Source organism: Thermobia domestica, chromosome 15 (assembly GCF_964235325.1).
Source record: "Thermobia domestica chromosome 15, izTheDome1.hap1.1, whole genome shotgun sequence".
NCBI classification, from domain to species: Eukaryota; Metazoa; Arthropoda; class Insecta; order Zygentoma; family Lepismatidae; genus Thermobia; species Thermobia domestica.
Window position 1 is genome coordinate 157,292,299 of NC_137468.1, and position 72,089 is coordinate 157,364,387.

General features: G+C 34.3%; 2 protein-coding genes across 2 annotated transcripts; one reads left to right on the forward strand and one right to left on the reverse strand.

Annotated features, from left to right (window-relative positions):
* Window positions 1-22,872: 22,872 nt before the first annotated feature.
* On the reverse strand, window positions 22,873-39,930 carry LOC145671678 (L-asparaginase-like). Its single transcript, XM_081740877.1, has 5 exons — window positions 39,919-39,930; window positions 37,250-37,374; window positions 34,805-34,927; window positions 32,794-32,893; window positions 22,873-23,057 (listed from the first exon to the last, which is right to left on the reverse strand). The coding sequence occupies exons 1-5, from the start codon at window positions 39,928-39,930 to the stop codon at window positions 22,905-22,907; spliced, it is 513 nt and encodes a 170-aa protein (XP_081597003.1). The 3' UTR covers window positions 22,873-22,904.
* Window positions 39,931-43,356: 3,426 nt separating this feature from the next.
* On the forward strand, window positions 43,357-59,245 carry LOC145671679 (protein disulfide-isomerase A4-like). Its single transcript, XM_081740879.1, has 3 exons — window positions 43,357-43,360; window positions 49,012-49,237; window positions 59,107-59,245. Exons 1-3 carry the CDS (start codon window positions 43,357-43,359, stop codon window positions 59,243-59,245), a joined length of 369 nt encoding a protein of 122 aa, XP_081597005.1.
* Window positions 59,246-72,089: the final 12,844 nt, after the last annotated feature.

The following is a 72,089-nucleotide window of genomic DNA, read 5'->3' on the forward strand; positions in this document are numbered from 1 at the left end:
TAATGTGATTCACCATAATTAATTTATGTAAATATTTTTCAATTTCTTCAGTGCTTAGGCTCTGTTCTCATGTCGCCATTTTCACTTAGAACACTCGTATCAAACTTTGAGAGTACTAATATGGATTCTAAAAGACACAAACGGCTGTGAGACGTTACATCTTTTCAAAAAAAAATTAGCTTCAGCAGTACTATCTTGAAAACTCAAGAGGAATTACAACTAGAAGTTATCCACTATATATATATAGTAGCAATCACGCTAACTAATCTCATGTCTGTACGATAACAGAACAAGCCATCTATATTTGATTGTAGCATCCCAATATAAGCAAGTATATATAACACATACATAATACTATCTGTCGATGGAGCCATTGAACACGAATGGTAGACAAAGGGCAGTTGAGAAAATTTGGCAACCTACGAATGCGAGTGAAGTTTTAATTTTGTTGTAATTCAGATTGATAAAAATGTAAAAGTCACTAAACGAGACAGTCTTTGTTTACACAGAAAGAGAACAGAAATCATGAAAACTATAATCACATGTCCAATGGACCTACTTGATAGTTCTAGGGTTAAATTTGTAGGCACCAAAAATTTTACCATTCTTACGATCAAACATTGATTGAGCACGAGTCGTCAGAATTTATTTTAAAATTAATTTAAGAAATTAGATTTAATTTAATTTAATTTAATTCAAGGTTGAATAATATATTGAAATTGGCTAACGAAAACAAGCCAATTTTTTATCAAAAGGACAAAAAAACATCAAATAAATAGTAAAATAGTTTTAAAATAAATGAACATCGAATAAAGATTAAAATTAAAGACTATAATGTTTTGCTCAAAGAAGCCGGGACATTACAAACTCAATATTAGACTACGACGGCCGAGATTCTCTGGAATCTCTCATCGTCATCCATTATTTTAATCCGTTTTTACATAAAATTACTATATTGCAAAACAATTATTTGAAACTTAAGTTAGTGACATATCTTTATATCTAAAGATACAAAATTCTCAATTAAGGTTAAGAAACAAATATAAACTCTTCAACTCTTTTATCCTGACTTTGATTCTGAAAGTGATTGCGGGAAGAATTTTTTTTTTGTGCCACTATTCTGCAAACCAAAGTTTAAGGGATTTATTTTGTTACATAGTACCCATCAAAACTATCTATATAACTTTTTTTTTGCTTTTCTATAACATCCTGTGTCAAGATACTGTGAAAAATAAGTTTTTAGAATTTTATTTTCTGTATATGTTGCATAATAATAATAATAATAATAATAATAATAATAATAATAATAATAATAATAATAATAATAATAATAATAATAATAATAATAATAACATTATTAAATAATTAAATGAAAGAAATACATGATAAATTACGCATATGTGCCTAAAATTATTATTCTGGATGTCTGACCATCAATTTCACAATAAATATAATACAACATCACCTGTATTAACCGAAAATGTTGCCACAATTGAAGTAAAAGGATTTATATAAGACTTTTGGTTATAGGCACTAGAACTATTCAGCCGGTTCGACTGGTTCGTCAGAACCGGTTATTAAAATATTTCGAGTTCGCAGAACCGTTTGTTATACTAAATCACAAACTCACACACATGCGCGCTGCTGGAAGGGAGAGCTTATTGGATACAAATTTTTCACAGCCAAAAACTATTGACCTATCTAAAGAACAATTTTGATTTGCTCTGTACATACCAGAAGATTAATGGCGGAGTGGCGGATTGGTAAATTTTATCTTAAGTATCTTTGCTTTTAGAAATTCTTACAATTACGGGGTTGAGCATATGATCTCTAAGAACAAGGTATAAGCATTTATTCCTTAATCTCAAATGCTCGGACATCAAGAATGAGAACTGGGGTTATAAAAGGAAGTGGTGAGCGTTATTTATCTTCGAAACTCATACATGCCATTATCAACAATTGTTGATCCATTGCTGGATGAAGGTCTTTCCAAAATCATGTATCTTAGACAATTCGTTTCCAAGATATTCACAGGGCTACCTAATTTCGTAATATCATCTTGTATTACGATGCTGTGTAGGTTGCTACTCGTCACTTGTGGTACCCAGTTTGTTTTCTAAGAGAATTATATATATGGCGTTCTGGACAGAGGGAAAGTCCCAGAACATCCAATATTTCGCGAAGTTTACAGATCAGCAAAGCAAACAAAAACACGTATTAAATAATTTTTAGAAAGCTATCCAATGATAGTAAACGCAACTCCCTATTTTCACCCCTTTTGGGAGTTCGGGGGTAATTTTAAAATTTTAAATGAGAACCCACATTTTTTATTGCACACTTAAATTCTCCAGAAAAAGGAAGAGTGATTTGACTCAGAATTGGAAAAAGTGTCATCAGGATGGCGTTTGAATAGACACACAAAAAGGGGGGTACCATAACGCTATGGAAATGCGAAATGTCAGTCCGGTACTCTATAGTTATACGGTTAGCGCACTAGACTGTGCAGTCAGAGATCCTGAGTTCGATCGCCGCTCAAGCCATCATTTTTTCTTTTGTTATTTCCTCAAATAATAAGTACATACTTTTTATCTTCAATTAGTACTTTATTCAAGTTACATATAATACAATTTTGATAATTGTTTTGAAAACTAGCTTTATGAAGTTTTTCTTAGTAATAGGGTTATTAGGGTTACTAGGGTTATTTACAACAAAAACAAACCATTTTTGTCGCAATTTGTATTCTCTTGCAAGTTAATAAATTATGGACAAACACATTATTTCTTATCGAAGTTAAAATGTATGAATTGATTATTTTGATACAAAAAGTACACATAGAAATTTTACTCTGAGTGCGAATCGAACTGAGGACCTCTGACTCCATAGTCTAGTACGATAACCGTATGGCCACAGGGTACGGAATTGACATTTCGCATTTTCATGTTATGGTAACCCCTTTTTTCTGTGTTGATTCAAGCGCCATCCGTGAAGGCTCTGTTTTCAGTTCTAGGTCAAATTACTGTTCCTTTTTCTGAGAATTTAAATGTGCAATAAGAAATGGGGTTCCAATTTAAAATTTTAAAGTTAGAGTAGGAATAATGTACTTGGGTCGGGCGTGGGAAAATTTTCAAAAATTTTCCCATGGGAACGTTCCCTGGACGCTGTTGCTAAGCTGGTATACGTATGGTCATAGTCTTGGATGCCTACCAGATGTAGAAACAAGATAAAACATGCCTTTTTCGTGTTCTTGTCGTTTATTGGCTAATAATTTGAATCCCTAAACCCCCCAGCCCCACCCCTCGTGCGAAGAGCGTAAGCGGAACGTATGTGCTTGTGTAGATCATTCTGTTAGCAGCTGCTGCAAAGGAAGAAACGTCAAAAATTTTAAAGATGTCATCGTCAATGAGTTTATTAGATAAGCTTAATAAGCCATCAATGGTACCCTTTACAAAAATGCGAGATTTGGAGATTGGAGTACCATTTCGTATTGTAAACTGTGAGATAATTACAACGGTATATGGCAGGAAGGCATGTGTGACATTTGAAGGAGGCGAAAAAGTGATTTTACCTGGACGTTGTACTGAAAAATTGGAAGCAGATAATGGTGCATTATTAACGTATTTACAAAGTGGGAATGTCTGTTTAATATATAAAGGAATGAAGATTAATGTATCTGGACGTAACATGCACGATCTTGAATTTACTGAACTGGTTTACTCATCGTAAATGTATGGTAGCATGTACAAACAAGATGAAACATGAATTTTCCTCTTCGCCCTCCTCTTCATGCATGCGCAGTCATCTGTATGCATAGTGTCGTTATTCTGTGCTGACCAGCGACTGGAGTAACATGTCTTTGAGTGCTTGTGCGTCAACTATGGATACCAAGAAAGAGTACTTGTTAAATGTTGAATATGGACTTAATTCAATGAAAACCAAATTAATTTGTATCGGACTGGATAGTGATACATTTTAACCAGTGATTCGTGTTGGCAAATGACTTGTGTTTGGAGTGGAGTTAAATTTGGCAGAGTGGGAGAAACTTGTACATTTAACCCCATTTGTTACGGATTATTTAAATTCTCAAGTGGAAATTACATTTATAAAATCTCTTGGTCGAAAAAACGAACTGGTGGTGCGAAAACTAATGGGTGAAAAATTAGTGATGTTAGAGAAGAAAGGAAGACTTCATGCTCCTCGAAACACTGTGTACTTAACTTCAAGTGATTGGCTTTATTTCTTGGAAATATTACCGTGTATTGAACATGCTGTGAAAAACAGTAAAGTTTATAGTGTTGTGCTACGTGAATATTTTGACTTGTGTACAGATACTATTCGTAATCATGTACAATTACAGTGTCTTACATGCAGAGGACTTGCCGGAATCCATACCTGTGTAGATGAACAGAGTATTATTAATGGTATGAACATTAGTTTTCCAAGTGTCTCTCTTGATAAGAACAGTGATGTGAACATTGATGGTGAACGATTAAAATTGGAAATGAAAGTATTTTGCAAACAAAAACTTATAGATTCAATTATGGCTGATTTATTTGATAGTGTATCGACACAGCCATGGTGGAGGGAAACCGAAACTCAACCTTCGGAGGGTATCAATGAAGTGAACGACTCTTCATAAAGAAGAAGAAGAAAATGGATTTGTTTTTTTTTCATGTATACTAAACAACGTAATATCAAATGTAATAAAAATATATATAATGAAAAGTGAAATGTTTTATTTGTGTGTGTGTGTGTGTGTGTGTTTTGTGTTCGTTTCATACACCTCAATATGATAGGATTTTAAAGTTTTTTATAAGAAAAAAATCCTAACATTTTTTTCCTCGTATATTATAAGTGATAAGTATAATAATAATAATAATAATCATAATGAATTCAAATTCTTGAAATGAATGTTAAAATAAAAATTAGTATTTGAAATTATCATTATTATTATTATTATTATTATTATTATTATACAATTTTGTCTTAAGTATGATAGGACTTTTTTTATTTTTTTAAAAAAGGAACTAAAATAATTAATATTAAAATTTTAAAAACAAAAGTCCTATCATAATAATAATAATATTGAATTCACATACTTGATTTAATTTACGAAAGAATAACTGATTAAGTATTTGAATTCATTATTATTATTATGTAGTTATATGATTACATCATTGAATTAAAAATCAGTTTTAGAATCTTTTTTTCTTAAAATCACTATGAAATTCTTTAATTCAATGACTTAAAAATATGTTTTATGATATGTGTATTTAATTACATAACTGATCATAAAACATATTTATTTATTAGAAAACGGAGAAAATAAGAAATAAAACATTTGTTTTCAAAGAGAAAAAATAATACAAAGTGTTTATTGCTGATGAAACTATTTACACAATAAAAACGACGGTAAGTATAGTACATTTTAAAAGAATGTTAGATTTTGTTTTCATTGTTCATGTGTTGATAACATCACAACTGCCATATACTGTTCACTGATGATACTACTGCTGTTGATGTTGGTGATGAAACGTAGATAGAAGTCAATCTGTAGAATGAAGATGATGTCCATACACACGATGACGATCTTTTACTCTCTGAAATGAAAAAAATGAAAACAAACTTAAAATTTATTTTATCTATAATCATGAACAAATAAAACAACAAATAATAATACATACAAAAACATTATAATAAAGAAGAAGAAAAAGAAGAAATGGCTACCTGCAAATAATATGAAAAGAAAGTAATCAAAACAAACGAAGAAGAAGAATGAAGACATGATTACCTGTAAAAGTAAATACAGCAAGCGACGATCATTTTTTTCTGGAGTTGATGAGAAAGTGTAATGAAATTCATTTAAGGACTTTCCTTTAGCTTTGAAGCATAGGAAAAGATATGAATAATGACCACATAGGGACGATTTCACACTTTGAATTTGTTTATTATTAAATGTATAAGAAGTGGAATTTCTACGTAGAAATTGAATGTTGCATTACATATGGAGCAAATCCAAATGTATCGAAGTAGTGGGCGCGTCCGTCAGTATGAATATATACGGAAATCCAGTGTGTGCCAAGTTTGTTCGAGGGATCTGTATTTATGATGATAGCTGCAGGTAGTGGAACATGTGCTGGTAATTCATTGGCTGCATATACACCAACGAAATGATTGTGAAATAAAGAATTTGTTTGCAAAGCATTCAATAAATCTAGTGTAGAGGACATCATGTATAAAAATGCAGACATGTACATATATGATATGATATTTAAATAACGTACCTTTAAAAATCCATGATGATGTTCCTCTGATGATCCACTTCTAAGAGAGATTGGAATTCTCCATACACAATGCAGGAGATAGGTGCTGGTAGAGGCTTCGTAAAATGAACTTCCAGACGAACACAGCCATGACGTATTAGATTCCAATGCTGCACAGCGCTGGCTTCTCCATCTTGAGTAATGTCGAAAACAAAGATAGTGTATCCTTGAGGGAAGTCAAGGCGAGGAATATTGTTGCCATGATTGGAAAAGTGAATGCCTGATCCACAGAATAAGGTATGATATGAGGAAACATAGAGGTTGTTTTCGAAAATTGGTTGTAATGGTTTTGAAGGTACAGGTTTTCCATCAATGTATAGAGAGAAGAAATTGATGTCAAAATGTTTGAAATGAAATGGATTTGAAGTTATTGTTCCTGTATAGGCATCATTTTGTGTAAACGCCACAATCACTCGAGTTGGTAATACTCCCATAAATAAATTATCAATTGTTTTTGATTGAAGATCCTTTGGAATGACGAATGACTTCATTTGCACTCTTGTGAGAGGATATTTGGCTGTTGTTGATTGTAGAAGCTTGTTATGTGCTAGTTTTATTGTAGGACTAACATTAATCTTTTTAATATGTAAAGCAGCGTCTAAAATGTTCACTTTAGCCTCAACAGACGCATCGCTAGCGATGAGACAAAAGTTTGGCTTTGCAGGAATTAACTTGAGACGTAATTCTACTCCTTGGATTAAAAATTTATCTTGATTAAAAATATCACAATGAAGATGTCCAAGCATGTCGAATTTTGCACTTTTTTTTGTTAATTCATAACGTTGTTGAAATCCTTTATTACCACTAGATGTTGCATCCATATGTCCAGCAGTATCTTGAAACCAGAATGCACATTGAAGATGAGTATTTTTAGCAGAATCATCATAATTTAACAGTTTTTCAATGTATGATCGATATGGATGATTATGAGATGGAAATGAAATCAGTTTGTTATTTAAATACACTTCCACTTCACTGAACATAGAATTTAAAAAGTCATTAATAGGAGCCACAGCTTTATCACTTTCACCAAATGCTGATCCATCAGGCTTAACGATTTGAGCTTCGATGTAAAGAAGAGTATGTGGTAGATCTATGTATTCATCACTTGTTCCTGGGATGACAAACTCTATAGGAGCATTATCAGCTAGTGAACTGATTGGTTTGTATGTAACAACATGATTATCCAATATACTGGTTTGCGTTGGTTTTGTAGAAAAAAATATCTAGTTCACTTTTTACACACTCGCAGGATTGATGATGTAAGAAAGCCATAATGGTGATGATTTAATCAAAGATATCGTGTGATAACTTCCTCTTCTTATAAGACTGATTTTTCTTTGTTTTCTGTGTACGTTTCCTCTTGCCCTTCTTCTTCTTCTTGCGTTTGATGATGTGTAATGGTGAAGGGTTAAAGATGGAATGATGTGTAATTCTTCTTTTCCTTCGTTGATATCCAGATCCTAGCATAGATTTCAGTTTATTTTTTGCTTTGTCTTGCAAGACGGATCTCGCTTCACCCATTCGTTGATGAAAGGATTCGTTAATAGGTTGATTGTCGATGATGACATCAGTAATAACGTTTGCTCCAGATTTTAATAATTCCTTTCCTACTGTTTTAGCTCCTTGTTTTACTAGTGGCATGACAGAACGAAATAATCCTCCAAGGAAACTTCCAATACCATGTCCAACTTGATAAGGGGAGCCAACATAAACGTTTCCAGTTCCAGAAAGAGCTTGTTTTTGATAATATTGTAAATATGGATTATTCATATTTGTCGATGTTGACGCACTGGTCGAAAATGTAGTTTAACGCATACAGTTCCGAAAGTGAATGCCAGTGGAGAGCCTGTACTATCTCTTATATCTATTTTGATGTGTTCAAAATGCATCTTCTCTATAGGCACATAATGTGGCGGATTAAAAATTTCTATAACACTACTTCCAAATGTATGATTCACAGGATTCATATTTATGATACGTAATAATGGTGCTACTGTATCTCCAACAAATACAGATTGAATTATATCACAATACACATACATTGTAGATGGAAGTCCTAAACGTAAATTTGGAATGCTTTGGCCTTGTTGCATATCCTTTAAATCAACGCTTGGATCAAACCCCAACATCGCACTAACACTTGGTGATAATGCAACGTCTACATCTATGTCTTTATGAAGACGTCGTATAAAACAGGTATTACTCTCACGAGTATAAGAAATATGTAAATTTGTGAATCTGTTGTACGTATTTATTATCTTTATCAATTCTGATATGTCAGTGTAATAACGTACAGGAATAGTTATAAATTTCCATTCATCACTTTTTGCAGGTTTGTAAAAAATTTTATTATTTTCGTCATTAATATTTAATATTGAGTGAGAATAATGAATTTCAACAATAGCCACTTCCCACTTTTCATGGAATTCCATTCTTTGATGAAGTTTCGTAGTGTATGATGTTAAGGTGTTGTCAGGAAAATATTCCATAGAACTATTACTGGGAAGCGTAACGTAAAAATCTCCATCAGGTTCCATTGTACTTCTCGATCTTCTTTACGGATAATGCAGGTATCCAGGAATCGAAAGAAGAAGGATATCCTTTCCAATGAACAAGATATTCTTTTCTGCTGCCTTTTCTTCTTGTACGTATGATTTTATCTATGTAAAATGTCTTTGATAACGTCACAGGTTGTAATTCCTCTTTGTAAAACAATCCATCCAGTGGTTCCTTGTTTAAATCTTCAATTTCATGAACAGGTGGATCTCTTGGTATTATCTTCTTCACTTTAAATATTTCCCAAGTCCAATTTTGCATATATCCTTTATCAAATGTACGTTTAGTTTTACTAATTCGTACTGTATCACCAATCTTAAGATGTTTTGAGAAATTTGGATTCTTCTTCTTCTTCTTCTTCTTCTTCTTCTTTATTTTATTATCATATTGATTATGCCATACTTGTAATAGGTTATTTTGAGAAACATTTGCAGGTGACATCTTTATGCTTGAATGATAACATTCATTGTATGATTTCACAAGAAGAGGTAATACATTTAAATAATTATACGTTTGATACTTTGTAAAATACTTCCACATTTTTTCTTTTAGAGTTCTGTTAAAACGTTCTACAATACTAGCTTTTATATCAGGATTTTTAGTTGTAATATGTTTTATTTTGTGGTCCTCTAAGTACTTCTGTATTGTTTTATTAGTAAACTCACTTCCTTTATCTGTTCGGAATGTAATTGGTTTTCTGTCTTTGAACACAGTTTGCAATGCTTTTAAGACATCATTTGTACTTTTAGATTTTAATGGCACAGCCCATGCATATCGACTGAACACATCTATCACTGTAAGAATATAACGATATCCATCATTAAATTTATGAAGAGATTGAAGATCATTAATATCACTTTCCCACTCATCATCAATGTTATTCACTACATAGAAATCTCTTTTAAAACGACGACGTACAGGTTTGTGTAACGTATATGTTGTTTGTTGCAGTAACCATCTTCTTATACAATGTATAGGAATTTTCTTCTTTGTAGCTATCCACAATTTTTTAACAGTTGAAAACGAGGCAGGATGTGAAGGGTTGTAGTAAATCTTGCTTAACTGTTTGTTTACGGTTTCCACCTTGATCATACTGGACGTTTACAGGTACGTTTCCTTTTCCTTATAGGAGATATTACTTTTTCCTTTTCTTCTTCTTCTTCTTCTGCTTCTTCGTCGTCTTCTGGAAACGATTTCAGAGGTACTTTTTCCCTTGACGATGATGCTGTTGGTGATGCTTTAGTTTGTCGTAAAATATATGACAAACGTTTTGGATTTCCAATAAGTTCTTGAGGTGTGTTATTAGAAGATAAATAATTACAAAATTTCTCCCATCCCGGTGGATTTGTGTGTTTCCGGGGTCGCGACACATCAGAAATTAAATCTACAATGTGAGATCCTTCTAGTTTATCACCTCTGATGTAGACAGTTCCTTTATTATCCCACGTGATATTATCATCATGTTTCATTCTATGTATTAGTAATTCAGCTCTTTTACGAAACATTTTGGGTATAGATAATAATATTTCTTCTTCTACTTCAGGCTTCTCTGATTTAGTTGACGTAATTGAAAGTGTCACAGGTTCTTCTTGTTTTCGTATTAAATGTAAATATTTTTGAAGAATATTATTATACTGATTCCACTTTTCTTCATCACTAAGCGATGATAACTGTAAAATCTCTTGCATTTCTTGATCTAAATTAGATTCACGTTTCTCCAGGGCTGATGATGATGATGATGCTGGTGTTTGTATACGATTCAGAACTTCAGGTGGAACTAAAATCATCTTCTTTGCGTGTTCCATTGTACTAACGGAATAGTAAACTTGATAATGCACCAGTTAAAATAGGAGCTAATAATGCCGGTAGGAATCCACCCTGCTGCTGCACTAATAAATGCTTCTTCTTCTTTTGGATGGAGTTTCCTTTCTTCACAAGATATCGAAGCGTCCTCTTGTATCGCTTTAATCTTGCTTTCTGTGTCTTTGTAAGAGGTACATTCCCTTTTAATACATTATAACAACATTCACAAATACTTCGAATCACTGAAGAGTCTGCATTGGCCAGTATAGCTTTACGTAATTTAGGATTTGCTTTGCTCAGCGTACGAAGAAGATCTCCGTGTTTTACTCTTGGAGTCATATTGTCAGAATGAAGAAACACAGTTTAAAACAAAGATTATAAACACATCTTCTTCTTCTTCTATTTCGATGGAACATAAACGTAATGATAAATATCATCAGGAAAGATATTTGTTTGAAAACGAAGTTCATCTGGCGTATCCTGTTTTAAATCAATAAAGAAATATCCATATGGTAACTGTGTTGCGTCGTTGAAACTTTCTTGAAGAAATTTTGGATTCTCAGGAGTTAGTTGATAACTTAAATGTTTAATTTGTGATTTATCTCTTGGATTTTTAAATAATACGAGATAAGAACAATTCAAGCTCATATCTCTGCTTCCTTTTCCCTGATGAAATATGTTTTGTGTAATAAATAGTACACTAAGATTTCTATGATGAGAACCCTTTGTAAAGAAATCAACTATATTGCGGTTCACTTCACACATTTGATCATCAATAATAATAAGATGTGGTCCAGTTTCAGGTAAAAAGTCTTTTGTTCGAGGTAGTCCTTCAATAAATTGTACTTTTGTCGAAATTTCTCTGTATGCATTTTGCCATTCTGCATAGTACCAATAAATATGACGAAACGATGTATTAACCATACGTGATAAATTGGACAGGAATCGTATTACAAAGGAAGTTTTTCCACATCCACTTGGTCCGGCAACAATACATGAAAAGGGATGTTTCCACGTCGTGTCCATGTTAAAGAGTATGATTATTCTTTCCTTATACGTATATTTATAAAGGGCCTTATTACATTTCTCTTCTTCTTTTGTTGGAAGTAGTGTAGCCATATAGAAGAGTATCATATGAATTTGGTATTCTACGTCGTTTAATATAATTTATCTTGTAAATTTTTGTTTCGGGCATGCTGACGATAGTATGGTCTTTCCTGCGGCAAATTTTTTTCTCATTGGTAATTTTGACTTCCGTGGGACGAGATTCTTCTTCTTCCTCTACATCCTCTTCACTATCTACTATCATTTTCTTCATTACATCAAAATTTAGGTGTTTTGAAGATTCATAGTTTAATGAAAAGCCTCGTATCTTGCATACTTGAAACTTCTTCGTACTGGGATCAAAAATGCGTAAGCTGTAATTCTTCGGGCCCGCCGATACATATTCTGAAATATAGGCTTCTTTACCATATTCGAGGACTTCATTTGTTAAATCGCCTAAAAAGTCACCAGTTGGAATTGTACTTTCACCAGGTTTTTGCGTATAAATGACGGAATCAGTATCAAAATATAATACTCTTTCTTGTAGTTGATCTAAATATTTGTACAATTCTAATCTTGCTTGTGCTGTTGTGTATGCGGCTATGACAACATTTACTGTTGGTAGTGAAACAGGAACGTCATCGGTGTATTGCCAATATACATATAACATGTCATCATTTACTGGAAATATTTGATGAACATCTATATCATGAGATGTTAATTTCTCATATAAATCCTTGGATTTATTAATAATGCTGACATGACCCATGTTCTCACGTTGTCCAAATTTTCCCCAAAATGAATTTAGCATTAATTTAGCTAAACTTCTAAGTGCTGGATTATGTTTAATTTTGTTCTCATCTAGACGTATTCCTTCCTTTTCATAAAATTGCTGAATGTACTTCTTCTTTAATTCATCTGTTTCACACCATGATGGCCATCCACTAGCTTCTGTTTTTGCTTTCAGGAAGGCGTTTATGTATTCTGCAAATAAGCCGCCACTTTTTGTTTTTTCATCATATTGAACAACGTCATATGCCCATATTTCATGAATATCTATTATTTTGTATCCTTTTTCTAATGCCTTTCTTACTTCATCTGCTACCCATGTTCCATGTAGAACTCGGTCTTCATCGTTGTGATTACAAGATGACTGGTTTAATTCATCACAACATGTACGGCAGAGTGGAAACATCAATCTATCATTTGATTTATAAGGGAGGACAGGATGAAACAGTTGTTTTGGAGGCAAAATACTGAGCTTAACTAATCCTTCTACTTCTTCAATGGTGGGAATATTTGAATCTCCAGGCAGATAGATAGTAGGATGACGAATTGGAAACTTCTTAGTCTTAGAGATAAATGGATAAAGCGAAATAACATCTTTGTATTTTATGGTTTCTCCTTCAGATTCTTGTGCTTTATGATACAAACGTATGGCATTCACACGTCCTCCATAAAAAGCGTCACGAGGATTTAATGGTGTTTTCTTTGTATACGGATGATTACTAACATACTTCTTCATCTCTTCATTTCCTGCCAATTGTTTTTTAAATTCACAACCCCATATTTCATGCACTTCACAGCCAAAATCTTTTAATTTTTGGATTTTCTTCTTTGTTGCTTCATATCGAAATTCCATGGTATCTGTAGCATTGTTATAGATGGGTTTATCTCTGTCGTTAGGGTAACACTTGATACAGGCATGCGTCCAGCATCCCTCATACTCCCACACGTGTATTTTTCCTGTATTGGGTTCTGTCCATACACCATCTACTTTCATTGATGCTATTCGTTTTTCCTTACTACGTGCAGCATTCGTAATTTGGATGTTTCTGTTTTTTTTCTTCTCAAGCTATCCATTGTACTGCTTCAATTGATTGTACATCTCTCCATCGATATCCGTTCTTTGGTATGATACCAATTGTATTTTCCTTTAAGAAATTTCTACGATACACTAAATTACATGCACTGGCAATTGTAATACATTCAAGTAAGGGATTGACATTAGTTTCAGATTCAAATGTATTCATAAAGGAAATACAGGCTTGACGTAATACTTCGACATCCTGTACACAATACTTGATGAGTTCTTCTTTCATTTTAAAGGTGTCGTTTTGATGTTCGGTATACCATTCGAGAAACTTGCGTCTTTCGTCTACTTTCATAGTATCTGCTCCATAATATTTAATGTCTGGAAGCGGCCCTTCATAGGTTTGGTTCTCACGTCGATTAAAGAAGTGTGGGAAATATCCTTTGCACGATTGAAGCCCAAATGCAACACTTAATTTACTTAAGGGCATAGGAAGAAAGCTTAGTGAATCGATGAAGGTTACGTTTCCTATTTTAAGAGAGAGAATTTTTGCTCCATTCATGATTACTTCTGGCGTCCAATTCATCTTCTCAACCATGGTCTTAATGATGAAATGTGCGTCATATCCCTTTGAATTATGGGCAACACAGGTTACTGATTTAATGTTTGGTCGACGTTGTTGAAGATGTTTTAGAAAATCTTCTATTACATTTTCTCCGTCAAAAATATTTTCCCGCTTTCCACAAATGACACAATCATTCTTGATGTTGTTATCTTCATAACATTGATAACATACATGTTGACTAACCAAGACATTAGGTATGTGTTCATATATGTTTGCGTCCTCGTCTTCTATTTTCGTATCTTGTGTGCATTCAATATCATAAAACAGAATCATAGCTTTCTTCTCCATGATGATTTTTTCATTGGCTTTTTTCGATTTTCTTCTTTCATTCACTTTCATGTAACATTCATGATCGGATGGTACTATATCATAGCAAATGTTGCAATAAGTTTCTCCACATACGTGAGAACGTTTTTCTTTCACTACATAAATTTTCAAACACTGGGCACAACATTTCACAATGGAACATAAAGGCTTTCCATTTTGATACGGCTCTGATTTGTGATAGTCATAGCATGACTGGCCATAAAATTCTCGATTACAATCATTGCAGTAATATGGGTTTCTTTAAAGTCACATGGTGGCTTCTGATGACAACGAAAACATACAGCTGTACAATGTTTCAAATGTTCATGTTTGTTTTCATATTTCTTATGACAGCTTTCGCAATAATATCCACAGCTAAAACATGCTGTCAAGCTTTCTATGACGTTGTAGTGATTATCTATGAACAGTAAATTTAAAGCAGTTCTCTCGTTATCACCTGGTGGTGCTTCAAACATAACATCACTTCCTGAAAATCCCCTATACACTGTAATTTTATAATCCTTTAAATATTCCTGAAATTTACGAATTTCAGGAATTCCACCACCATGACTAAGATCTACACCGGCAGCTTCACACAGGTCTTCTGCTTCTTGCTGAATTAAATATTTATTTTGATGTTTAACGTATCTATTATATTGAGTTTGATTTCTTCCCTTGTATTTTTTCAGTCCTATGGCAACGACGATTGCATGTGCTAAACATTTTGTACCTGTATTCTTAACTGTGATAATACCACGTTTTGCCTTTACATAATCGTCGGTATTCATAACATGTTGTTTCAAACGTCCTTGTCCTCTCGGCATGCGTACATGATGAAAATTCACGATGCAATCTTCATTTATAAGAAAAGCCGCATTACTTTGCAGTACTTTCTCATAACTTGTCCATAGAACTTCTGCTGAGAGATTTCTTGCTTCTCTGAACGATAACCAAAACGGACGATGTCCTTCTCTCTCATTTGTGATTGTTATTCCTACGTAATCATGCTGGTCCACATTACGTAGTAAATAATCTATTAAATCCCGTAGACTTGCTTCAATTGCCGTAAAAGGGTTTTCATCTGCACGCACGGGGGCTAGACGGAATCGTAGCATTCTCCCTCCATATTGTATCTTCTGTATTGTCTTCTTCGTTCTTCTATTATATGAAATCTATTGTGTCCATCATTACGGTTGTTATTTCCGAATCCTACTTGTATATTTGAATTTCGTTGTGCTTGAAATACGGCTAGCAATTCGTCCATTCTTTTTTCTATGTCGTCTAAATCTACTTCCATTTCTTCGTGTTCTGTACTAGCCTCTGCTAATATTTCTATAATTGAGGGATATATTACTTCTTCTTCTTCTTTTCTGGGATCGGGAAACAAATTGTTAATCCAATTTTCTAGTTCATTCGTGTAAAACTTATCATCTTCTTCTTCTATCTTCATCTCTTCCTTATTGTAATCCTCTCCTATTATTTGGGAAAACGTGAGATTTAGCAGCTCTTCTTCATTTCTCCTTTCTTCGACGTCTTCTTCTGTTCCTTCTTGTAACCACTTTATAATTTCTTTAATACGGCCAGATGCTTCTTCTGTTATCGTTCTATTGCTAGCACTGTTCGATATTTGTAATAGTTCTTCTTCATCATATTCTTCTTTTTCTACTGGAATTTGAATTTCAATAGTTTCTCTTTCTTCTTCTTCTTCTTCTTCTTCTGTTGATGCTGATGCTGTTGCTGCTGCTGCTTCTTCTATTCTTTCTTCTATTTTCATTTGTTCTTCTCCGTCTTCTTCTTCTTGCATTTTTTCATAATGATCTATTTCCATTTCTTCTTTTGCGTCTTCTTCTTCTTCTTCTTCTTCTTCTTGCATTTCTTCTTCTTCTTCTTCTTCTTCTATCCCGATTATGTCATTTATTTCACTTAAAAGAACTTGCGTTTCGTTATTTACGTCCATTACCTCCTCTTCTTCTTCTTCAATGTCATTAATGAAGACCGTAATCTCCTTCAGTAAATCTTGCGTACTCTCTTTTGCCATTTTTCTTCCTCAGATGTATATACGTAATGCAATATATGTAAATGGTATATGTAATAGTATATGAATATGATATACAATAGTATATGTAATAGGATATATAAATCTTATTTAAACGGAATATATATGTATATAAATATTTTGAAAGGATATATAAGCGTTTAAAAGAATATACGAAAAAGTAAAAATGTGATATATAAGTAATTAAAAAGGAATAATAATAATATCAACAGGAATAGGGAAAAGGATTACACTTATCTTTATTTGTATGCAACCTAAAGTAAAAAAGAAATGAATTTTGTTACTTATAAATCAATATATATTAGATATATAAATATATACTATATAAGACAGAACTTTATGATGTCAATGAAATAATCTCTCATCATACCTTTTAAATATTTTTAACTTTTCTTCCTATTCCACGGGATGAGGAGTGAAACAAATGTATGCTCACAATCTCTTTCAAATGTATTGACTAATGAAGATATGTAGATTACACGGCCTTTTATACTTATTCTGTTTTAGAATTTTATCGTTAATTTTAGTGAACGCGAAATCCGCATTTCCTCCTCCTCCTCTCTACACGTCTTTCTTTTATACTGTCATTAATTTTAGGGACCACAAATTCAATGCTATCTTTTTTACAACTTAACGAAAAGATGCTATTGACTTTCCCCGGAAAACCGTTCCTACATGTGTCTTACTTGTCTTATTCATATGCTCCCCTTAACGTGTGAATGAGGGAGGGAAGACATTTTAAACTAAAAGATTTCATCTCTTTTTCTTACGTGATACAGCGTTCATCTTTAGTGCACGGGAAGTCACAGGTTGGAATCCTGTCACGATATGGAATCAACACTAGGAAAACTATGGAATCGATACTAATATTGTTTATTTTATATTATTTTACGTGTAAGAATACCACCCCCGGGAGCCCACAACTTTTTACCCCTTAGATGTCATGTTACTGATTTCAAAGTGTCTTTATTGAATACAACACCTTCGAAAACTATAGAATCGATACTAATATTGTTTATTTTAAATTATTTTAGTGTATGAATATCACCCCCGGGAGCTCCCCCACTTTTTACCCCTTAGATGTCATGTTACTGTTTTCAAAGTGTCTTTATTAAATACAACACCTTCGAAAACTATGGAATCGATACTAATATTGTTTATTTTAAATTATTTTACGTGTATGAATATCACCCCCCGGGAGCTCACCACTTTTTACCCCTTAGATGTCATGTTACTGTTTTCAAAGTGTCTTTATTGAATACAACACCTTCGAAAACTATGGAATCGATACTAATATTGTTTATTTTAAATTATTTTACGTGTATGAATATCACCCCCCGGGAGCTCACCACTTTTACCCCTTAGATGTCATGTTACTGTTTTCAAAGTGTCTTTATTGAATACAACACCTTCGAAAACTATGGAATCGATACTAATATTGTTTATTTTAAAATGTTTTACGTGTATGAATATTACCCCCGGGAGCTCACCACTTTTTACCCCTTAGATGTCATGTTACTGTTTTCAAAGTGTCTTTATTGAATACAACACCTTCGAAAACTATGGAATCGATACTAATACTGTTTATTTTAAATTATTTTACGTGTATGAATATCACCCCCGGGAGCTCACCACTTTTTACCCCTTAGATGTCATGTTACTGTTTTCAAAATGTCTTTATTAAATACAACACCTTCGAAAACTATGGAATCGATACTAATATTGTTTATTTTAAATTATTTTACGTGTATGAATATCACCCCCGGGAGCTCACCACTTTTACCCCTTAGATGTCATGTTACTGTTTTCAAAGTGTCTTTATTGAATACAACACCTTCGAAAACTATGGAATCGATACTAATATTGTTTATTTTAAAATGTTTTACGTGTATGAATATTACCCCCGGGAGCTCACCACTTTTTACCCCTTAGATGTCATGTTACTGTTTTCAAAGTGTCTTTGTTGAATACAACACCTTCGAAAACTATGGAATCGATACTAATACTGTTTATTTTAAATTATTTTACGTGTATGAATATCACCCCCGGGAGCTCACCACTTTTTTTTACCCCTTAGATGTCATGTTACTGTTTTCAAAGTGTCTTTATTGAATACAACACCTTCGAAAACTATGGAATCGATACTAATATTGTTTATTTTAAAATATTTTACGTGTATGAATATTACCCCCCAGGGAGCCCCTCGACAAGTGAACTTTATGTTAGATAATATTATTACATGAGTACTGTACTTTGATCTAAGGGAATATTTTAACTACTTTCGTCCTTTTAAAGTAATATCACTTACAGCTTAGACTATAATATGGAGAAAACTGTACAAAGTTCAACTTCCTAGATTAACTTAAAGAAATGGAGAAAGTTTCTCTTATTTGAGAATAGACAATTGATTTAACTTGAAGATTTGTGCGCATGTTGAAATCGTGGGGTGCTGTGGATCAGTGGTAAAGCGTTCACCTCCGGTGATTGGGGTCCCTGGTTCGATCCTAACTCTCGTCGTGTGGACTTTGTGGTGCATATAGCCTCGCTGCTGAACGGAACGTTAAACTCAAAAATCAATCAACATCATGTGTACATGGGTAACGACATCCGAGATGAATAGGCAACACTAGTTTTGTCAAGTTTTAGATCTCAAACACTGTTTTAATATTACCTAAAACACACACACACACACACACATACATATCTTCGCTTCGTGTTGTCTGAAACCATGACCTAAGATAATGTTGACGCGACAGCTGGAGAACAACATTGAAATACAAAACATGTTCTGTTATCTTATTTTTCTGCTCTTTCCAAGTAGACAGTGCAGATACAGAAACTCTCTCAGTTCGTTGACTTATGTATGTTTATTTAACCTTAGATTTCACTCTTATTAACATTAGAAAATTATGAAATTAACTTCAGTGCCTCAGTGGTAGAGTGTTCACCTCTGGTGCATGAGGTCCCGTGTTCAAATCACATGTCTTTTTTCTATATACTTGTCATTAATTTTAGCGACCACAAATTCCCTGCTTCCTTTACAACTTAACGAAAAGATGCTATTGACTGTCCCCGGAAAACCGTCCTTATCATTTCATTTTAACGTTCCAGAGGGCACGGTGGCTCAGTGGTAGAGCGTTCACCTCAAGTGCTTGGGTCCCTGATTCGATCCCAGTTCGTGCCCTATGAACTTTGTGGTGGACAAACATCGTATGCGTGGATTTCCCTTCGGAGTTCACCAGTTTCCTTCCACTTTCTTCATTACATCATTTCATTCATTTTTTCATTATCACCTCTCCTTCATTAGCCTAGTAGACGTAACCGTAGGACGTAAAACTCGGTGGACAAACACCTTGTACGTGAATTTAATCCAACATTTCATTCATTCATTTCTCATCACCATCGACCCGGCTGGAGCTCATGTGATTCGGATTCCACGTTAATCAGTAGGTCCACGTCTCATGTAGCCTCGCTGCAGAAAGGGACGCTAAACTAAAATCAACTCAACTCAACAACTCATCATCACCGTCTGCATTAGCATAGCCGACATAACTGTAAGACGTAAAACTTAGTGGTTCGGATTCCACGTTAATCAGTAGGTCCACGTCTCATATAGCCTCGCTGCTGAAAGGGACACTAAACTAAAATCAACTCAACTCATCACCACCGTCTACATTAGCATAGCCGACATAGAAAGACAGACAGACCTTGTTGGCTTTATTGTTGGACGTAAAACTCTTCATTGTTCAAAAGATTTCATTTACAGACAGAAAGACAGACAGGTATACATCATATTATCAAAATTAAAACACCAAGTCTACAGACACTTCTTGCGTCAATTGCAATGCGAGCCAGAAAACATTCAAGAATTCCATCTTATCATTTTCTTAGAAGCATCATCCAAGCTCTCTTATAGATATGTGTTTTTAACTAGGTCAGTCTTGTTATCTCGTTGCAATACGAAGAATTTCATCTTATCTTTTTCTCAGAAATCAACGTTCAGTATCATACAAACTCGCTTTCTCTATCGAACACGGCAAACGCGAAGTAAATACATTGTCTAAAGTACATTTATAGTTAAATGAAAACCTAACATATTGTTTTATTCTTTCAGGAATAATCATAGACCGTAATATTTTTAATAATATATTTTTTTACTTACCTATTTTAATAAAATCGTCTGATGATAACACTTATTCTCAGCTTTAGGCATCCAACGGATCAACCACGTACAAAGACACACACACACACACTCACTCACTATTACAAATATGAAGTGAAAGTTTTTACGCGGAAGAGGATCGACACACACTTTACTCTTCTAACTCTGAATCACAAATGTTCTCTGTATACACACACACACACACACGTGTTTGTCTTAGAGAAACATGTTTCAACAAGTTCGATCATGCCGACCATAATCGAAAACATATCTCGTTACGATTTCAATACATAAGATAATATCTTTCACATCAAGACTTGAGAAAGTCATGTTTCATTTTGTTTACACAGGTATCTATATGGGACTGTATTTCAATTCTAAATTTCGTTGACGTAGTTTTTTCTGCTATGGGAATATATTATATTGGAATTTCTCGTCACGACTTAGCAGCAAATTCATTTGGCATAATCTGATCTTTAATTTCTCTACATAAGTGATTTTAATTACTTGTTATAACAGACATCATCATGTGAATATTCATATAACACATTTCACATTCTACGATTTAAACAATATGATATGCTATGAGAAGCTACCGTTATTAGAATCCATTCGCAGAAGGTCTGGGGGGAGGAGTGTATAGGTATGTGTTTCGTTATGAGACTCATATACGGTTCCTTGTCTCACGTCTTTAAAAAAATTGTGAAATACAATATTTACCTTAGCAACTAAGTCAATTTCGTGAGAAGCTTTGATCATTTGACTATCACGTCTTCTACAGACACTTTGTGAGAATAGGGCCAAGGGGCTAATCAACACGATTTTGCATGGGTATGTGTTTCGTTCTGAGACTCATATAGTGTGTCTAATCTCACGCTTTAAAAAAAAATCATGACATATAATATTTACCTTAGCAACTAAGACCAATTTCATACAATCTGCTGAGAAGCTTCGATCATTTGAATCTCATCCTTTCAGTTCATAATCTACAGTCATCTCGTGGGAATAGGACCAAGGGGCTTAATCGCTTATGCTCTTTGGCTTTCCAGGAGGAGTAGGGGGTAACGGTGGGTCAAATAACTAGACAATATAAGATGAGGAGACGAAAAAAGGCATGTTTCAGCTTGTTTCTACATCTGGTAGGCATCCAAGACTATGACCATACGTATACCAGCTTAGCAACAGCGTCCAGGGAACGTTTCCATGGTAAAATTTTGAAAATTTTCCCACGCCCGACCCAAGTACATTATTCCTACTGTTAGTTCCGAAAGGGGTGGGGATAGGGGATTGCGTTTGGTATCATTGGATAGATTTCTAAAAACTATTTAATAGGTGTTTTTATTTTTTTTATTTTTTTTATTTTTTTTTATTTTTTTTTTGCTGATCTGTATATTTTTCGAGACATTGGACCTTTTTGGGACTTTTTAGACACTCTCTCTCTCTCTCTCTCTTTATATATATATATATATACAGGGTGGTAGGTAACTCCACCGACAAACTTTGGGAGGTGATTCCTTATATGAAATGAAAGAAAAAAGTTCCTATAAACATAGGTCGAAAAACCTCTCATTTCAGAGTTATGAACCGCCGAAAATTCGAAAAATCATGGTTCGAAACGCCCTGCCTTAGAAACTATAGGACCTATAACAAGCGGTTTAAGGAATTACACAGATACTAGTATGCGAACTATCTAAATATCCATGTTTTACCATCCTCCGTTATCGGCGAAACGAATGCGTTATTAATACTTAAAGGAGTATCCCTATACCTCAATTTCCTTTTTACAGTTCGTTTCGCCGATAACGGAGGATGGCAAAACATGGATATTTAGATAGTTCGCATACTAGTTCCTTTGTAATTCCTTAAACCGCTTGGGATCGGTCCTGTAGTTTCTAAGGCAGAGCGTTTCGAAACGTGAATTTTCGAATTTTCGGCGGTTCATAACTCTGAAAGAAGGCTTTTTCGTCCCATGTTTATTAGAACTTTTTTCTTTCATTTCATATAAGGAATCACCTCCCCAAGTTTGTCGGTGGAATTACCTACCACCCTGTATATATATATATATATATATATATATATATACATATATATACAGAGAACCGGTTGTTAAAAATTAGAATAGCACCACTGGTTGTATGTTTTCCAGTAATAACTATCGCATTTATTTATCTCAATATTCACATACCTTGATGTTTATAGCAATGTAAAACAGTACCCTACTGAACACCCTTAAATATCTTTGCTGCCTCGACGAATTTCATTTTGTCTGCGATATTTGCTGGAGTATCACCAAGCATATCTTGCAAATGAGGATCTGCGCAACATTCCATCAAGAATTCTATAGTAGGTAATTGACGATGAAGAACTGCCTGCAAAGACAAATTAATAAATAAATGTATATGTGTAATATGTTAGCTATATACTACAGTGGCGTGTGGGGAAATTTTACTTTGGGTAAGCAATGGTATCAGAGGGGGCTCGTGAGGGACATTACACAGCCTATTTTAAAGCTTCATGTACACTATTCATGCAATTATATCCTTCATTCTTACACATGTTCTTATTATTCAAATAAAGTAGGCAATGCCAACAATCAGTCGCGTACGCAGAATTTCATCAAAGATGGCTTCAAGTACTCTATCTCATATTCTTTCAGAACAAACATGATTTGAGTACAAAACTCTTAATATGATAAATGTTTATTATTCCATAATATTTTGCTTAAGAGTGGCTTAAACTCCGCACCCCACTGCCAGCATTGGCACCTAATTTTAATTCGTGTTGATAAAATTGGTAATGATGTTATCCCATTCTCTGTCTAAATTACTTTTTATTTAGTGTTGAGTTTTGGATTCTGTGTACTAATGTAATATGCCTCGAAAACACTTCTCTCGATTGAATATGAAGTACGCTGCAAAACCGTAATATGCCGTCCAATATGATTTAAGCCTGTATTTGTTCCTGGGGATAAATATCCAATTAATGCATAGGACTTAAAAACAATATTGGTGAAATAAGAATATTAATAAGGTCAGTAAAATATGTTATGTAATGTCAAAAAGCTTGGAAGATAATTGTACGAAATAAAGGAAAGACTTCCGGCTATTCCTCGGATAATACATCGTCGGCATGGTGACAACTGAAACTCAAGGTTATCTAGCACTCAAATATAAGACGCTCTTCCTTTTCCACATAATCAAATATCAAAAATTGAAATACTTTAATATATCGTCGCTGCGCCTCGAAGAACCGTTATCTGACATTTTTTTGTCAAAAATGAGTTATGCCGTGCAAATAAACCTGCAAGCTGTCATGCAGCGTCCCTTATAATGTGATAAGTGAATATTCAATTGTTCCGCCACAACAATGAAAAATAATTGAAATTAAAGGCTTCAGGTTCTTATCACATACGTATTATTTAATGTATACAAATCCTCTATGTGCTTATAAAGGCGCAGAAGTTGCTACTTAAACACAAAAATAGTAATATAATATTGCTGAAGGAAACTACAACAATGTCCAGTGCATAATATATGCAGAATCAATTTTATTATATTTTTAAAGTGTTTCCGTGTATATTTGGCAAAATTTTAGGAGTTTGGATTTTTTTTCTCCTGAAAAGTTGTGGTTTTAACACATAGCGGTTCTTCGAGACGCAGCGACGATATGAAGTGAGGAAGAAATAACATTTACTGAAGTGTTAAAAAGAAATACTTATTGACATCCTAAAGATAAAAAGTAGCTAATGTGAAATATGAGATGACTCACACACACATATATACGAACACAAGAACTGAATTTGTATTTCGTAAACGGAAACAGTTGCAGTAAATTGGTTAGTGCTGTATTCTTCCTCTTCATTTGCATGAAGTTTCACTCTCCCGACCTTGGGAGTGTCAACTGAGAAGTTATTTTGTAACCGTATCGTGTCGGAAAAGGCCTAATTTGCAAATGGAACAAAGGATTAACTTCAACTTTCTTGTGATATTTAAAAAGTTGCGAACTGAAATATTCCGAATTCTGACCGAGGAATAGATTATATTTTTATGCCCAGAATACAAATCTTCCAGTAGCATAAACGCTCCATGCACGGAAATGGTCAGGTTCACCCAGCCCGGAAAAAGCAGCATGTCACGCTCATTCATGGAATTGTAATATTTGAGTGAATTCTTACTGAAGAGACAGTCACCATTACTGACATTGGGTTCTGACCAGCCTTCACGAAAAAGTTAAAAGAAAGAAGAATCAACTATAAAGAATGGATGGATTTTGCACCCGGACAACGCACCAGTCCACAAGCTGTATCTGTCAGACAATTTTTAATGCGTGAAAATATTACTGTCATCGAACATCCCCTCTAAAGGGACTTTTTTAATTTCCCCGAGAATAAAATTTGATCTCAAGGGAACACGTTTCTCCTAATTGAACAAATGAAGCCGAAATGAAGCCTACGTGAACTCATAGAAAGTGACTTCCAGTATTATTAACAGTGACAGCAGCGAATGTAGAAGTGTGTGAATTGCCAAGGACATACTTCGAAAGTAGTGACCACGATATGCAGTAAATCGATAAGTACCAGAACCAAAAGCCAGTCCAGTACGATTCCATTTGTGTGAGTGTGTGTGTGTCACATCTCGTATATGCTACATGTTTCAGATATTGTTCTTATACAGGGTGTCTCAAAAGTCCCCTGACATAGGGTAACTGTTATTATCAGAATTACAACAAAATATAAGAGGGAAAACCGTCTCCAAATGTGATTTTTCAATCTAAAGTGAAGGATTTTTTTTTTTTTTAAATCGGACAAGCCGTTTGGGCTGTACGCTCTTTATGTGCCCAATGTTAAATGAAAATGCAATGTTGCCATTTACTTGGACCCACAACATAAACGAATGAAGTTACTGTCTTTTAATCTAACGTGTCGATGGCCAGCCCCCATTTCAAACAGGATTTTTTAGCTTGCCGATAAAAATGGTTGATTTTTGGTAGAATTTAATCTAATTGACATGCAAGTAAATCCTTATCTAGTCTTATTATAAATACTGTCTCAAATGTTGAAGCTGGTTGTACTTTCGCCCGTACAAGCAAGCTACGTCAAGAACTGTATCGAGAAGCGTGAGTCATTGCTGAATGAACTGAAGAAGTGTAAAGGTGTCAGTTGTAAGTGTTCAAGATGGAATGGAGCGAGTATGAATATAGTGTGGAAGTGATAGCATTGCACACAGTAGGCAAATCACCAGGGAAGATTTTCAAAATCCACCAGAAGCTGCAAATTAGTAAAAATTTCGTTTATCGCACTATCCATGGCTTTGCTGAGACTCGAACTATGAAAGATCGCCGGTAGGAGGAAGACCACACACAGTATGAGCACCGGAACTTGTGAAAGTAGTGTCGGAGCGTGTCCGACGAAATCCAGTTAGGAAAGAGTCAGTTATGGCTCGTGTGCTAAAGATACCGAACATGTCTATGCCTCGTATGCTAAGCAGTGACCGGGGACTCCATGCTTATAAATAACGCAAAGAACATCTCCTAACACATGAAATGAAGTGCCAGAGGCTCCTAAAAGTAAAGCGCTTACTTACGCTTTACGCAGGAAATGGACACCGTCGAATTCTTTTCTCTGATGAAAAGATTTTCACTATTAAGAAGACTTTCAATGTTCAAAATGACAGAGTATATGCCACATGCTATAGAGAAGCTGGTGAAAAGGCTCCAAAGATCCAGAGGAGTCAGCATCCTGCCTCAGTTATTGTATGGTGGGGTATGAGCTACGAGGGCACAACGGTGTTCAATTTCTGTGAAAGAAGGGTCAAAACATCAGCCAAAGTGTACCAGGAGACAGTGCTTGAGAAACTAGTCAAGAATCTCACCAACACCTTTTTCCATGGACAGAACTGGAGCTTCCAGCAGGATTCAGCCCCAGCACACAAGGCACGGACAACCCCACAGTGGCTAGACGCAAATGTTCTGGACTTCATTTCCACTTCAGATTGGCTTTCTGCAAGTCCGGACCTAAACCCTTTGGACTACAAATTGTGGTCCAAGCTTCAGGAGATTCCTTGCAAGAAAAAGCATCCCAATATTGAAGCTTTAAAGCGGTTTCTTCGGAAGGCAGCTGCAGATTTTTCAGTTGACGTGTTGCGTAATGCAATTGGTGAGTGGCCACAAATACTTAAAAATTATGTGCATGCTAATGGTGGCCATTTTGAATCATTTTGTGATTTTGGTTTATAATGCATTCATGTAACTCATATTATTAGGATATGAAAATATCTCTAACAATTTGTGTCAATGTAGTTAAAACATTGGGACAGTATTTATAGTGAGACTATGTAGTTCGTAACATTAAAAAAAAAGCTATAACAGTAACATTCACCTGAGAGACGGACACGCATAATTAAGGCGCTTGAAGGCAAAGTGGTGTAGGTCTGTTTTCAATAAGCTTTAGTTACACCCAGAAAATTGATTCTACGCAACAAAATTCATAAGCTGGATGGTGAAGTATGTCCTAATTCATCCGTACACGTACCCATGAGTGAAATACAGTATGCTTCACCGCCGAGAATCCATTTCTAAATATTATACCTTATTGAAAACTGACTCATACTACTTTGCTTTTACGAGTCGTAATTGATCATTTTTGTTGATAAAATTGACATAACTACTCATCGAATAATTGAAGGCATGAAAATGACAACCAGATAAAGACCAATTTCTCAAAAATGAGATTTCCATATATTCGAAATCTATGTTCAGTGGTCTATCAGTGAGTGTGAAAACAAGAGTTGTATGCTTACCCATTCCCCCACCAGAGGGCTTTTAAACTTACCCGTTTTTTTGTTGACAATGACAACCAGACAAAGACCGGATGTATCTGGTTTTCGTTCTCAGTTTCTGAATAAATATGTTCTGGCTTGGTTGAAAGGCTTGCCTTATACAAAAAGGTCGGTAGCATGCCTTCGATGGATATGAGAGGGAAATCTGAGGGTTCCAGGGTTAGAAAAAGCCAGAGAATGTTGCGCGTCAAGTAATAGAATACATCAAATCTTTTCCTACCAGGAAATCACACTATTCTCGAAGAGATTCTCAGAGAGAATATTTACAACCGGACCTTACTGTAAAAAAAAAAAAAAAAAAAAAAAAAAAAAAAAAAAAAAAAAAAAAAAAACTTTAATTGGAGAAACATGAACCAGAGGTTTTCCATAATATTTCTCAAGGGATCAAATGTAAGCCAGAAATTTCGTACGAATATTATAACAATGGTTTTAACACCACATTCAATTTAGCTTTTGGTAAACCTCGCAGTGATGTGTGTCCTACTTGCGACGAATTAAAAGTCAAAATAGATAGAGCAATCGATGACTTGAAAGAAAAAAGCAAGCAAGCCCAGGAAGATCCATCAGTCGATATTTTATGTTTAGACTATCAGCAGAACTTCCCTCTCCCTGTTCTACCTGTTGGAGAAATATTCTACAATAGATAAATATGGATTTATAACCAGTGCATTTATTCTGCCAAGACAGGAACATCAAAAATATACATGTATGATGAAACAGTCACAAAAAAGGGAGCAAATGAAAGTGTGTCTTTCCTACCATTACATCGAAAGTTTCGTGGACCCTAGTGTAAAAACTCTATACATTTTTACAGACAACTGTGGAGGACAAAACAAAAACGTAACTCTTGTCCAGTATTTGTCCTTACTTGCTACTACTAAGAAATTTGAAAATATTGTTCATCACAATCCAGAACGAGAACACTCGTTTCTTCCATGTGACAGACAGTTTGCACAGATTGAAAAACTCAGAAGCCAAAAAGAGTATATAACTACTGGAGGAATGGTATTCACTTGTTCAGAGAACGTCCAAAAAGTTTTGCGTCATAAAAGTTCAGCAAAACATGGTCAAGGACATTTATAATTTCTTGGCACCTTGGTTCGTTAGGAATAAGGAATGCGGACAAGGCGTTCAAAATCTCTACAGTATTTACAAGGTTTTCCAGTATGAAGACAAAAACATTTGCGTATCCTACGGACACTCTCCGGAAATAGAATAGGATTGTTTTATCGGAGTCAAGAAGATTACAGACATTAGTGAAGTAAATCTGAGCAATGCACCTCGAGCTTACTACAACTCCCTTCCAATTAGCGCAAAGAAGTTGCAAGATTTGAGAAAATTGTGTTCCAAATACTTCCAGACATTTATAAAGGATGGTATGTCAATCTTCTCTGTGTAGAAATTGAAAATAACACGAGTGATACTGATACAGATATGAACAAGTAGCAGACATTTTCAGTGAGTGTGAAAAACAGATATTTCCATTTGCATTTTTGTATTTCTGTAATAATGTTCTGTAATAATAAAAAATAAAGATTTTTTTATTATTAACTATAAGTATCTTGTACAGTTAAGAGTTACGCTTAATTCCAACCATGTTGTAGCAATTATATTGGATATACGTAAGTATTCTTTGGTCTTTACCTTGTTATCACTCTCACTCAGTTAATATTTTTATCTGGTTTTGTTTTCTACGTCTCTTGTAAAATTAGCATTTTGGTCTTTATCTGGTTGTCATTTTCATGCCTTCAATTATAGACAATAGTGTTATTCAAACTTACATAATTTACATACATCTACGATGCTTACACAACATTACTTCTCTCGTGTTTATGTCACAAGAAGTACTTTAAATCACATACATTTCTGTCCAGTTTCAGAAATTTTATCATGTTGTATTCACTATAATTTCTAATATAAAAACAAATTCTCCACAACAAGAATTTACGTATAATCCAAATAGATGTAAGTTCATTTTTTATGTACTTTGTTAACAGTAGCAGTTTAATGACTTCTTTCTTTGTTATCCTAGAAACCTTTGAAGCTACAGACTCTCAACACACACTTTACACAGTTTTTTAGAGCACTGCAAACAACCGGGCGTTTCTCACTTTACATATTTGTATGTTGTTATTTTGTTTAAGGTGTAAGGACAATACCGACAATTCTTACGCTTTTCTAACTTGTCACTTCTTTCTTTTCCATGTACTACCAACTTTTGACTCCTTTGTCTACTTTCTAGTATTTCTGAAGTAAAAATGATTTTCCTCAGGTCATCTGGAAGATTAGTTACTTGCAACCTCTGCAAATATTTCCGCAATAAATTCATTTTTAACCTTTTCATGAAGTCAAATCTTGTCATGTAGTCCTTTATGAAGATACACCATGTAGGCATTTGAGAATTTAACTGAGATTAGGAAATAAAATATTGCTAATGGCCATCTTCTGGTAAGTCGATTAGCTCAATATTTGTTGCACTTCATGTCAAGAGCATCAACACCACCCTTGGTGGTATTATGGAAACTAATTTTTTTTGGCTTCTTTGTCTTTCATCCATAAACTTAGAATGGTGTAAGAGTGTTATAACTGTTTGATTATACATATATAACTGTTTGTTTGTTTATATGTATAATATAAGACAAAAACTCTTGCGGAATTTCTCTCTTGTTAGCTTCGAGAGTTCCAACATACGTTAATTTGTTTTTCAGTAATTCTTCAGTTAATTCCATGGACGAGAACCAACTATCTGCTGTGATATTTCTGTTGTTTCATACATGCATTTGGTAAGGTGAATCACAGATTAAGTGGGCTTTGTGAATTACTTTTCTTTCTCTAATAATATTGCACCATCACTGTCTTTTCCAACATAAATATAAGCATTGAACAAATATGATGAATGCGCATCAGTTAAACACATTATTTTTATGCCATACTTGGCAGGTTTCTTTTGGATATGTACACGGAATTCGGATCGCCCTCTGAAAGAAATTAGAGTTTCATCAACAGATGCGTACACCCTAGCAGAATATGTCTTCTGGCAATTAGAAATGAACTTATTGAAAAGTTATACACTGATGCTGCAGGATCTTTCCTTTTCCTTTCTTCATAAGTAATGAATCATCAAACGTAAGAGCCGCCAGCAAAACCTCACACCTTTTGAGAGACATGGTGGCACGAAAAACATGACATCCATTGCAGTCAGTTGAGAAAAATGACGCTAAGCTCTTACAGCCCGACTTGAAAATGGAACACAAAACCATCAAACTAATAAGAGCTTTAATTTCAGTCTTGTCACTATTCTTATAACTTGAGGAGGAATTATGAACTTACTTCCAATTATTTCCAGTATTAGTACAGTCTGCAGTTTCATTTAAAATTTCATCAGTAAAGAATAAACGCCAGACGTTCTCTGAATTTGGAGAAGTGCCTAATTGATTCGCGGGTCCTAACTATGATGACAATTTAACTTCTATAACGTTTTTCTTAGGTGTCTTAGCACCCAAATTTGGCTCCCTGGAGCTCTATGTGATGCAACTTTTTTTTGCAATAAACAGTCTATCAGTTTATGTTGTACACTCTTGTCCAAAATTATTGTCGCATGTCTATAAATATGTTGTAGAAATATAATTTGATAACGAATTCGTCTGGTATTTATTATAATGTTAGTATGTGTATAATCGGCAAAGACATGTATGTGGCAAATTTCATGTCAAAGGAGCATTAAATAAGAATAATAAGACGAAAATATAAATTTCCTGTCCATTTAGTGACATTTTTGTTTTACTCATTCTAATTTTCGTAATTATAATTCTTTTCCTATGAAATTTACCACAAGTATACATTTCCTGATTATACACATAGTATCACTATTAAAAGTACCCTGCAAAATCATTACCAAATTATATCCTTACACGAAAACAGTTATAGATATGCGACAATAATTTTGGACATGAGTATACTTTCGCTTACACTATTCTGATTATTGCTGTGTCCTTCTTCACCAGAAATGTTGTTGGCATCATTAAAATATATTTCCGGATTCCTGTCATGATCTATATCGGATAAATGATCTTGCCCAGAAACATACGAATCATCAGATCCATAATTATCATCGGTTTCCTCTTCTAGAGCCATTTGTATCATAGCCCTACTCCTTTGTGGTATACTTTTGCTACTTGATATCTTAAAATAATGAGATCTTCGAAACGAAAGAAACATGAAAATATTAATGGTTATCAATATAAAGTAATTTCCGTTGCGTAACCGGACAAAAAAATTCTTTTAAAGTAATATCTGCTTGCGAGACGGATTGGAATAACTTCATTCACTTTGAAGTTCGCAAAAAATGAGTCAGACACGCGACCACCTGCATGAAACAGCACAGTCAACTCACAACTGAAGCATATGTAAAATATCCGTTCATATGGCGAACATGTGTACCAAATCTGAAGAAAAAGATATCGTATATTTGCGCCTGAGACGGATATTACCGACTAAGAGTTATTTTTTTTTTTTTTAAAAAAAAGAATAACATTTAATCTGCACCTAAAATTATTTAAGCTTTTTTTTTTTTTTTTAAACAAGAATAAGCTTCAGTAATTTCATGTCTTATGTTTACAAAAGATACACTGGTTGGACAAGTTTTTTTTTTTTAAGTTATTTACACAATGCACAAATTTCTATTGCGCAAATAGTAATTGTCACGCGCAAAATAATAACGGTAATTACAGAATACCAAAAATATGCATATAATTTTGCTTATGATACAAACTGCAAAAGGCTATATGAGACATAGAGACTTACAGCTTAACGTGGAATCCGAACCACATGACCACCCGCTGGAAATCGAACCAGAATCTCTGCGTGCTAAGCATGTAAGAAACACTAACGAAAGAAAGGTGTTGGTACACTAAACGCAAATGTAAAAACAAATTCTTTTTTCTTAGAAATGTGACCAAGGGTAATGTGAAAGAAAACGCATTGTTAGGGCCTCTTTGGTCTGGACACATTCATGCGACGGATATCTGTGTCTCCTCCTCTATGAACATCTGGTTTTAAGAACTTACCTTAGATGGCAGAACCATGGGAAAGATGTATTCGAAAGAAATGTGTCTGTAGATGCAGTCCCGAGAAGAGAAAAATGTTTTTATGAATATGTCTATAGACTCTCTCCCCAATTCACCGTCGGCGATGAAGCGCGTTTAAAGACGCGCTCTTTATTAAAGAGCAGAAAAATCATTGTTTTCTAGTTTACCGTTGAGTCACTTACCATATGAAGTGCTGTTCTTCCACTATAGTCAGTCTGATGCAAATCTATTCCTGCCAGTTCGTATGACTTAAGCCTTTCCACGTTACCTTCGCCACCAAGACTGAAATAGAACAAAATACAGGTAATTTTCAAAATTAATAATAAAAATAATTATTTATATTAAACAATGCATATAATCGATTATAAAGACGTTCATAAGCTCCATCTTTGCTTTACATTTTTTTCTTTTAAATTGCAGATATCAATTTTTTGGTAAAAGTGCATACACTTGGATAAATTTTTATTTGCCTTTTTTATTCTAATTTGAGAACACTTAATACAAAGGAAATATTTTTAAACATATATGCCCATACAGTCACAGAAAAATTACCTTAAAGTAGGATATTTAAACTACCCCTCATGTCAACGCTTGGATAAATTTTTAATTGCCCTTTTCACACTAATTTAAGGACATGAAACCGAACGAAACTATTCTTAAATATATATGTTCATAGGGTCACGAGAAAAACGACCTCAACATTGACATATAAATAACCTCCATAAACGAATATATTTAAAAATATTTCCATTGGTTTCCGCGTCCTCAAGTTAGTCCTGAAACCTTAATTAGAAATTTACCCAAGCATGAGTACTTTTATTTGCATGAGTGAAGTTCAAATGTTCCACTTTGAGGTAACTTTTCTCATGATTAAATGAATTGATATGTTTTAAAAGAATTCCGTACGATTCAGTGTCTTCAAAACAGTATAAAAAGCGTAATTAGAAGTTTATCCAGCTTCGAGTACTTTAAGCATTGGCATGAGAGGTATAATTAAAATATTCCAAATTTAACGCAATTCTTTGCTGACCTCATGACATTACTTAAAAATAACTTCTTAGATCCAGCGTCTTAAAATTAGTATAAAAATCGCAATTAGAAATTTATCCAAACATGAGTACTTTTACCAAGAGCGGCATTTGTTTCTTTATAATTTTTTTAGTATATGTACAAAATACTACTGAATAAACTAGTCAGTGGGGCCGCGGTGGCTTAGTGGTAGAGTGTTCACCTCTGGTGCTTGGGGTCCCGGGTTCGATACCAGCCCCCGCCAAGTGAACCTTGTGGTGGACAAACACCGTGTGCGTGGGTTTTTTCGGGGTTCTCCCGTTTCCTCCCACTTTCTTCATTCCACCATTTCACTCATTTCTCATAATCACCGTCTCCTTTAGCCTAATCGGCATAACCGTGGGACGTAAAACTTAAAGATTTCATTTCATTTCATTTTTAAACTAGTCAGTGTTTGAGATTTTCTGTTTTGTTCAGCTCGTCATCGAAGCCTGCAACATTACCAAAAAAAAAAAAAAAAAAAAAAAAAAAAAAAAACACTAGTCATTATATTTAAAAATAGACAGATGAGAGATTCAAAGAAATGACAATTAACATTTTTCCACTTGAATAACCGTTGTTGTGTTTAAATATCATATTTACAGCTGAGTTATCAAATGTGGTAGTCTCACCAACTTTAAAGGATTCCTTTTTGATAACTCAAGCATTCTGACTCATTGAATTATGGATATCAATCGTTGGTACTATAATATTGTCGGAGAAAAGTTATCACTGTTTACTTAAAAGTAGTGACTTTTCGGACTTAAAGAAAAAACTAGTGTATGGAGAATTCATTCCGATAAAAACTGAAATGAAATACATACATACATATATCTATCTATCTATATATATATACATACACACACACACACACACACATTTTATATATATATATATAGATAGATAGATAGATAGATAGATAGATAGATAGGTAGATAGATATAGATAGATAGATCGATATCGACGATTTTCCTTTTTTCCTTTTCTTTATAACCTCTTTTAAATAACAATTTACATGTAAAGTTGCAATATTATACGCCAAAAGCCTTCAAAATTGCTTGATAACGTTACTAGCAAGAGGCTGAAATTTCATTACTGACTTTCCTTAATTCTAAATTTATTAGTTTATAGAAGATAGTCACATACCGGCAAAGTTCTTCACCTAAAGCATGAGGGCTCTGCACATAATGGGCGCCACATTTCACCAACAAAGATATTATACTATGATGATTATGATCTATAGCATCCTTTAATGGAGTACGGCCAAATCTTAAAATAGAAACAAATAAATATTCACATCAGTTTTAATTGTTACTTTATTTTTAAAAATAAATAAATACAATGTATTATAAAAGTAATAGGAGTGAAGGTGAAGATGTATTTACGAAAACGTACTTACAATAATGGTTGAGCGAAATTGATTTGACATAGTATAACATTGTGTGGAACAGTAACTACATAACGGAATTCATATGTAAAAGAGACTTTGCTGTTTGAAAAAAAATACTATTAGAGTGAAATGGCTTAGTGAAAGCGAAAAGAGACATCATAAATGGTAACAGTAAATAACATGCAAATACTGTTATTCGATTAAGTTATAAAGACCACTTAATATAAATGGAAGAAAAAAAGTTTTAATTGACAAAATGGTTTAATTGTTTAAGTCCGGACAAATCTTTAAAATTCTTGATCTATATTGGAAGTGTCTTCCCTTTTTCTCTTAAAGTAACGACAAGTTAATGTTCTGACCTAGCTAATTCCCCACATGATTACTTTCACGTATCTTGCTTTGTGAAATTCAGTATGATTTGCATATAAATTAAATGTAAAGAAAACAATTTAGGTAACACAAAGACTCACTTAGTTCAAATTCGCTCTACATTTCTGGAAGAATAACTAAAAAACAAAAAGAAAATTTATTTTTAAAAGTATTAACGACCTAGAAAATACTGTATTATTAAATAAAATTTTCTTAGATCATGTTTACAGTTAAGAATTATATCATGACGTAAATACTGATGTCATAATGTAATCACGGTTCATTGTGTTATGTAATATGACAAATACTATTACCTTTTCTTTCGCGGTACTTCTTAAGCTCTTTATATATATATATCTATTGTATCAGTTATTTTAGAAGAACAAAAAGCCAACCTAACTTTTTATACCAACGATTCATAAGCTGATAAACAAATTAAACTTATTTGTAAAAAGTACATAAGAAAAAAATGAAATTAACGTCCTACGATTATACCCTTTTGGCTGAGGGTGACGGATTAAAAGGTAAGACTTTAAAGTTGCCATATAGAATCAAGTAGTGAAATTGGAGCTCCTTTATTTTAATAAGATAAGAAAATATTATACTATAAAAATTCATAGACTAAAGCTCAAAAAAAAAAAAAAAAAAAAAAAAGTTGGTATTTAGCAACTTAATATAACAAACTACCAGTTTGAAGAGTGCAAGATGGACTCAATTTGAAACTTAATTAGCCATCGTAAGATTTTCCAGGAATAGTATGGGTTTGAAACGTCAAATTAAAGGCACCACAAATAAAGATATTGAACCATTTGAACACTGTCATCTATTGAAATAATGCTAAATTAACTGATATTGCCTACCCACATACAAATTTAAATACATTTATTAGATCTTAAATTATTTAACAGGAAAACGATAAATTAGAGAAAAATTTATAAGAAAAGTATTGTACTGTTATTGGGTTTAAGTACAAAATTTCAGAGCTTTAGTATGGAAGTTAGTGGAATTTAAGTTGCATGATTTGACGCTAACGAATAAATAAACAGAAAAATAACATAATAAAAAGTATTGTAAATGAGAATACTATCCACTTCACCCAATAATTTCAGCAACTAGAAACGACTGCCAGCTTCAACGATGAAACAAAAAGGAAGTAAGCTGGTTAAAGTTTTCTAGTAATTTCTTAGCAGTGAATTTCTTTGTAATGTATTCGTCAAGTTCCACCATATAAGTATATATATAAAGTAGTTTTCATTTTTCTATGAATTATCCTAGTTCCTTCTTTCCACCCAACTTTCTTGAATCTTACAACCTGTAATATGACTGCAGTATTTGTCTGTAAAAATTATCGGGGGGGGGGGGTCTTCTTTTTACAGAACCCTGTGGCCAGGGTGGCTATTCTATCATGTTATTTATTCCTCATTGTATCACTTGTTAACCCATCTTATACACCCTATCGTATTCATAAGTACAAGTGACTTACCATTTAATCTACGAATTGGTACTATCTTCTCCAGTTTTAGGCAACTGTACATCTATATTGATAATTTACAAAGTGCCAATTTTTATTATTTATTTTTTTATTTATTTATTTTTAGAGACAATAATCCATATTACTTCATAATAAAATATTTCTTTAATCTATAATACAATAATTCATTTTGCAGAAAAATATATAGTTCTCTCTCAAAACAATGTGAAGAAAGGTTCTTATAGATTATTAGCTTGCATTATTACGATAAATCATTCGTTAATATCCTGTAGATCTAAATATCCCGAATAAATCAAAATGCCTTTTTCTTTAGATTAATTTTCGAATATTCTGCACTTACCTGTCTTTCGAATGAACATTAGCGCCATTGTGCAATAAATACGCAACTACATCAAGCTTTTCTTCGCAACATGCAATATGTAATGCAGTACGTTTGTCTATATTGTAAGCATTAATATTAGCACCCTGGAAGAAAGTAAAATTGCAAAATTATTAAAATTAATTGAACGCATAATATGAAATATATTTTATGAATTTCATAAACTAAGATTTTCTTATTCTAGAGGGTTCATCACAAAGATAAAAGATTCCTATAAAACACAAAGGAAAAAAGTGCTCAGAACGAAGAATAATAGATCGGAAGAAGTGCTCTCAAACATTAAAATGATAAAAGTTAGGAAAAAAAGAAAAAAGTTATGTTTTCGAATAGTGGCAATGAAAGTCAAAGTATTTATCACTAGTCACACAACAATCAGTTCATCCGGATGACCAAACCCTATTCATAGACTATAGCACTATGGAATTTATTTACTGCAAGCTTCGACAGAAATAATAATGCAATGAAAATCCGAAATAGTACATAAAACTTTACTGAATATAGAAATTACATTCACAAATACAGCTGTCTAATAAGCTATACTACCTTAACTTTAAACTAACTTCTAGTTGCATTTATTTTCTGGTGGAGTATTTAAAGGGAAGAAAATGAGACTAAACCTAACGGCATTCACTGATGTATGAAAGTAGATTTTGAAATGATTTTGAGTAGTTTGAATCCGCTATACTAAGAATATCGAGAATACAACTACATACTCTCTTTCAACAACTAAAACATGGAAGTAAATCGAAGATTTCTTCTAATCTTAGCATTTAATAGTTAACAAATAGTTCCACTTTCTTTTCTTCAAAATGGACATCATTTTATAAGTGTTATTGATTACAAGACTTATACATTCGTATATATTCCATGGGATTATTAGTTTATCTATCTATCCGTCTATTCATCTCTTGTGTCTTTTCTATCTTTAAGCTCTGTACTGCATATTTATTTTCAAATGCAAATTCTTTCTTTTTTCTATTTTTCATATCTGTGTGTAATTTTCCTAGGCCTAATTCTCATATGTCTATATACATATATATATACGGAAAATTGAAAATCACTATGTTTGTGACTCTAAATCTCCTGAACCGCCTGACCGATCTCGATCAAATTTGTAACATGGATGAGGTTCGAGGCTGGGCTGGTTTTAGGCTATTCACTTTGATGTTAGAATTGAGGGGTAGAGGGGGTGTAAAAATAAATAAAATTAATAACTCCTGAACCACTCGCCCGATCTTGATCAAATTTTCAACATAGATAAAGTTCAGGCCTGGGATTGTTTTTATGATTTAAATTTGACGGAGCAATGTAGAGGAGTAGAAGGAGGGGATATATATATATATATATATATATATATATATATATATATATATATATATAAATCAATTTATATAAGACTGAAAGTGACTATTTTTGTAAGTTAATAACTCTTAAACTATCCGACCGATCTCAATCAAATTTACAAGATACATGAAGTTCAAATCTGGAAACATTTTTGTAATTTCACTTTAACGGTAGATCCTAGGGGAGGGGGAGGGGGAGGGGAGAGGGACGTATAAATAAAAACTAATAAAACCTAATAACTTTTGAACCACCCAACCAATCTCGATCAAATTTTCAACATATATGAGGGTCAGGCCTTGGGTGTTTTTTATCGTTAAACTTTGATGAGCCAATGTAAGGGAGGGGAGTGGTAAATATATATGTAAAAAATAAAATAAAATAAAAATGACTGCCTTTGTGACTCCATCACTCTTGAACCACCCGACCGATCTCAATCAAATTTTCAACACACATGAGTTTAGGGGCAGGGAATACTTTAGGCTATTCACTTTGACGATGCAACGTAGGGAAGGGGGAGGGAAAGAGAAATTTAAAAATGATCAAAAATGGCCGATATTAGTGTTGAATCCATAGTTTTCGGGGTCGATGAGAGAAACACTGACACTTCTGATACTGTTTCATTCCAAGTTTAGTCCTGATAGTTGGGGAGGGGGAGGGTACAACGTAGGGGAGAGGGATAAATACATTAATTACAATAATTAAATACATTAAATACATAATTAAATTATGCAAAAGATTACGTCGTATTTATATTGTTCACATAAAATTTTGTGTAGGAATGATTTTTAAATTATTATTATTGGTAGTAGGATTATTTTTCTGGAACATGGAAAATAAATGCAACTTTATGAAAGCATCATTTTGAATGCTGCAGCAATTTACATGAATCAAGTGCAAAGCAATGTTTTGTTCCCACAGCATAATATATTTTGTATTAACATTGACGCACATATTTATTTACAACAGTAACCAATTGTAATTAACTTCTATATTACTTGAATAATATTTTTAGTAGAGATGAAAAAAAAAAGCTAGTTCATTGTGGGATGGAGGTTTCTTCCCATAAAAGCCGTTTTTTTTTTGGTGGGGGTGTACGGAAATCTTTTGCTTTTTTGACTTCTTACGTTTTCTTGTAGTGGATTCTACAATTTAAAAAAAAAAAAGGTGTTTTTAGAACATTCATTACATATGGCTCAATGTGCAGTTCCAGGCTGACTCTCTCTGCTGATTTTAGAACTGGCATTTCATTGGTGGGCAGGAGCTGTAAGCTTTGCAACCCAACATACCACAAGTTTCATGTTGGTTGTCTACCTTACAAAGTGCCTGAAAGTTATACATCGTGAATTTTTTTTTTTTAACTGGTTGCCTAAACTCAAACTGGCAGACAGCAAAAAATTATCATTAACCAAGAAAAGATACAATTACATTTTTGTTTTGATATCTCGTACGTCGATCGGCAAACACTTTATTGTCAGCTTCAGATATAGTATTAGAATCTAATACGAGTTCAGTTTGCAAAATTAAAGCCATAAATGGCCACTCTAGGATTATATTAGTTTAACGCTAGTTAAACTTTATCATTTACAGAATTTATTCTTTCATTAATGTTATAACGTGCCAATATATCTAAAATAGAAAACTTAGGTAAGGTTTCTCAACCTTCTCCCATTCGAATTTTAACGGACTCAATAAATACTATGTGTATAGATAAACTTGTTTCGAGAAAACCGCCAATATAAAATGTCTTTGCTTCCAAAAACGTTAATAACTGAAGTTTTAGTTTATACATAAAATCTAAATGATAATTTTACGCCACTAAGTCTATTGCGTTTTTAGAATAGTTATTTACTAAAGAAAATTATCACATAAGAATTTTGCAGTACACGCCCACATAAACACATCCTAAGACACAATAACACACTGGGCAAGGCTATGTGATACTGTTTTTTTTTTTTTTTTTCATATTATCACATAGCCTTACTAATGAGACTCTAGCCAATCAAGAACAAATGTCTGGAACTTCACTGTCATTGAAACGTTGCAAAGCAAGCCATCTTTTTAGGTGAAGGAAAGAGAGGTAAGGAGATTGTATGGGGAGTGATTAAAAAGTTCACATCGATAGTTTTGAATTGTCTTAATAGTACGTGAAACTCTGTGTGGGTGGACAGAATAATTCCAGATCGTAACATTCTTCTTTGCCGATTTTAGACCTTTCCTTCACTTATTATTGTTGCTCCTAAAATGGTACATAATTTTAGATGCATGTCAATTGCATTCTATTCTCTTGGAATTGACAAATCGCATCACGAACCTCTCCTTACATCTGTGGAATTTTCTGTGACGACAAACATTTCAACTCACTGCTACTCCACGCTAAGATTTATACCTCTATTGTAGGCAGATAATACTAGAACATGTTTTAGCGCACGCGCAGCTTCGCCAATGTTGTCAGTTTTATTTTATAAAAATTAGCCCCTTTTTTGACAAGCGTCTGTTTTTTTAAAAGAAATATTGTTTGAAATGTGAATTAAAATTAACAAAACCGTTCTATTTAACTGTTGGAGATTTTTTGTATTTACATTGAAACTATTATTTACAAAATAAGAAAAAAGAAAACAGCGTTTTGGATAGCGCATCACTTTCAGTGTACGTATTAATAAATTTAAAAGCTCTGCTGAGAAAAAAGGCTGGAATAATGGTTTGAATTCTACGTCGAAAATCCGTAGTGAAAGTTCATCTTCATGACCTTGATATTGCGTAAGGACGTAAAATAAGTTCACTACAAGATAATAGTTAGAAAATAGAACTTTATCTTGAATAAATATAGTAAATTATTTCTCTTTTATTTTACTTTAGGAATCGGCCAATGCGGATGACATTTTGAAGTTTATAAAAACACATTGTACCCCGTTGGTAGGTCACAGAGCGAAACTTAACCAAGATGTATTATACACTAAAGGGCCACTTCTTGTTATTTACTATGACGTAAACTTCAGTCATTAATTTTTACCAGGTAAGTATATACTTAAAAGTAGACATTTCCAATAAAAATAATTAATCGAAACTACCACTGTTCCTTAATGCAAGAAGCATAATCATTTTCATATAATAAAATTAACGTATAATGCCTAAAACATTTTTATTATTTCGTATTCCAATCGTATCGATGTATATTTGCTTAGCTTGAAGAAAGCTTTTCCATGGATTTTCCTATCATCTACTCTGTGCAATTTTAGATACGTGAATTATTGAACCATGTCAGGACTATCTTAGTTTATAATACCCCTTAGTGCTGCTTTTGAAGACCAAATTGTATTTTATTGACCTTCTTAAAATCAGTGAATCACCATATGCAACACAGAGGTGTTATCATTTGCTGATAATTCCTCTTCTTTTCTCACTTATGTGGGGTCGATATTTCTTCTCCAAGAAGCTTTCTCCCGGAATTCTTCCCTGTTAGACCTTTCTCTCTGAAGTAATTATTAACCATGTCCATCTCTCCCTTCTTGGTCTCCCTCTATCTCTCTTCCTATCCACTTACATTGTTATAACTCTTCTTACAACATAGTCGTTTGTTCTTCTGATTAGATGGCCATACCACTGCAATCTTCTTTCTTGGATTATCTTAGATGTGCCTACAACCTTGGTTGTTCTCTTTACTCTTTAATTCCTTGCTATTTCCTCTTGTTATCCCATACTTCCAACGCAGCATTCTCATTTCGGTGACATTCAATGTTTTTTCTTGTGCTTCCGTTATTGGCAATATTTCTCCTCCATGTGTTATATATGTCTCCAAACCACTGTTGTGTAAATCATCTCCTTATTCTTTACTGTAATTTGTAACACGAATGGTTCGTGTTCTTGTTCGGGAAGGCCATTCTTATAACATGCGGGGTTCGATTATCGCTTGTCCTCTTTCGGGAAGACACTCTCATGACCTTCTGAGTTCGAGTCTTGTTCGGTACGCCTTACTAATAGTGATTTTAGTGGTTAGAATTCGTATTTGGAACTGCACCAGATTGCAACTTGAGATCAGTCCGAACCAAAGTTGTATACGCGCGTACCCACCTTCAGTGACACGCCTGCTTCGCATACACTCAAGTGCTATGATATTAAGTACAGAATTCTTACCGTTCTGGTAGTGATCGATGCGAGAAACATGGATTACAACTGAAAACAAGAAATATACACAGAAATGGTTTTACTCAAGCACAAAACGTTACACTTTTCATATACATACTTACTACTGCATTTTGTTAATATGGTTATCGTTGACACCTTTAGAAGTTTTGTATTTCAGATTTTTCTTTTATCGTATGAACATAGTGAATTTTAGCCCTTGTATTTATTAATAGAAGAATAAAAAAAATAAAAAAAGGAATTTTAAAAGATCAACTCAAAATATGATATGACGACGAAGACGGCTCATTGCGTGACAATAGAAATGATTATTTTACACACGTTAATCACTGAGCACTACTTCACACAACACTTTGATTCTGGGGATTTCACAAGGAGAAGAGGAGGGTTGGTGGACTATTTAGGAGGGCAATAACTTATTGGATTCTTCTTCCCAATTTTGAATAGGTTTCAAATTTCCTTGAATAACTCCAATTTCCATTGTACGGCTGGATAGTCGACAATAAAATTACTTGTGGTGCGCTGATGAACAATTGAAGAAGTAAATTTATCCCTTGTCTTACTTACGTTACTTCATTGCTAATATGAGTAAAACTCCACAATGGATTTGGTATTTGTTCTAGAAGAGTAACTTTTACAAGGAACTGATACGACGTGGCGTCATCAATCGTAGACAAAATTAAGTTGTTTTGAAGCGTTTTCATTGAAATTTACATTCACATATGTATGTGACGAAATGATATAAGTTCCACACTTCACTCGTACATATTTGAATACAATATTATAAGTGATGACCAACAGGAAATACAAGTCACCACTCACAGCACTGCCAACTCATAGAAAAGGATAAAACTGACAAAGTTTGCCTCGACGTATAATCCATGGAGCCTTATTCCACTTCGGCCAAGAGAAACTGGGAAAATTAAAATAGAATGAGGGTGAGGGGGGCCACACGCTCACAAATTCTGCAGTTCACAAAGAATGCCAAAAATATAAATTTCGCCATCCCTCGTGCATTCTGTGTGTTATTTCCACGTCCAAATCACCATCCTTTCCAACACATGAGCATTTAATTACATGTACTTAATTATATTGTAAATATGTGTTATGCAACGCTTTCATATACATATGAATACATTTCTTTCACTATCTCTCTCTTCGTCTATCCGTTAAGTTGTCGAATGCAGAAAGGACAAGAGCCATAATTTTACAGGAGGAGCAAAAACACGTCTAAATTCAACAATTTTTGGAATGAAAGCGTCAAACCTGAACGTTTTCATTGTTATGCTCTCTATAAACGCACCATAAAACAGTTTATTTTAAAAACCTAAATTACATAAATTTGAATTAGAACACTATGGACTATTTCGGGAATATAGTAATTCATGATTTTCATGTACTGAATGGTTCAATTATTATTGGGACACAAATTGTGGGTCATATCTCTAAATAGTGAATCGGTACAATTACCAACAGTGTTCAAATTGGGCTGGTATAAGCCAGTATGGCACGCTGGTAGTAAATTAAGATGTCAAAAATCATACGATCTGTAAAATTTAAAATATACTCTATTCTATTGAAGTAATGCCCAAGATGCAATAGCTCATTTGTCGTTCCACTCTCTATTTTATCTTTGTTGCTTGGGTGAATTGCATAGAAGTCTGTATACTTCACTGCCATCAGGCACGTAGCCAGAGGAGGGGGTGTCGGGAGGTCTGGATCCCTCCCTTTGAAACCACAAAATGAAAAACAAATTAAGGATGAAACAAGAGGAAAGGAGAAAAATAAGAATCAGTTTTTTAAAAAAAAGTACAGCAAGCATTCGGTTACGCTTTCTTATGAGGAACTTTGTATGGGGGAAATGGCGGGGGAGGAGGGGCGTCAAGTTAAAATGGATATTTGTTAGAGACCGAATGAGGAAGTTATTGACATGTGTTTACTGTCTGTTTCAAATGGCAAGCTAAATAAACAGTAGCCAATGATAAGCAAACTTGAGCACAGCGTTGTCGGCATCTGCCCTTATTGTTTCCTCTTTATTCCAGCCTTACGAGAAATGCATAACCCGAATTACTTGCAGTACATAGTGGCGAATGAGCGAGATATCCTGAAAAAGTCAGGGAATTTGAAATTTCTAAAAAAGCTGCGGAATTCTCAGAATTTCTGCTACTAGTCAGGGAAATTTCAAGCTTTCGAAAACATAGTGCCATTCTGTAATGCTGTGGACATTTTTTTATCATAACTTTCCGTCATCGCTTCTCTGCAGTATCAAACATTATTTCAGAAACAGTTTTCTACTACTACTTTAACTTGAAACAGACAGTAGTTGACGGGATAATAAAAAAAAAGTTATGAAGAAAGAAAGTTCTGTTAACATTTGATTCGACAGAGAAAGGAATGCAGATATTGTAAAATATTTTACAATACATTATTGGATATGCACCTTTTATAATAGGGGATATGTACTTCTTGTAATAGTTGAGGTCATAATGAAAGGAAAATTGTTATATCTGAATGAACAGAGGAAGGAACGTAGATACTGTAAAATCTTTTTCAATACTTTTTTTTATATATTCTTTTACTCGAGATTTCTTCATAGTTTGTTATTAAAATGCTTACTAACATACCCTTATCTTCTTGTCCTAACAAACCAATATATGTTGCTAGTAAAATAGTTTAGATTGATCGAGCCCCTGGAGTAATAACCACAGTATTTCATATCACCTCCTCCCCTTCATTACGAAATCCTGGCTAAACGAACCAATATTTGTTGACAGTAAAATAGTTTAGAATGATCGAGCCCCTAGCGTGATAACCACGGTATTTCATGTCACGGACCCCCCCACCCACCCATTACGAAATTCTAGCTACGTGCCTGCTGCCATTGTGCCGCTCCAATGGTTTCCGATCGCATTCCAGTTTTTATTCTTTTCTTTCAAGTGCTATGAATAAAACCATAAATAAATTAATAAATGTAAATTCTGATAATATTAATTTCGCTAATTGCAAGGCCTATATGATATTAAAATTTAATTGTTCCTTGATAAAAGAGAGGAAATGAAAAATGTCATGTGTTGCTTAACAATTTCTCTCAAATTATGTCTAATACAGGGCTATGCATATTACCATAACAGTAGTAATTTATTTCCAATTACACAAATGATTATTAACAAAATTTCACATTTTTCTGTATATTTATTTTGTGAATAATTTCGACAAGAGCTAAACAATTTATTTATATGTTTGTTTAATTTAAGGACAAGAATAAAATATTCTGCGCTTTAAACTTCTTTTTTTAAATTTTCATATTTTTAACATAATACACTTCGTTTTATTATTATTGTTAAGATCAACCTTGGTTTGAAAGTGCCAAAGCACAGTATAAAAAATTGTACCATTTTAACTCTTTTATAATAGAAATGTGAAAGTTTACGAAAGTTGATAGGTTCTTTAAAGAGAAAAATTTAGACATTGCAAAACCACGCTCAGGAATTGTAACTATCATTCTACTTAGAGGTTTCGGTAATTCCTGTATCTTTAGAGTTCCAAGCTTTCGACTATCCCCTGGAGTCTTGGTCACGGAGGTTAAAAACAGGGAGAAAAAGAATAGAAACATCAAGGAATAAGAAGGAACTGACTTACCAAGGGAAAGTACTGTGTTGGTATAGAATTTTTTCAGTACAAAACTGTACTTCCCCTTGGTAAGTCCGTTCCATTTTTATTCCTTGATATTTCTATTCTTTTTCTTCCTGTTTTCAACCTCCGTGACCAAGACTCCAGGAGAGAGTCGAAAGCTTGGCACTCTAAAGATACAGGAATTCCAGAAACCTGTAAGTAAAATGAGAGAGAAATTTACATTAACTGAACCAAGCAAGATAAGATTTCATGATATTTGACTGATTCCTTTAAGTGATAGCTTCAGCAACATTTTGTTAAACGTAATTTTAAGACAGGTGTTCTTATTTAAATCTTTGTTTTCGAACGTATTAAATTTACAAATCTGTAATATTTCAACAGTGTGTTAAGAGGATGACTATGAATAATTGACTTTTATTTATGTTTTACATTCGATTTCCTCTTATGTTTTGTATCTTAAGTTATTGTTATGTTCCTCTGATATCACATGAAGTGCTGTAATTTTGCTCACAAACTGTTTGGGCTGAAATATATTAGTCCTCTCTAAAAAGTACACCTTGTTCAAAAAGATGTATGAGATACAGATCACATAATTATTTGATTTAAAATTCTTATAACATATTTCTTATGCTGGCTGATATAGTTGATACACACCAGTAAAAGGACATGCCTTTTACATACATTATCTTTTGTGAAGAATGTCTGCACAATTAGACCCATTTATGTAGAGTTTACTGTAACATATATAGAGCCATATTATCTCTATGCTACAAGTATGAGGGGGACATACGAACTTATGGTAACAAACATATAATCCTGTAGGAACATAACTTGTTGTACAAGAGTTTTGTATGGTTGCGAGCAGAGTGGGTACCCGAACATCTAATTTCTTTTGAAAATAATTTCAGAATGGAGACAATTATTTTTAAGTTCAGATCTCTACAAATTAAGAGAGCTGGTCTTCAAGCTTTATACTCAAATCATTTATAACAGTGTAAACAGCGACACAAAATGTTTCAATGAACCGTCATGAACTTTATCAGTGTAAATGAAAATAATAATAAGCTTGCTGTTGAATATTTCACATTAGAAGTTACCTTCAACTCAGAGATGATAAGAATTTTTTACAGAGAAATGGATAAATCATTGAGCATTATGTATCAGTGAAATGATTGCTTTCTGAATTTCGTAAACTAGGGAAAAAATTACCATGTGATCAAACATGCTGCACTTGTACAAAGAGTAATCACCTATAACGGAAACTCAGTTACATAAAATACTAAAGACTTCTAATATATCACTAGTAGTTTACGTAACTGTTGTTTCCTTTATAAGTGATTACTCGTTGTACAATTGCAAGTTAGATTACATGACAACTTTTACTTTCCATATTAAGGAACCCAAGAATTCATATATTCAATGTGTAAAAAGTTTCCCATCATCTGTGAGTTGAAGGTGACTTCATAATGTGAAGTGTTCAGCAGCAGCTTAAGTGTTTTTATTTTCAATCTACGTTGATGAAGACGACTTGGTTCGTTGAAACAGTTTGTTTGCTTTTTCATGAAATTATTGGAAGCATAAGAATGAGTTTTTAACTATTTAAATATGGATATAATGTTTTCCATACGATATATTTAATTAACTTAATCACTCCGAGGATTTGGGGAAAGTGATTAAATAGATACTACCCATTTTTTCTAATAACTGTACCACTACATATGTAAATAAAACCATATACTGTAATTATATTATTTCCCACTAATGTTAAACAAAGCGACACTAACAAGGAACCCCTTGAGTGCGAGGTCGCAAGTGCAATCTCTTGTAAAGCTTATTTGAAAGTGTAGTGTGAACAATGATGACAGGAAAAATATTAGCTGTTAATGGCTCACCATGTGCATCAGAAAGGCGACAGAAAATACGGAGATGCAGAGATCGGCCTTCTATGGGATATATGTGTTGCACTTCACAAAATGGACATCGTCGACATTCACGAAATGTTCAAAACAAACCATTAACTTGCACCATGAACAGCGAATGAAAAATGACGCGCCACATTGATCACAAATGTTCTCACCATCAAGATCGAAGGCGAACTTCTTGGGAGTTACAAACCGTTTAGGACGTTCAACTAGGTATCCACTTTTAAAGAATGCATACAGAATCAAATTGAAATAAAGGGGAGATGAGCAAGAGCGCCGATTTCTCTGTAAATTTGGGGGGAGGGGGAAGCATTCAAACGCAGAAAGCATATACGAAGATTTTAAAACAAATTGCATTCATATTATGCCAAATATTGTAAATTTACAAATACAGTAAGGGAGCCACATGAGCTTTTGGGGGCCCCGGGCCCCCTCGGCCTCCCCGGGATCTTCGCCCTTGGAGATGAGAACTGATGGAATGTGATGGCATCCGTTATATGGCGACCTCGCACTCAAGGGATTCCTTGTAAGGGAATACTCTTTTGAATATTTAATTCTGTGCAATGCCTGACAAACTTTGAAGAATTATGTTCAGCTTCGTTGAAATTGTATTTTCTTCTTTGTATTGCAAATACTAAACTTGCCGTTTTTATAATTAATAATTTACAATTTCTATTTTTTCAGAGACGCAATATATTAGGCAGAAAATATTACCTTTAGCCAAGGAGTTTCGCAATGTACTAACATTTGCGGTTTCTAATGACGAAGAATATCAGGATGAGCTGATGAAATTGGGATTTGCTGACACAGGAGTTGATGTAGTTGTTGGATTATTTACTGATCTGCATCGTTACCAATATGAACCTTCTGATGACGAAATCGACATAAACGAACTGAGGAAGTTTATAGAGTACGTCTTCAAAGGTCAGTGTTCAGATATAAATATCAATATCTAAGCCTATGCTTTTTTGGCTGGATTTCTGGTCCTGGAGAAAAGTTTTAGTGCATTTACCTAAATTATCTAACAAGTGCAGTAAGTTTGCCATGAAAGTAAGTCAAAATAATTCGTGCATTGAATACAGCTAATTAATTATATACCATAAAGTAAAAGCAAAACTCAACTCGTTTATATTTTTGAGAAAATTGATCTCAAACATTTTCCGCAAATCTCGAATCATCAAATTGTAGAGAAATGCTCAACACTGCATAATGAAGTACTTCTAGCAGTTGCATGTCACAACAATTTTCGTTGTTATCCTTATGACGATTAATGAAATAAATTAACTTAAAATACAGGTAAACTGTTTGGAAACAAATAGTTGATTTATTATCATATTTTCGAATTATCTTGTTCAACCTAACATTCACAGTGATGAAAACCGTGTTCTAGTCTAGTTAATAGAATACAGGAGAAACAAAATGTTTTTGCACCAAGAACATTGGATGAGCGTAATGGTATTGCAATTAAAACAATTTTCATAGGAAGAATTAAATCTGAAATTAACAGGTGATTCAGATGGAATATAGCCATATGTCCTATAATCAGCTTTAACGAATCCATACTACCAGAGTCCAATGTATCAGGAGGAGCAAAACTGTTACAATAAAATAGACATCAGTTGCAGTCTAGCGATGCATCACCATCTAGTAGTCTGGCACACATTATTCGAAATATACGTCATCTAGTTACTGAACATTTTCTCCGAAATATCAGATTCATCTTTTTCGTGTCCTTTTAACTTTTAATTCTTATCATCTGCTAGTAATAAATCAACAATTTGTGTCCAAACAGTCTACATAAATTTCAAGTTCTTTGTAATTTTCTGTGATTCTCAACAGCTACAAGTACTTTATTGTGCAGTATTGGAAATTTTTATACAAAGTCCAGTTCTCGAGATTTGTAAAAAATGTTTCAGAGCGATTTTCGTAGAAACCCAATTGAGATTACCTAGTATTTTTGCAATATGTTATGCAGCTCAATCATCTCTATCCATTGCACAGGAATTAATTCGATTCACTTTCGTGGCAAACTCACCTACTGCCCTTGTAAGCGGAATTATTAGGTGAGATATCAAAGATGGATGGTTTGTGCTTTGTTGTATTTCTGAAGTGCACATGGAAAACTATAAATTAGGAAACTGTAGTGAATGAAGTCAGAATTAGGAATTTAGATACTATATACACAGTATCTACAGTAGATATACAGTAGATTTGCAAACTACACAGGGATCCAATATTGAAACAGGAAGTAATAATCTAACATCTACAGTTTCAATAGAAATAAGTGGACGGAGGTGGAGTCTATTTTAGGACATTGAATGCACATAAAAAAAAAACATTTTTCTCGAATCTAGCCGATTTTGCTCCGTTAGGATCCAATTTTTTGCTATTGCTGTTATCACATGTTTGTGTGTAAAAGGGGAAAACATACTGTATCTACAACTATACATAAAATATATAGTATAGTAGCTTCAATATTGAAGCTGAAAATAATAATTACTGTAGATAAGGTTTTAATAGAGATAAGGATGAAAATGGATGGAATATATTTTCTGGCGCTGAGTCAATGTTAAAAAAAATGTGGTGTTTCTTGATTGAAGCCATGGTGACTCAGCGATAGAGCGTTTACTTCTGGTGCTTAGAGTCCCTGGTTTGATTCCAGTTCGCGCCAACTGAGCTTTGTGGTGGAGAAACATTGTGTTCGTGGGTTTTCTCGGGTTTCTTCCGTTTTCTTCCATTTTCTTCATTCCATCATTTTATTCATTTTCATTATCAATGTCTCCTTTAGCCTATCCGACGTAACTGTGGGACGTCAAACTAAAAGCTTTTACTCTTTAACTGCTTTTTTGCTTCATTTAAAATTGGAAGTGGTAAATGTCTTAATTACATACTTGCACACATCATTTAATGTTCTTGCGATATAACACACAACATCATACGTTATGTATGATAGAGATTAAGGCCAATAATAATAATAATAATAATAATAATAATAATAATAATAATAATAATAATAATAATAATAATAATAATAATAATAATAATAATAATAATAATGGTTTTATTAGCATTATTCAATTAATTTCATTATTAGAAAGATAACAGGAAACCTTATTTTTGAATGCGTTCATGTTATTGATTCCTTAGTACCTTTGATAATAATAAGTCATGATTTATTTTGATAAATTTCGCAACCCATATTCTTCCCCCTAAAATCAATATACAGGTAGTTGAAGCCTGGAGCTCTCTTCTGCTGTTTGGAAGCGAAGAAACATATTAAGTGAAATTATTAATTGCAGATATGTCGTTTTTGTAATCAATGCCCAACAATACCTTTAGTAGATTTGTTGTCAGGTAATTTTATTGGATATGTGTATTGATATACAGATGGTGATCAGAAAAATGGAAACACCTGAACGAAATTGCAACTTACCAGATTAATATGGTATCGGGCCACCTTTCGCCTTCAGAACAGCCTTGATGCGACGTGGGATGGAGGCATAGAGGTCGTGAATGGTAGCAAGTGGAATTTTACACCATTCTTCGTGCAGGGCATCGGCCAGTTCTGTGAGAGAGGATGGAAGTGGAAATCGTCACCGGAGTCGTGTTTCCAAGACGGACCACAGATGTTCAATTATGTTGAGACCTGGGGATTGGGCGGGCCAGGGGAGGTGTTGAACTTCATCCCGATGTTCCTCAAACCACGCTGCAACAACGCCAGCTGTGTGAATGGGTGCATTATCATCCTGGAAGACGGCGTCATTATCCGGGAACAAAATCCGGACCATAGGATGCAAATGGCCTCCCTAAATTGCGACATAATCGTTGGCAGTGATTCGTCCGCTAAGTGTGACCACAGGACCCAATGAAAACCATGATATGGCGGCCCACAGATCACCGAGCTGCCGCCATGTTTCACAGTTGGGCGGAGACACTGCAGATCATAAGCTTCTTTGGGCGTTCTCCACACATAAACACGGCCCGTGGTTGAGAATAGGTTGAAGGATGACTCATCCGACCATATCACACGTTTCCAGTCCTCAACGGTCCAAGTTGCATGGTGGCGGCACCATTTGCGGCGTGCGAAAGCGTTATGATCCCTGATGAGCGGTTTGGCCCGTGCAACACGACCCCGTAAGTTCATGTCATGTAATTCGCGGCGGACTGTGATTGTCGAAACAGGGTGGGGGAGGTGCTGATTGAGTTCCTCCGTCACTTGCTCCGCAGTGGTAGGACGGTTCTGCGTGACAATGCGCTTTTAATACCCGGCGTGACCTGTCACTCATGATTTTCTTCCGCCCACTGTTCCGCTTCCCCGATGTGGTTTTCCCGTGTGTTGTGTAGGCCGTCATCACCTTCGACACTGTCCCACGTGACACACCTAACACAGTAGCCACTGCCGTCACACTCACTCCACATAACCGCGCACCAAGAATTTGCCCTCTTTGAAACTCTGAGAGGCCTCCCATTTTACACTACCTCCGTCTGCTGCAGCCACTGGACACTGCTGTTCCACTGCGCCTGACGTAGTATGGAGACCGACCTAACACACCACCACCAGCGGTCCGGCGCTGCGGGCGCCACGACACCACTGCCAACCCATACATCTGACGTTTTGCCAACTACAGGTGCTTCCATTTTTCTGATCACCATCTGTAATTCTAGCACACAATGTTTAATTCAGAATTGTGTACATCAATCTGCACTACATCGCAAAACCTTTAAACAGACATTCTTCTATATTATGATAGTAAAAACTGATTCCTACAAAATGTATTACTGAATGATGTGAACATGATATGTATGCACAGATGATGTCAATGTATTAGATATAATAGTACTCCATCTATTATGTTTAATAGATTTTAAAACTACGGTATGTTTAATCTATGTACATAACCTAAACTAACTAAATCTATGGTCTATGGAACCCGAAGGTTCAATGCCGCGTTCGCAAAAGCTCTCCACTGACTTCTATCCTTAGCTAACTGCATCCAGTTTCTACTTTGTATTCCAATCTCTGCGAGATTCATCTTAATATTGTCCTCCCATTTGCGCCTAGGTCTTCCTAATGGTCGTTTTCCGATTGGTCTTCCAGTCAAGACTTTGAAAGCGTTTCTACTTTCTTCCATTCTAGCTACATGACCCACCCACCTAAGCCTCCTAGACTTGACGACCCTAACAATGTTGGGTAAACCATATAAATTATACAGCTCCTCGTTATGAAACTTCCGCCATTCCCCATTCCCGTTCCTCTTGGGTCCGAATATTCGTCTCAGGATCTTGTTCTCAAATACTTTCAGTCTATGTTCTTCCCTCAGAGTAAGTGATCATGTTTCGCAGCCATACAAAACAACAGGCATGATTATCGTTTTGTATATTTTAAGCTTCATATTCCTCGACAGAATTCGCGACGACAAGATATTTTGAACCGAATAGTAACACGAATTCCCTGCCTTCAGTCAACATTTAATTTCTCCGTGAATATGATTTTCCTCTGTTAATATTGATCCTAGATATTTGAAACTATCCACTTTATCAAAAGTATTATTTAATATTTTAACGCATCCATAATTTGCTGTATTACGGTCCCGACGCACTTTCATGTATTTAGTTTTCTCTGCATTTACTTCTAAACCCATGTCTATGCAAACGTTTAACAAGATCTCTGCATTTCTTTCTATTGTTCTCCTATCATCACCTATTAAATTTACATCATCAGCATATGCCATAACCTGGTGAATACCGTTCAACTGTAGGCCCTGGTTGCTATCTTTGATTTTCCTTATAGCGTATTCCAGAACTAAGTTAAATAATAATGGCGACAACGCATCTCCTTGTTTCAGGCCATTTTCGACGTGAAAGCTCGTGGACAAAAATTTTCCTACCCGGACTTTACCTTGGGATTTATTTAAACATATTTTAATTAATCTAATTAGCTTTCTCGGTATTCCAAGTTCTGTGAGAACGTTGTATATTGTTTTTCTCCTAACCGAGTCGTACGCCTTTCTGAAATCAATAAATAGTTGATGTACTGGGGTATTGTATTTGCACTTTTTTTCGAGTATTTGACGAATGGTAGATATTTGGTTGATAGTTGATCGATTTCGTCTAAATCCGCACTGATAATCTCCAATAATTTCACCTGCGTATGGGGTCAGTCTTGCTAATAGAATATTTGAAAGGATTTTATAGGATGTTGACAGAAGAGAAATGCCTCGATAATTATTATAGTAGTTTTGTCGCCTTTCTTGTGAATTGGAACAATGATTGATTCTTTCCACTCTTGTGGCAATTCTTCCTTGTTCCTTGTATCTTGTTCCACAATTTTTCGCCTCCAGCTAAAATTAACTCAGCCGGAATTCCATCTACACCCGGAGATTTGTGTTTCTTTAATTTCTTTATAGCGGTTTCTACTTCTATTCGGTTGGGTTCTGGAATATACGGTTCTGCGGTGTGTATCTCCTTTTCTCCACGCACACTAGTTTTTGGTTGCGTGTTAAGCAAATCGTCAAAGAAATCTTTCCATCTATTTAAGATGCTATCCGTGTCAGTGAGAACTGTACCGTCAGATTTCTTTAATATATAAGGACGAGGTTGATAGCCTTTCTTAAATTCGTTGATTTTCTTATACATGTCCCGGATGTTTTTATTTTTACTATTATCTTCACGTTCCTTAATTTTAGCTTTCAGAAAATCGCGTTTCTTTGTTCTAAAAGTTTTGGAAGTTTCCCGCCTGATATCTGCGAAATTTTGTGTAGTTATTTCATTCGGATTTTGTAGCCAGCGTAATTTTGCCTGTTTTCTCTTCTCTGCTAGTTTTATGCACTCCTGGTCGAACCATGGTTTGTTCCTACGTATTTCCACGTACCCCAATTTTTCTTTTGCTGAAATTTTAATGCTATCTCTAATTTCAATCCAGGTATCCTCAACACTAGTGCACTCCGAATCTTCTAAAGCCGAGAATCTATTCGAAACTTCAATCTGGTATTTCTCTCTTACCTGGCTCTCTTCTAATTTCTTTAAATTGAATCTCTCCATTTTCGGACAATGAATATTACCTTTATTCAACGATAACCTCTCTCGTATTATCGCTGCTACCAGGTAGTGGTCAGTGTCACAATCAGCCTCTCTAAACGACCGGACATCAATTATGCTAGATTGCCTTCTTCTATCTACTAAAACGTGATCAATTTGATTATGTGTTTTCCCGTCTGGTGATGTCCAAGTGTATTTATGAATGTCGCGATGTGGGAATTTTGTACTCTTGACGATTAGGTTTTTGGATGTTGCAAAGTTCACGAGTCTAACACCATTGTCATTACTTTCCTTATGCAGACTTTCGTTCCCTATAATCGCTTTGAAAATATCCTCTCGTCCTACCTTCGCATTGAAATCCCCTAATAGAATTTTCATATGGTATCGCGGGAGTTGGTCAAATATCCGTTCCACTTCTTCGTAAAAATTGTCTTTTATATCGTCATCCTTATCTTCAGTTGGGGCATGTACATTTAAAACAATAATATCACACCACCGTCCCTTAGGAGTAATAAAAGAAAGTCTGTCAGTAACAAATTCAAACCGTTTAATTGCTGGTAATATATATACGTTTATGAACGAAAAACCCTGTTCCTAACTAGTGATTTCCTTCCCCGTAAAAGAACGTATAATTTCCGGAATTCACAGATCTATTTCCTTCCCACCTAACTTCCTGAACTCCTACTACGTCTATCCTGTATTTCTCTAACTCACTCGTTACGGATTTTAACGCGCCTACGCTATAAAGACTCCTAATATTCCATGTTCCAAATCTCATGTCCATTTTCTTTTGCTGAGGTCGTGCCAAGTTATCAATCCTTGTCCGAGGTTTTTGTGAATATTTCTGAACAAGTGCTTTATTTTTGCAGGATGAGGTTGTTAGCCCTACCCAAACCCCCAAGCTGGAGGACCACTCCTAGTCGGCTGTCCGCGACTGCTTATTCAGTATATTCGCAGCTAACCTCTATATCTAGAGGTCTTCTCCTCGATCCGCGACCTAAGGACGCGCCATGCCGTGGTGACAGGAACCCACGTTACACGGTTCATAACCTAGACTTTCGTATTGCTAAAACTTCAGCCAATCAATAGGGAATTTGTAGTTCGTGCAAGTTTATCCAGGTTTCAGTAAAATTATGAATGTTTTCCAAAACCAAGGGATCTTCAACTAAAGAAACTAAACCAACAGCTAGCTTAAACCTTAAAAACTAATTTTACCTTCCAATATATTTCATTTTACTAGTTTAATGATTAGTTTCAATACTATAAAGAATAACTGCATGATACGAAAAGTAATGTATTTCCCTATAAACAACGTATTTCATCCAACTTACGTGTTTGTATTTCATTATTTACATTTTGTTTAATGATGAATACATTTCTTAGAATTCTATGTTATTTATGCTTCTTCATTCACCAGTTTCAGCATCAGTTTAACTTGCCAGTATTATTTCCAAGATTTTGCTTTCGACAATTCTATAGATGTTAATCTCGAGTACTTTAATTTAATATTAAAGAAAAAAAAATCACTTATACAGGGTGTTACAAAAATGCGTCACAATATTTTGCGAACAGATTCCCCACATTAAAGTAAGAAAAAAGTTCATATAGACCTGTGCTCAAAATTAGATAGTTTCGGAGTTATAGTGTGCCGAAAACGTGAAACAAGTGAACTTTTAAAGTTCATAGCTCCACTACTATGAGACCTATCGTAGTCGGGCTAAGACATCACAGAGGAACTGATATATGAACTATCCAAATATCCATGTTTAAGAACGTTCCAGTACTTGCACATCAATTTTTAGAGAGGTAGGTGGAGAGTGATCAAGTACAGTAGAGCGTCGATTATCCGAAGTAATTGGGGGGCATGGGTGTTCGGAAAACTGATTTGTTCGGATAATCGAACTGTACTGTACTGTACTGTACTGGACTGGACTGGACTGTACTTCTACAGCCAGTGCCAAACCGACAGAAGTGTGCTGATTGTTGAAACACAGCGACTGGCGGCTTGGCCGGTCAGCAGCGCCTTATGAAGGCCCCATTAGAAGCAATGTTCCGCCAGCGGTGGCTCAGTGCGGCGACTACTGTGGGAAACTTGGTTTGGGAGTGAGGGGAATGATGGACGGTAGGGTGGGAGAGTAACAGGTGCGAGCGAGTACACAGTTCGGTTAAGCGGTCGTTCGGTTGACCGACGTTCGGATAATCGACGCTCTACTGTACTCCCAAACAGCCTTTCTAAAAATGATTCTGCAAGTACTGGAGGTTCTGAAAGATGAATATTTGAATAGTTCAAATACTAGTTCCTCAGTGAGGTCTTGACACGGGAACTATGGACCTTCAAAGTTCATTTTTCCACTTATTCGGCACCCTATAACTACGAAATTATGCACTTCCGACCACAGATCCATTCTTATTTTATGTGAAGAATCTATTCCCAAAATACTGTGACAAATGTTTGTAACACCTGTATATGCTACTTAGAAGCGAATATCAAATGCCAATTTATTAATGTTTAAATTAAAGCTCAATAACAACAGAAAGAAACACGAGGCAATTAAGTTTAATTTTCACCTCATATGAATTCTGTCAAAGGTATTCTTTATTTCTGAAACTATAAATAGAATTCACAAATTATCTTAAATAAGATATGGAGAACAGTATGTGTGTCCTTAAAAATATCTGGAATAATGACATGCTTAGCTTACTTTAAAAAAAATGATTAATTAAGCAACATATATGTACTTACTGTTTAAATAATAGTTATTTTGAATCTTAAATATTGACTGTGCGAACACAAACTGGAAGAGGATAAGTATTCCCGCCTGTGCTTTAATTCATAAGATTTCAAGTAGTTAAAATGAAGTAGAATCAAGTAGTTACAAAGAGTAGTAGTTTCTTTTCTTTCTCACGAGTTACAAAGTTTTATACAACTTTAGAGTACAAAAGTCATTATGTACATTCGATAATGTTAATGAAGGAACCAAATGTGAAAATTTGCTCTTTGTGCTATAACACGAAAGGCGAAAAATTAGGCATTGGATTCCATTAGTAACAACCAGTTTTCATACTTGATAAAAAATACAACTTAACATGTAATAAGAAGGTCCTCTTTCAACTGCACCAATAATTTCTTTTCCACTCATGTTGTTTTTAAAGAGACTGAACGTTTTCTGTGGGTGCTGACTGCTATTCGTGGTACGAGCCAAGATACCTTTCTGGCCTATTCCGGACTTTCTTATATTAAACAATTTACATTAGTCTATACCTTGAGATTCCTTTTTATGACCCTCTTAATTAGCTGTTAAGCTGTCCTTGTTTCCTGTTTTCTAATGACTACAGTGATTATTACACAGAGTACGTGACAGAGTTCAGACTTGATCTGAATATAAATTAACTATAAACATACATAACTATAAACATAATTTATACAAATATCTCAAAATTCATTTTTCTGGTTAACTTGGTAGCCAGCTATCACCAAATTTACAAAATATGTTTAAAGCAATTTCCTTTGCCCTTTACTTTTTGAGATAATACAAACTAGCATTGAAAGTAAACTTTTTTTTTTTTTTTTTACTTTATCCTCATAGTTTCATTAGTTCCCCACTGGTGAAGATCATTTCCTGAATAACCGTCTAGTGTGTATCGTTTCTGCACATTTCTTTAACTTTGTCCTTATAATTTCATTACACTACTTATTTTCACAGATAACTGTGCATTTATTGTAGAATTTTCTTCTTTCAGGGTGAAACCATATTTGTTATCTCAACCGATACCTAAGAAACAAGAAGGTCCCGTTCATGTAATTGTAGCTGATAGTTATGAAAAAGAAGTTCAAAATGTGGAAAAGGATTTCCTCATTTTATTTTACATGCCTGGGTAAGAACTAAATTGAACTGGAATTGAAGAGTTGAGAGTTATTGATGGACTTATTTCCTTTTTATATGAAAGGAAAAATGAAGATCAAAACATTTTAAATGGTAATATACCGCTATTTGTACAAAACGTACCTGAACATTTAATGCCTGAACCTGGACTTGTACAGGCGATAGAACATGTGGAAAGACAATATTACAATTATTTATGTATGTTTAATTTAATTAATTATTTTTGTCGCAGTTTAAGATGGCTTTATCTAATTGTTTTTCAACTCTTCAAAAAGAACAAGACTTCATTTTGTTTGAAATAAATATTGTATAATATTGACTATCTGGTAACAATTAGGAAACAAAACTTTCGCTTTCTTTAAAAACATCTTAGTGCTTTGAAAATCTTATTTCTTTTGAGTATGTTCTATAACTAAATGGTAACTCATGAAGAATATATTTTAATTGATCATTCAACGTAAAGGATGAGAACAGTCTAAAATAATAAAAGATAAGTTTTACGCATGATGACATTGACTCTGATCTCATTGCGAGTTTAGAACAGAAAACAATACAGAGCTTCTTCGTAGCTACATGATCAGCTGTTGGGGCCGCGGTGGCTCAGTGGTAGAGCGTTAACTTCTGGTGCCTGGGGTCCTTAGTTCGATTCCAGCTCGCGCCAAGTGAACTTTGTGGTGGACAAACACCGTGTGCGTGTGTTTTCTCGAGGTTCTCCCGTTTCCTCCCACTTTCTTCATTCCACCGTTGTATTTATTTCTCATCATCATCGCCACCTTTAGCCGAGCCGGCATAATCGTGGGACGTAAAACTTAAAGATTTAATTTCATGATTAGAGTTCTTGTCTTTTATGTGGAAACTAGATTCCGATCCCCGGTGGAAGCTCATGTAATTTAGATTGCAAATAAAGTTAGGTCCACATCTCACGTTGTTTTAGTGATACAGAGGGATGTTAAACTTAACAAAAAGTACAGTTCGCCAAAGAAGTATATATTCTTGTTTTATTTCTACGACCAATAACTTTGGAAAAGAAAATCTTACTGTTTTTAACTTAAAGAGAGAGTGATGTACTTTAACATAGAGAAACACTATCATAGATCAATCTAAGTAAAGTTGAGGCCATCATTAAACCTCTGAAAGACGAAAGACCTTCTTCTACACCCTGTGCCTAAAGAACCACAAACTTAACTGGTCTTCGTGAAGGAGTCAGTGATGCCACACTTCTAAATTGAAAGTCTTTTTCTATCCTGTTTGAAGATTTCCTTTCCATATAACCATATGAGGACATCAAAGGTACAAACTGACTTTTTAGTTCAATCCAGGTAAAAACTTGGATTATTTCGGTATTCGAAACTTTTCTATAAAGTGACATTCGTATTTTTTGATCACAAAAGATCGATACGGGTGAATGGGCTAACAATTCTCATTTTGTTAAGATAGAAACAGATAACCTCGTTTTTCAGGAGACATTTCTTTAATAAAGAAAGGGTGGAAGGAAGAAACATTGTACTTGTTTCTAGAAGAGTAAATTCTCAATTTCTAGGAGGGACTTACTTTTGGTACTTTTGTTTACAATTCATAGTAGGCACTTGTTATTTTTTCCTCCGAGTTATATACCTTTCCGAATTTTGCAAGCCATGACAAAATGAATCATATACTTATAAATTTAGCATGAAATCATGAATCTTTTTCTTTTAACTGGAACAAATTAAACTTCACCTTTGTAAGGAATACTACTATGGTGTCTAGATGAAACTGGGTAGGATAAGAACATATGTCAAATGAGAAATTGGTCCAACGACAATTGCGCAGTTACAACTTCAGACAAGAAAGGGAAAAGGGTTGAAATGAAATGAAATGAAATCTTTAATTTTACGTCCCACGGTTATGCCAGTTAGGCTAAAGGAGACGGTGATGATGAGAAATGAATGAAATGGTGGAATGAAGAAAGTGGGAGGAAACGGGAGAACCCCGAGAAAACCCACGAGTACGGTGTTTGTCCACTACAAAGTCCACACGGCGCGAGCTGGGATCGAACCAGGGACCCCAAGCACCGGAGGTGAACGCTCTACCACTGAGCCACCGCGCCTCCGGGAAAAGGGTTGTTATGCACTAGGTGACCAATTTAGTTCCTTAAGTGATGCATCATGTAGTAATTTAAAAAAGTCTAATGCTCCTGCCAACTATCATGGGATAATAAATGTGGAAATTTTCGACCATTGATTCGAAAGTTAAAACGCTTAGTGGAGCCATCGATTATAGTTTTAAATAATGCTCTATACTATACTCGTATAGAACTTGAACTATAAAAACAAATCAGTGAACAAAGAAACGTTTACTTGTCACACAGTTATTATTTTAAAATAAACGTTACTTTCTTCACTGATTTATTTTTCTAGTTCACGTTATTTAAGACAACAAAGCTAATATGAACCAGTTAGTAATCGTATATTTAACTTGAACTAGAAAAATAAATCACTGAACGAAGCAACGTTTATTTGTCAGTTATTATTTTAAAATAAACGTTGCTTTCTTCACTGATTTATTTTTCTAGTTCACGTTATTTAAGACAACAAAGCAAAAATGAACCAGTTAGTAATCGTATATTTAACCCGAGGCAAAAAATTGTAATATTTTCTCTAATTTCTTTCTGCTAACATTCCAGATGCAGATCATGGGAAAATGTAATGCCAGATTACGAAAAGTTGGCGCGCAAAATAAAAGAAGAGAATCCTAACTTAGTGGTGGCAAAAATGAATGCCAAAAGCAACGATATACCTCCTCAGTTCACTGTTAAATTTTATCCAATAATTTATTTTATTCCTGCATTTGATAAAGATAATCCTATATTGTTTAGAGAGGATCCTACTTATAAGAAATTAAAGGTAAGCGCTATTGCAATAAAATTATTTCTTTGTTTTATCGCAATAACTGAAATGCAAATTAAGGCCACATATAAGGTGAACTTTCCTTTGTCGAAAATTTGTAAGTAGTATCTAGTATTTACTTTCAGTGCTAGATTAAAGGTCACAAAGTACACTAACTTTCTTTTCAAGTGTATATGTATTCCTAAGCTACGTTTTACTGTGTAATTTTCAATTCTCAACAATAATAAAAAACTTACAAACGTAGAACTCCATTTTCAATCCATGTATGAAAAAAGTCCTAATGAACAGAACATATTTTTGCTTACTGAATTGAATGAGACTATGTAAATGTAAAGTTAGTTTCTGGGATATATTTACTGTCATAATTGTTTCTTAATGCTAATATTCATTCAGTAGTTTAAATTGTAACCATTTTTATTTATTAAACGGCTCAATATTGAGCAATTATTTCTACGGAATAGGGTCATAAATTGAAATCAAATCACACCATACTAGCTTTGTTGATCGTAGAAACATATTCTGTAGTAGTGAAGTAAAGGAGTGAAAAGTGTGCGATTGAACCAAGAATCGAACTCCGAGACTTTGGCTTACCGCATCAGTACACGAATCACATTATCTCATTTGTAATACAAATGGTACTCTGTGTTTCTGAAGTTTTGTTTGTTTACTTGACTATTATTAAATTTTACGTGTGTACTGGTTATAGGTCTACTTAAGTAATTGACAGATACACAAACAAATGAAGATCGAGAACAAGTAAGAACACCTCGAATCCATGATATGTTTAACTTTGAAACCATTAGCCTAATAGCTCTTAAGGGTTGGGTACAACCACAGGCATATCCAGTCCCCTCCCTGAAGAGCTTGAGGAAGTCACACACTCTTCATTCTTAAAAGCGGTGTTCATATTTTTAAGATTAGACTTTCATGTTTGATTCCCGACTCAGCCTAAGTACTATGTTACTTTCCGAATATAATTCAGCTACTACCTATAGAGAATGTTGTGCAAGGAAAATCAATTGATTCTTCATATTTTCTCATATGATATTTTGTTTTAATTTCGCTTTTACACATTTTTAAAATTCTACCAATTATGATATTAATTCGTATTTAGTATTGTCTTTTCTACCTTATTACATTTTATAACGGAACTATAAACTAAGCTTTATTTGCCATTTTAGTTTATTATCCAGTAAAATTCAAATGCTTTGTACTACAGAAGTACCTTAAATAGAAAATTATATAAAAAAAACTTCGAAATTAAAATGATATTATCAACGGTTCAATATATAAAAGATCAATGTAATGATGAATTCGAGGGATAAAAGATGGTGCTGTAAACGCTAACTATTGGGGAGGTTTCCTCTCATTTTTTTTAAATTCAATTTTTACTATTTACAATTCATTACTTTGGACAATTTTATTATTTGTTACAATTTTAATATACTGTTTTTCATTTCCGATATGTTCGTGCGCCGCTAATCCTTCCTTATTACATTAACAGTGTGATAAACAATTCTATTTAAAACAGGCAAATTCGGCCATTTTGGCACGTGCGATCTCAGTACATATTCTTATTTCAAACAATTTATATAAAACAAATTTAGTGAAGCAGTCCACAGGTCTCTAAGGCCGGGACTTCCTTTATAAATCTCCGTAAGTGAGATAATTGAAACTGGAAGAATAAATTGAAAGATTACATTGACTTTTCTGATCAGAGTATATACTTTCTTTCTTTCTTTCTTTCTTTTACACTATTATCAGTGTTAGGAGAGGGGTGGGGGCTCAGACAGAACGTCTAGATAGGCCACTAGTATTGTATTATTCAAATGGAGAGAGTGAATATAAAATTAATTGTTGCAATGCCATTGTTGGTGGAGGAATATTTCGGTCGACAGGTAGTTGTCTTCATCAAGGAAGAACTTCGTAGAGTGATGAAGATCGGTCGATGGTCTGAAAGCAAAAATTGGTGGCTGGACAGAGGATTCCTCCATAAAGTTCTTCCAAAAGGAGAAAACAAGTAATGGAATATTGTGTGGTTAGTGGTTGGTTTTTAGTAGTTGTTGTTAATATTCATATTAGAGGAGAATACCGTTGAGAAGTAGAAAGTTAAGAAGAATTCTGATGGCGAATTAGTTGTATGTTGCTAATAGGTACTGATAGGAGAAAGGGCACATTCCAAGGTAAAAAGTCAATTGCTGTAAAAAGGAATGTCGATGTTGATGAGAGAGATCACATGCAAACAAGAGGTGGTTAAGAGAACCAACACCTTTGTCGCACAAACAGTGATAAGTGTATTTGTTGCGAATCTAAAAAAGCTTGGCGGGAGTAAGAGCAGTTTCAGATAGGATGCGATAATAGGTGCTTATTTCAGCGCGAGACCAAGTAGTAATGAAATCCCTGGGTTTGAAGCGGTGGTTTCCAACAATTACCCAGTACGATTGGCCGGAACCACGTTTATTGTGCCGTTGCCATCGCATTAATGCGAAAGCATATTGTCTGTCTAAGAGGTAGGAGTAGCTTTGTTAAGGAAGTTTGATAAAACTATACACTTATTTATTAAAATTAAAAATAAGGCGTAACCGTTTCAATAACTTAACGTTATATTCATCAGACGTTAACTGGAAGAGATATCTTCGTTATATAATTTTAATTGTTGTATTTTATAATTTTTAATTTTTAATACGCAACAATCTGGTCTAATAATATCGAAAAATTAGAAAATATCATAAGAAATATTTGGAATTTTTACTTGGATCAACTTCCTGCTAATTGTACATTTATCTTCACGGATGCATCAAAATAGTAGGAAAAAATGTTGGAGCTGCAATACTAAATCCTAATCTAAATATCATAAAAAATTCAAATTTCCACAATTTTCTACAGTATTTGAAGGAGAGGCTTTTGCGATACGACAAGCTCTTTTACTCATTAAAAATCTGCAATTAAATAATTCATGTATATGTTCTGATGCATTAAATGTACTCCATGCTTTACAGCAGACCGATTGGACAATCTAAACTGCATGGCTTTTACTTAATATAAATAATTTATATAAACACTTACATGGAAAAGGGTATATAATTCAATTTTTACATACAAAGCCACATTCAAATATATAATTATATGATGAAACAGTCCTGGCTGCAAAAGGTGCATGTGGTGAAGGACAACCAGACTTAATTAAGAATAGTCATATGAATTTCAAAACAATAGCCAAGTTATTTATTTATTTATTTATTTATTTATTTATTTATGACTTCTTTTACGGAGCGAAGTTAAGGCTCTGCAGCCTTCTCCAAACACTTAACCACGTGCATATATTTCTTTTTTAAAAAGCACCAATACATAGAAAATATTAACAATTACAAAACAAAAGTATTGAGCCACATAAAAAAGAATATACTACTTAAGTAAAAACATAAACACTTCAAAACAAAAATTGAAAATAATATACAATAGAGAAAACAAAATAACATGGAGAAACCTAAATTGCATATAGCATATAGCGGTACAAGAAGTATGAATATATAAGCTGTACAAATTAACATAGGTTACCTATTGGTTGTGTGTTCATATATGGGTTATTAATAATCTGATAAAACGAAGATGCCTCATGTGCTACCAGTATCCTTATGTTTACTTAAGAGAAGGAAATTTACAGATTTTTTAAATTTGGCAACTGTGGAAACGTTGTGTATTAATTGAGGTAAACTGTTCCAGAGGCGGCGTGTAGTACTTACTGTGAAGGATTTTGAGTATGAATCAGAATTGTGACTGGGTATGGAGAGCAAGAAATTATCTTGTGATCTTGTGTTTCTAGTATGAAAGTCTGATAAATATAAAAATCTACGGGCTAGGTACGATGATTCTGACGTAGTAAGTATTTTGTACAATAGGGTAAGATTATGTAAATTTCTTCTTTCAACTAACGTCAGTCATGACAGTTCTTTTATAAAATGATGTGAGATGTTCCCTGTAAGTTAAATTGAAAATAAATCTAATGCAGGCATTTTGCACTCTTTGCAAGCGCGTTGATTGATTTTCGGTTAGATCTGAATAGATCTAGTGGCAATAGTCAAGATGTGGAAACAACAGTACCTTGACAAGTTTGATCTTCAGAGATATTGGTAAGAAATTTCTTCGTCGATTTAACGTATGCCGGGCACCAAATGCTCTCTTACAAACTCCATTTATTTGATCTGACCAGGACAGATTTTGATTTAGTATGTCTCCCAAATTTTTGACAGTTGTCGAGAATGGAATAACAGTATTGGACAATTTTATATTTGGGAGCTGATAGATATTAATAGAAGAGAGAGAGAATTCTTGGGGAGGCAATTAAGATGCACTGCGATTTTGTTGGATTTAATTTTAACCCGTCAGCCGTAGACCAGTCACTGATTTTTTAAAACTCGGTATTTATTTTCTCAATCGCATTATTTATTTATTTATTGAACAATTTCCCAGATACAGCATAACTTTGCCATTTTACACAGGGACATGCTAACAAAAGAAAGAAAAAAAAACAAGACAACAATAACAACAACATAGAAAAAAAGAGTGTAAAAGTAAAACTATTCCGTCAAAGCTCGTTTAATTGCTCTTTCAAACACTGGGTAGCTCGAAAAAATGTCCACATCAGTTGTTACTTGATTATAACTGTTTGGTATTCTATAAAAAAGAGACCTCTGTATAACAGCCAACCTAGGACGGGCAAGATGGAATAGGTGGGTATTCCGAGTGATGCGGGAAGGGACACGTAAGGATAGATCCTGAAGTAAAATTTCCGATCTTAAGGTTCCATTAACTATTTTATGTAGATATTTCAGGTCAGAGATAATTCTGCGTACTTCAGGAGTCTGAATATTAAGATGTCGCAAGAGCTCCTTCTTAGATAATATTCGAAGTGCAGGAACACGAAATCGGACTATAGCAATGAAGAAATTGAGAACAGAATCAAGTCTGGAGAGATGTGTAGGTGCTGCCATGGCCCATATGGGAGAGCAGTATTCAATCTTGGGCGCTATTAAAGTCTTATAAAAAGTTGCTAATGAAGAAACAGTGCGTAGTTCGGTGAATCGATAAAGAAGTCCCAACATGCGCATTGAATTCTTTAGTATTGAGGAGATGTGGTCAGAGAAGGTGAGTTTTGAATCAAAGATGACACCAAGATCGTTATGACTAGCAGAATGTGTGATAGGGGAATCGTTGATATGGTATGTGGAAGGAACAGGAGACTTTTTCAAAGTAATAGTAATACTGTCACATTTCTTACTGTTGAGTTTCAAGTGCCACATTTCACACCAGCCTGTAAGGTAATTTATGTCTTCCTGTAGAGCAATTGTGTCATGGAGACACGATATTTCTCTGTATAACTTACAATCGTCAGCAAAAAGCAGAAGGCCACTAGGTTGAGCTGATAAGTGCGTGTAGAGATCATCCATATACAGGACAAACAGTAGAGGCCCAAGTACACTCCCCTGAGGCACCCCTGAGATCACGGGTTGGGGGTTAGAAGTCGCCCCTGAAAGAACAACTCTCTGTTTACGGTCCTTCAAGTAGCTTGTGATTAGAGAGAGAAATTTGCCATGTACATTAAATCTATTGGAGAGTTTATGAAGAAGATGAATGTGACTGACAGAATCAAAGGCCTTCGAGAGATCAAAGTAGATAACATCTAATTGAGTATTGTTATTCATACATTTGACTGCACAGGAAAGAAGAGTACTTAAGTTTGAGAGACTTGAGCTTTTCGGTAGAAAGCCGTGCTGAGAACTATGGATGTAAGGTGAGGTGAATTTAAGTAGCCTGTCTTTAATTATTTTTTCGCAGATAATTGATATTACAGAAAGAAGAGATATTGGCCTATAGGAGGATACATGATCTTTAAGTCCTGATTTATATATTGGGGTCACGTGAGCCAGTTTCCAACTGGTGGGATAATACCCTTCCTTGAAGCATCTATTGAATAAGATAGATAGAGGAACCGCAATAACTGAAGCAGTTTTGTTGAGAAAGAGAGGACTAATTTTATCAGGTCCAAGTGATCTATGTGGAGATAACGATAGCAAGAGAGCCAGAACTTCGCCCGGGGTGGTAGAGAGAATGGATAAGGTGTCCGAACAGATGGGGTGGAGAGGGGGGAGATGGGTTGTAGAGGAAAGGGAAGTAAATGTTTTGCAGAAGTAGTTATTGAAGAGGTCTGGTCTTTGATCATCACTCGCTTCAGTATTTTCATTTTGAATTGTTGCCGGTATGCCCGGAGATTTTGTTCTAGATTTAATTACAGACCAAACGACTTTAGGGTTACTAACAGTAAAATCACCAATTGAGTCCATGTATTCAAAATATTTACGCCGCTGTACCTTCTTGGCAAGACTTCTAATTCTAGCAAAGTTTTTATATGTGTAGTCACTCGGAGTCCAGGCAAGCTTTTTGTTTTTAAGAAGGTCACGAAGTTCATTGTCGTACCAGACCGGAAACCTGTTCGATTTTGATGCTTTCACCGGCACAAAGTCCTTTATGGCTGAGTGGACAACGGATGTAAATAAGTCCACAGCGTCATCAACAGTTCCTACCTCTAACAAACACCAAGGAAACAGTTCAATAGCCCGGCAGATGTCACCCCAGGGGGCTTTCTTCCATAGAAGTTGTGACCTACTTTTGAGGGGCTGGTTTGTAGTAGTGGAGGGGAGGAAATCGAAAGAAACATCCAAGGAATCGTGATCCGAGGGAAAAAGATTTCTGCATGGGACAACACAACGAGGTTCTAAGTTAGAAAGAATGTAGTCAAGATTGCTATTATTGCGGGTATTATGCATATTATGTTGACCTAGACCAAGTCCATGAATAAAATTGTTCATGAAATAACTGTCGTTTCCATCTTTAGCGACTCCATGCTTGCTGTCCTGCCACGTGATGGAAAGGTTGAAATCACCCAATAGGATGACGTCACCGTGTGACAACGCATGTAACAGTGAGTCATGGCAAGCTTCTAAGATGTGCTGGGGGGTGTTCTTGTGCGGCCTATAGAAGCATCCAATAAACACAGAACGACGCTTTGGAATAAATACTTCCACCCATATAAGTTCACAATCCCGTTCGAGATCCAGTCTTCTCTTGCTCTTCCACTTATTATTTACACAAATCATCACTCCACCTCCACGAGTTATGCGGTCTTTACGATAAATGGTGAAATTATTAGAAAAGCTAATTTCACTGTCGTTCACTGATTCATTCAGCCAAGATTCGGTCACTGCGAAACAATCCAGTTCCCTTATCTCACCTAGGTTCAATGAGCACTCAAGTAATTTGTTTTTAATGCTACGAACATTTTGATAATATATATTGAAAGCATTAGTGTAATATGGACAGGGTGGGCCAGGGTTTACGTGAATATCACCACAAAGGAGGAGAAAACAAACGAGAATGAGGCACTGTTTTTTTGCTTTTGACTCATACCTTGTCACAAAATCACTGGTAGTTCCTCCGTCACTGTTAGCAGTACCAGAGAGAGCACATGGCGGTCCTCTTGGTATGAAGGCAGCAGCAATAAAATGAAATGATCTTCCACTACACTTCAGTCCATGTTTCATTGGCAATGCTTCATTTGGGAAAGTCACAGCACCGTTAATACATGAAGACAGTAGAGCACGCACATAAACACTACACACAACCACGAGAAAAAGATAAACAATAAGAGCACCACTTTGCATCGACTTCGAGCTTGATGCCATCTTGAACTTTTTATTAATATCTTGTTGAGGAAAAGAAGCATATAACTGAAAATCATCAGCGTAAATATGTATTTACAATATGTGAGAATTTTAGGAAGATCATTAATGTAAAGGGTAAAGAGAAGGGGGTCTAGTACGCTACTCTGTGGTACTCCACTGTTGATACAATGCCATGTCGATATGTGATCCTGATTGATCACTACTCTTTGTTTAGGTTCGTGAAGGTGAGAATAAAACCATACGATTAAACATAAAGTTAAAATAAACAAATTTAATATACGATTGGAGATCAGCAAATAGACAAGGCCCAGGCACATATTACTGGAATATTATGGGTATAAATAAACCTAAACCATGGAACATCATACACAAATGAACAAGACGTAAAATAATTTGTTTTATCTATTACTCTCCAATACCGCCTAACACCATACAAATTATATAAAATAAAAAACTGAAATTAACCTATGTTGGTGCAAAAAGGATATTGGTTCAATTGACAACAATTTTTGCTTGTAAGAAAACCGAAAAAGGAAGGAAATATATATATGTGCGTTAGAGAAAATTTCTAGATATTTGGGATTTGGACCTTACTCTCGTCAAAATATTTTCGCAACAAATAACTGGAATCTAATTTATATTATTATAGGATATATATACAAGTTGATTGAATAGCTTCTGTAATATTTGATATCACCTGTTCATATTCGTAAAAATAAGATTATTAAAATATAACTGTTATATATATATATATATATATATATATATATATATATATATATATATATATATATATAACAGTTATATTTTAATAATCTTATTTTTACGAATATGAACAGGTGATATCAAATATTACAGAAGCTATTCAATCAACTTGTTTCAATGGTTTTACGGAACATAACAAAGCAGAACGGACCTAATAATCAGAATTAGATCATCCAGCAAGAATATTCCATATATATAGCTTATAACAAACAAAGTGTAATACGGATTATAGCCAGAAGCTGCTTAACATCAAATAAAAACTCTATGAAGATACCTTTTCCAGTTAATGTATGATGAAAATAACGTTAAGTTATTGAAACTGATCCGTCTTATTTTAATTTTAATAAATAAATATATACTCAGATCAGAAGAGTATTAATTATTATGGTAGTAGTTCCAGTGTTAAGATGGATAAAATTATTGATATTTTTCAAAAACGAATATCAAATTTATTAGCGTTTAACGATAAAAAATGTCAAACATATCAAAAAGTTGATACATCTCATTGAGATAAATGGGATGATATGGGTGAGTGTAGATTCTTATGAGTAGTTTTCGGCGTTTTGCTAGACATATAAATGTATGATTTACGATTAGCACGCCATCTATTAAGATGAAACTAATAAGTTATTCATTGTAGCTTTGGAAAATTCAAGATTACTAATAAAACTCCAACTGACCAAAGCAGTATATATATTTTAAGATTATATATTTGTGTTACAGTTTCGGCTATGTAAAACAACCTTACTCAGACAAATAATGTCTCTGACGAAGGTTATGTTACATAGCCGAAACTGTAACACAAATATATAATTTTTAAATATATATATACTGCTTTGGTCAGTTGGAGTTTTATTAGTAATCATGAAACTAATACTGTAGTATGTCTTTATCAAGTTTTCCATTATGATATTTGCACTAGCCAGATGATTGTACCCAGTGTGGTTAATGAGAGAGAGCTCAAAATTATGATTTAATTCTTAAATGTTTTTGTTAACTATAACATTGTACAAATACAAGTCATTTATCGGTCAATAGATCACGACGAGGTGAACAAAGTGAGGTATTTGAGAGTAAATTCTCATACATATTTTTCAAGAAAATAGAGAAAAAAAATTTTTGTCCCTGAAAAATAATAATAATTGATAATTTTTATTCTGCTAGAACACACTATTCATTTCTCTATAAACTAGTAGAGTGCCCGTTCTTCGCACGAGAAGAGTAGTTCCATTTTGGACATAAAGGACACCAAAACTATCACCAATCAACTTAGGGACCCTAAAAACTATGAATTTGATACTAATATTGATCATTTTCAATTATTTTTATGTCACCATCATTTTCGATTATTTTGATATATATTGATCATTTTGTCTAATGAACTCTATTGATTGATATATGTCTGATCGTCGGACCTTTTTTTTTTTCCTCTAGACGCTAATAATATTAGA

Bases quoted from the DNA above. Each gene is read 5' to 3' on its own strand.
- LOC145671678 (XM_081740877.1), bottom strand. The intron at 34,928-37,249 runs GTAAGTGCAGAA...TTCTATTTTAAG, and splicing joins AATGTTCATTCGAAAGACAG to ATTTGGCCGTACTCCATTAA. The intron at 32,894-34,804 runs GTATGTGACTAT...GTTCTATTTCAG, and splicing joins TTAGGTGAAGAACTTTGCCG to TCTTGGTGGCGAAGGTAACG.
- LOC145671679 (XM_081740879.1), top strand. The intron at 49,238-59,106 runs GTACGTCTTCAA...TTCTTCTTTCAG, and splicing joins GAACTGAGGAAGTTTATAGA to GGTGAAACCATATTTGTTAT.